This window comes from Choloepus didactylus, chromosome 10 (assembly GCF_015220235.1).
Source record: "Choloepus didactylus isolate mChoDid1 chromosome 10, mChoDid1.pri, whole genome shotgun sequence".
Classification (NCBI taxonomy): Eukaryota; Metazoa; Chordata; class Mammalia; order Pilosa; family Megalonychidae; genus Choloepus; species Choloepus didactylus.
In genome coordinates this window covers 70,074,411-70,146,499 of record NC_051316.1, presented here as the reverse complement: position 1 = coordinate 70,146,499, position 72,089 = coordinate 70,074,411, and the positions used below count along the sequence as shown (strand labels likewise).

The 72,089-nt window shown below is 37.8% G+C and overlaps 6 protein-coding genes across 6 annotated transcripts; 3 read left to right on the top strand and 3 right to left on the bottom strand.

The window, feature by feature from the left end:
• Positions 1 to 10,067: 10,067 nt before the first annotated feature.
• LOC119504968 (interferon alpha-2-like) lies at positions 10,068 to 10,625 on the bottom strand. The gene has a single exon (XM_037797614.1). The coding sequence runs from the start codon at positions 10,623 to 10,625 to the stop codon at positions 10,068 to 10,070; it is 558 nt and encodes a 185-aa protein (XP_037653542.1).
• Positions 10,626 to 14,519: 3,894 nt separating this feature from the next.
• On the top strand, positions 14,520 to 15,083 carry LOC119545222 (interferon omega-1-like). The gene has a single exon (XM_037850769.1). The coding sequence runs from the start codon at positions 14,520 to 14,522 to the stop codon at positions 15,081 to 15,083; it is 564 nt and encodes a 187-aa protein (XP_037706697.1).
• Positions 15,084 to 29,588: 14,505 nt separating this feature from the next.
• LOC119505015 (interferon alpha-2-like) lies at positions 29,589 to 30,146 on the bottom strand. The gene has a single exon (XM_037797696.1). The coding sequence runs from the start codon at positions 30,144 to 30,146 to the stop codon at positions 29,589 to 29,591; it is 558 nt and encodes a 185-aa protein (XP_037653624.1).
• Positions 30,147 to 34,012: 3,866 nt separating this feature from the next.
• LOC119545221 (interferon omega-1-like) lies at positions 34,013 to 34,570 on the top strand. Its single transcript, XM_037850768.1, has one exon. The coding sequence runs from the start codon at positions 34,013 to 34,015 to the stop codon at positions 34,568 to 34,570; it is 558 nt and encodes a 185-aa protein (XP_037706696.1).
• A 19,251-nt stretch (positions 34,571 to 53,821) lies between these two features.
• Positions 53,822 to 54,379, bottom strand: LOC119504913 (interferon alpha-2-like). Its single transcript, XM_037797537.1, has one exon. The coding sequence runs from the start codon at positions 54,377 to 54,379 to the stop codon at positions 53,822 to 53,824; it is 558 nt and encodes a 185-aa protein (XP_037653465.1).
• A 3,865-nt stretch (positions 54,380 to 58,244) lies between these two features.
• LOC119545220 (interferon omega-1-like) lies at positions 58,245 to 58,808 on the top strand. Its single transcript, XM_037850767.1, has one exon. It carries the CDS (start codon positions 58,245 to 58,247, stop codon positions 58,806 to 58,808), a length of 564 nt encoding a protein of 187 aa, XP_037706695.1.
• Positions 58,809 to 72,089: the final 13,281 nt, after the last annotated feature.

Genomic DNA, 72,089 nt, shown 5'->3' with positions numbered 1-72,089 from the left:
ATAAAGGGCAATAAATATGAAGAACCACAACTATATGCATAAACATGCATGAACGTCACAAGCATAATGTTAAATGAAAGGAGCTGAACACAAAAGGATACACATTCTATTTAGATAAGCTTTAATAAATGAAACCAAACCATATCATTTAGGGTAAAACATTTTTTAAAAGTGAGGAAGTGATTACCATAAAATTCAGGATAATAGTTATCTCTATGGAGAGGGATGAAGTTATGTCCAAGAAGGGACACCTGTGCTGGTGGTGCTTCCAAAATGTTGTGAATTTTATTGTTTTTATTGGTTGGTGGTTACACAAGCAATTGCTTTAATTATTCATTAAAATGTACATTTATGCTTTGTGTACTTTTGTGTGTGATAAACAAGAATCAAAGCTGTACAGTGTACTTACTCATATAAATCTTTTAGATCATAATCATGAACAATATCAACTACTAGATTGCAATGTTTCCCTATGCTTCTCAGCTTCTAAATTATAATGAAAATAAGCAGAATTGAAAAATAGGAAGAGGAATATAAATTCAAACTCACTTTAAGCAATAAATATCCTTTCATCTTTATTTGATGAATATGTATTTTGGTGGTTCCCAAAGTTAGTCTGGGGGACCCTGAGGTTCCCAGAGTCTTTTGAGGGTCTGCCAGGTCCTCTGTTTTCCAACTGCTATCTGTGTGAGGCTTGATTTCTTTATAGACTTCAATCAAAACACCACATAACATAATTAATGGTACAATTACAAGAATGTTCTTTCATGAATTGTGATAAGTGAACCACACAAAGGCAAGGAGTTGATAATAGGGTGGAACAAGGGAACTCTGAATCTTATGTATGATTTTTCTATAAAGCTACAATTTCTCTAATTAAACAGAAAACAACACATCATAACAGGCTGAATGCAGTACCAGATGGGAGAATCCAGTTGTTTTCTCTTAAGCTAGACATTAAAGAGATTTGCAAAACTATAAGACATTGCTACTTTTCTCACTAAAGATTTTTTGGTTTGGAAAATAGCTATTTTCATGAAAACATATTTTTATGTTACATGCAATGATTTTTTTAGATTATAAGATGAATGAATACATATTCAAAATGTTCTCAGCTGTAATTTATGATAAATATCAAGAAATAAAACCCACATAAGCACAATTTCCTTGAGGGTTTCAGTAATTTTTAAGTCCTAAGGCCAAAAAATTGAAACAGCTGAAATTACTATTTACATGTACCTATTTGGGTGGTTAATTGGAGATGAGTATTATTGGTTTATAATGTTGATCTCTTTTTCTTTTGTGGTTTTCCTGTTCAAATTACAGAGTAACAAATATGATATTTTTTCTGACCATGGATAGGTAGCAACTGCAGTGTAGCTGAAGATTACTCTTAATGTCCATTGAAAGGGAAGGGGTAGGAAGGCAATGAGGACACAGAAAAAGAGGAAGAGACTGATGCAGAGATAATACTCTTGACAATCGAAATATGAGCTCAATTTCACCTGGAGTCCTAATTTCAGTGGAAAATTTTGCTGGGCAATCTAGAGAGTTTCTATGAAACTGGGAACCACAATGGAAAAGCCAGTGGTCAGGGTAAGGGAAAGGAAAATGTATCTTCTGCAGTCTTCCACCTGCTGCCTCACTCTCGTCCTCACTCAGTGCCTGAAGCTAATCTACACAGGGCAGGGGTTTCTCTACAACCACAGGCCAACAGCTGATGGAGGAGAGAACTCAGCTTCAGGCCTGCGACCTGGTTGAGGGAGGGCTAGGCCTCCCGTGTCAGGGTTCCAGACCCTTCTCTGCTCCTTTTCCCTTTCCCACACTCTGGATGTCTTGTCACAGGCCTTTGCCGAGACTCTTTCCAAGTCTCCCTTTTGGTCACCTCGGGATCCAGCTGGGACCGGGCCACTTCTGAGGGGGCCCTGCCTGGCTCCTGCTAACCACCCCCTCCTCCCATCCACAGAATCAACCAGAGGGTCCTTCACTCCATGGTCCCTGCCACCGTTTGTAAACGTCCCGTCAATGGGTTGATGGCCCAGGGACTCACAGGACTGCCCCTCACTCTGCCACCGTTTGCTGGTGGCAGCTCCAGACAGGCTCTCTTGAATGCAGATGCCAGTCTAACCAAGCCTGGATTTGCTTTTCCCTTCAGACTCCAGGCAGACAGCTCTCTTTAATTCTCACACCACTGTGAGGGGTGGATTGAGCCAGGCCCAGGGCTGAGAAGAGAATTAAATGAGACAACACATTGACAGTTGTTCAGTGAGCTCAGTTCCGTCCCTCGGCTGGCACGTGTGCACGTCTTCTTGTGTTTTCTGTGCCAGCCAAGTACTGCTTCTGTCTCTGAACCAGTTTCTGGCTGGTATTTGAAACAAAACAGCCCAAAGTAATAACCTGCAGAGAGTAGGAAATGACAACTAAATTTACTTTTAGTTCGTCACCGGGGCTCTTGTATTGAAACGGGTGATGCAAAAATGAGGGTGATGCAACAAGTGAAAAGGAAACTAAACGTAAGCTGCCCGCCCACAGTTGCAGAGGGGGCGGGGATTCCCTCCGGGCCCGGCTGCCTGGCTGAGGCGAGCTCAGAGTCTGCACAGAGCACAGGATTCTGCTGGCGGCCAGAAGGTGGCCTGTGCCGTTCTGGTGAACTCGTTTTGTTCTTTGAACGCGAGTGAGGAACAACGAGTCAGCGAGGGCAGGTGTGCACCTGTAGACACAGGCGTGCGATAAGAGGAGGAGGGTTCCCCCCAGACCTCCGGACGTCTGTGGCCACGTGCTGGGCACAGTTAGCCCATGAAAGGCGACTTCTGCCTCTCCTTGTGCAGCCGTGGACTGGCACAAGGAGTCTCCTGTCCGGTTCTCCTGGAATGGCCTCATCTTCCTGCCCACAGCCCTAGAACATGAGAGAAAAACCTAATCCAATAACAACGAAGAGCTAACATGTAAGAAGTACTTACTGAGTGCAGGGACTGTGCTGAGCACCTTACAAACATTGAAGCAATTAATCCCCACCATGGTTCTATGAGGCAGTACTATGATTATCTTAATTTTATAAATGAGGAAGTGGGGCTCAGAGGTCTCTTCCCCTTTTCTGTGAAGAAATTCAGCAGTAGAGTCCTAGTTCCCGAGTTCTACTAGGAACAGTCCAGGCCTGGTACACATTCCCTTCCCTCCTTTCTAGACCCTTGCAGGGAGGGAAACCTGATGTCTTACCCTGTTCTTATTTTTAACTAATTTCTTATTTTTAGAAAATGCCCAATATCACTAAGCAGTATTGCTGGCCCTTTGATTTAGCACCTGCTTCCAGATGGTCTGTGAACCTCTGTCCCTTCTCCCAGTGTCCAATTCTTTAAATGTCTTTCTCATCCTTCCATCAGCCCTAAAGTGCCAATTATATGACTGTCTTTCCATTTAGCCCTTGCTTTGTGTGCTGTGGCTCTTCCATTAGCACCCATATTACACTCTCTGTAGTTGTTGGTTTGTTAGAATTTTGGGGTCTGAACTTTGCATCCCAGTCACTAGCATGGTGCCTAGCTCGTGGTAGGAACCCAAGCATTGCTTCTTGCATAGATATGTGCTCTGGCGGGTGTCTGACTGTCAAGTATCAAGGGTTGTCTCTGATTGCTGAAAGTTCATTTAATAAGGTCTCTTGGCAATAATTCTAGCACCTGCTATATCCATGACCACATAGCTAGGCAATTTGAACAAAAAAAGAAAATTAAAATCAAAATAGAATGCAATTTCTATTGAACAAGATGCTAAAACATAGTTTTATACCAGTATAGCCCTAATACATGCAGTTCTTCTTGCTCGTTCTTAGACTCTTTTCAGCATGATGTTGTATCCAAAAGAAATATAAATTCATCATCAAAAATCTTTACAGAACAATACCGGTCTCCACTGAAGTTTCTTGAAGAGATAGCAGAATGGAAAGCTATCATAAAACCATCCAATAAAACATATTTGGTTCTTATTTAACAGGAAAATGGAAAGCTAACCAATTCATTTTATGAGGCTGATATAACAAAACCAGAAGAGAAAATAAGACATTCTTATTTTAAAACATGAAAACAAAAATACCATATTACATATTAGCCAATCAAATCCAAAAGTGTTATAAAGAAACAACTTGAGTTTTTCCAAGAATTAAATAATTCAAACAAATCTTTTCATGTAATTCACTGTATTTGTATGTCACAAGGGCCACCCCCCCAAAAAAAACATTAATGAAAAAGCAGTAAGTAAGTAGCCTACTTTAGGCTTGAAGAAAAAGTTTAAATCAGATAAATATTATTGTTTATTAGGAATGCTTTCTGTTGCAACTAAGAGGCTGAAATAATAAAGGCATTTTCTTATCCCACAAAATTGGAAGTCTGTAGGGTTAGATCAGCAGCTCGAAGCTGTGAATGGGCTGGGCTTGCATCTTTGTGATTCTCTTGGCCTTGTACTCATGGGCACAAGATGGCTATGCAGTCCCAAACATCTAATCTTCACCAAAGCAAGTCTAGAAGGAAGGTTGGAATAAGAGTTGAAATCCTTTCCAGAAGTCCCCTGCAGACTTGCCCCAAATCTCATTGTTCAGAATTGTGTCATGTGAAGACAACCACCTAACGTGTGTCTCCTCTTCTCCACATTTTATTGTAGACCTGAGCCTGAAGTGACCAGGAGAACCTGATAGACTGTGACAGAGGGAATTTACTGTTTTCCAAATGGGTAGCTAATTGCCCCAACACCCACTTTCCCCACTGTTTTGAAATGCTACCTTTATTATATGCAAATGACCAATAAATGAGATTATCTTTTTATGAAACTTTTCTGTTTTCTTGATTTGTTTGTTCTTACAAAAATACCACTTGATATCAATTTCTAAAATTTCTGAAGATACTTTCATAGTCGACAGAGCAAGTCCATCTGTATATTCCTTCTTTCCTCAGATTTTCTCAAATCTTCTTGTAAATTATTTCTTTTTGATACATTCTCCAGTCAACTTGTCAAGTTCCATTTCAAAGCCTTGTTGCAGTTTTGATTGGGAACACATTTAATTTATATATTAATAAGTAAATAAGCAATGAATGCCATAGGTTTTTAGGTAGTGATAGAGAAAACATCTCTCTCAAGAAGATCTATCCTTGATTAAAAAAATGTATACCATCACAAAATGATATATATGGAATAATAATATTTATGTAATATCCACTAAATGCTACAATATATTTACTAAATACACAGGAAAATGTCTGGAAGGATGCTCATTAAATATTAGTAGTGCAGGATTGGGGTGTATCCTCCAAGAGGTCAAGAAAATGTTTTTCATTGGTATGAAATGTAAGAGTTTTTAAAATGACTATATGTTCCTGCGTAGTTTGTAAATATAATGGACAAAAATTCTCTTTAGCTCTTCAAAGTCACACTTATCATAGTGGCTACTCATCACCATGTCCCTCTCTTACCTGTCTTTCTGTAAGTATCAGACTGAATTGCTCTTCTGCTTCTCCCTCAATAATTAAGACTTTTTTTTAGCTCCTATGAATGTCTTCAGTTGTGTATTTCCCTCCTTTATCCCAACCAATTCAACAGGAATGGCTGAGCAAAACAAACAGCTTGTCACCTTTACAGGAAGTAAGGGAAGAGCCGGAACATACTTATACCTGAATATTTTCCTCGTTGTTATGTAAATAATGGGAAGAAAATATTGATTAACAGTACATAGCAATGCCTAATTAGTGTTATATGAAAGAAGCTACAATAAGTAAGAGAAGGAGAGAATGCCGAGAATTTATAACCTAGGATGTTTCTCTGAGGATTTTGGTTATATATCCATCTGTATTTATTTGTGATGAAATTATGACTTCCTTAATGCCACCCTTATTTTCTCAATGATGAATGATTCAGTCTGTGACTGACTTATTATTATTGACATTACCCTCTTCATGGTCACCAATGACTAGAATGCCCAATTCAATACTTTTCTTAGTTTTTAATGACAAGAGTATTAACAATCCCTTCTATGGGACAGATATTGTTCTGTACTGTGTATATTACCTTATTTAATCAATTTGACAACCCCTTCCTTGTGGGATATAATAATATCCATTTTGTAGAGAAGCAAGACTGAAGCTGCTCAGAAGGTGTGAGTATTTTCCCAAGGTCATCCAATTAATCAGTGGAAAGCCAGAATTCAAATGGTGCAGACTCTGGATAAACCCCACGCTCTCACCCACAAGGACATAATGATTCTCGGATGTCTTTGCAAGACTTTGCAACATCTTTTCAAAAAAAAAAAAAAAAATCTTCCTTTGGCTCTTAAGGCACTATAAATGAAAAAACAAGAAAATCAATATCACTTGTTTGAAATTTAGTTGGTAAAGCAGTAGTAATATAGATACAACTTTCTCTGAACACAGCTAAGTCCAGGAGGGCAAAACCTCGGTACTCTGCAGAGCTGAGGAACTGTGATAAATACCACACACTGTGAATCTAGCATCTAGCTCACTCACAACTATGTACTAGACAGGTCTGTTTTCTTGTATTACTTTGCTGATTGAAAAAAAAAGGTTGGAGAGTGGACAATTGTGTGTGCTGTGGTAGTAATTTGGCACTATTTTTCATGTAGTTTGTTTAGTATAATCATCCTGGGTATTTTATGGTTAACTCAAAAGTTATAAGATAAATACAAATAGCTGTCATTATCTAGAAAGTGTAATATTGATCCTACTGCCCTAACTAGCAAACCTCAACCCTACCAAGGTGATTGTTGGTGTCCACCAGCATGAGTAGACTAAATGTAAGTTGGACAACTGTAACATTAAAATTAAAATTACTGTATCTTAAAAAAAATCCAGTCTTATCAGAATATTCATACTCAAATATCCAGCTGAAAAAAAAGTCCTGGGTATTCTCTGGGATTTATCAAATGTAATTTGACCTGGGTCTTATTTAATACCTACCAGCCAGTAATGCCCATGATTTGACAATAGCTTTCCTTGGAGAGAAAAACATGATCATGGAACATGTGTCTGTTCCAGTTGAGTAGAAATCTGTCATGGCTTTCTTTTGGTCATGTATCCATTGGAATTTTGATAGAGATTGCAGTGAATCTATAGATCACTTTGGGGAGTAGTGCATTTTACAATACGAAGTCGTCTAATCCATGAACATTGCATTTTTTCATTTATTTAGTTTTTTAATCTCTTCTAGCAATGTTTTGTAGTTTTTGGTGGACAAGTCTTTCACATCTGTGACAGTTAACTTCATGTGCCAACTTGGCTAGGTCATGGTGTCCACTTTTGGCAAACTAGCACTCGCCTGATTGTTACCGTGAGGATATTTTGTGTATTTAAATCATTAGTAAGTTGATTGCTACAATGGCTGATTTCATCTACAATCAACAAAGGAGATTGTCTTCAGCAATGAGAGAAGTCCATTCCAATCAGTTGAAGGCCTTAAAGGGAGAACTGATCATTTCAGCAGTCAGAAAGAAAAATTTCTATCCCTACTTCAGCCAGCCAACTTCTCCTGGGGAATTTCTCAAAACCTTCATCAGAGTTCCCAGTTCTGAGGACTGGAATTCTGCCCAATGGAATTTGGACTACAGTCATATGAGCTAATTCCTATAATAAATCACCTAACATTTACATATATAAATATAAATAAATACACTATACACATAAATATACATACAGTTCTGTTTCTCTGGAGAAACTTGACTAAGACAACATCCTTGGTTAAATTTATTCCTAGATATTTTATTCTTTTAGAAGTTATTGTAAATGAAACTGTGTTCTTATTTCCATTTCAGATTGCTGCTGTATAGAAACACAACTGATTTTGTGCAATAATCTTGTACTCAACAATTTTGCTGAATTTATTTATTACCTCTAGTAGTTTTCTTGTGGATTCTTTGGAATGTTCTATATTTAAGATCATGTCTTCTGACAATAGAGATAGTATTACTTTTTTGTTTCTAATTTGAATGGGTTGTATCCTTCACTTTTATACTCATTCTTAGTCAACCGAATTAGAAGTTACCAACCTGTATCCTTGGATACTGTGGGATGCAATCATAAAGTCTCACAAATGGTAGTTAGCTTTCTTATGGTATTTTCTCCCACCTAATCAGGATTTGACTACATAATAACATCATTGTTCTAGTTTGCTAATGCTGCCGGAATGCAAAACACCAGAGATGGATTGGCTTTTATAAAAGGGGATTTATTTGGTTACACAGTTACAGTCTTAAGTTCATAAAGTGTCCAAGGTAACACATCAACAATCGGGTACCTTCACCGGAGGATGGCCAATGGTGTCCGGAAAACCTCTGTTAGCTGGGAAGGCATGTGGCTGGCATCCGCTCCAAAGTTTTGGTTTCAAAATGGCTTTCTCCCAGGACGTTCCTCTCTAGGCTGCAGTTCCTCAAAAATGTCACTCTTAGTTGCACTTGGGATATTTGTCCTCTCTCAGCTTCTCCGGAGCAGGAGTCTGCTTTCATTGGTCGTCTTCAAACTGTCTCTCACCTGCAGCTCCTGTGCTTTCTTCAAAGTGTCCCTCTTGGCTGTAGCTCCTCTTCAAACTGTCACTCTCAGCTGCACTGAGTTCCTTGTGTTTGCCAGCTCATTTATGTGGCTCCACTGATCAAGGCCCACCCTGAATGGGTGGGGCCACACCTCCATGGAAATATCTCATCAGAGTTATCACCTACAGTTGGGTGGGGCACATTTCCATGCAAACAACCTAATCCAAATGTTCCAACTTAATCCCCACTAATATGTCTGCCCCACAAGATTGCATCAAAGAATATGGCTTTTTCTGGGGGACATAATACATTCAAACCAGCACAATCTTATACTAATCAGAATGAATTTTTAGATTAAATGACAAAGAGGCTGAGTCTAGGAGGCACTAATGTGTCCTCATTCTCTTCATTTTTCAAGGATATACCACTTGCTTGCCTTTCTTCTCCTTAGGCCAGCTGTCTAGAAGGCTGTAAGCAACTAGAAAGCAGGAGTAACATTTCATTCAACTTTGTGTCCCTAGCACTTAACACTGCACCTAGTATATAGTATATAGTAGATGGTATATGGTATATGGTATATAGTATATAGTATATAGTATATAGTATATAGTAGGAGCTCAAACTTGTCATGTAAGGTGAATTATAGAAATGCCACCAATAATTCTCATAGATAAATTTTCAGAATCATGTAATAATGAATATGAAACCATCTCAGAAATTAAAAGGACATTGCAATATAAATTATTTTTTCTTATGGGAATATATTCTTCAATTTTATGCTTGAATTACATAGAATACAGAAGAAAGAAGTGAGAGATCGGGTCTGGTCACACATGTAGGGCTTACTCTCCCTTCTTTCCTCAGATGCCTTCCATGTTCTCCAGGGTCCACAGATAGACACAGAATTAAATTCCCTTGGCTCACTCAGTTCATCATTAACACTTGAAGTGTATCTAATGATACAAGCAGCAAGCAGATAACTGGATCCAGGCCTTGGGCTTTTCTCCCTAAAACTCTTCTTTCTATAGCTAAGCTATGTGTTAGGGAATCCAATTCAATATCTCCTCAAAATGTCCATCATAGTATGACTGGTGCTGGGTATTCCCACTTCTTCTTCATTTAGGGGATTTGCCTGTTTTATTTTGTGAGATAAGGCTTGGGTCTACCTTTGGTCTATCCATTCAAACAGTGTGTGAAGCAAGAAAATTGTTTTCTTAAAATTGCATTTATTTCCCATGACTTAAAAATTAACAGTATAGGCTTATACAAAATATAGTATTAAACAAGTGTTTTCTGGGTAATAAATACTTAAATACTGTGAACAGCATAAATATTTCAATAATTTAAACAGATAAAAATTACAAAAGTTTTTTCAGTAATAGCAAATGGAAGATGCACTTCTCTTTTCTAATCATTATAGCTTTATAAAGAATTCATAAATTTGCTGTAACTTATTTTTAATCTGGCATAAAAACGGTGTTGAAGATTGCACTCTCAGTCTTGGAAATAGCAACTGAGTTGACCAGATGGGCCATTTTGAAAATCAACATCTTCATTTCCTGAGGTTTCCTTTGAGCTTGTTAATGAAGAGAAAGCACTTTCTGATTTCAACCCGGACAACCTCCCAGGCACAGGAGCTATATTGCTTCTCTTTCAGATACACACTGATTCCTTGGAAGTACCTCTTCACAGCCAGTCTGGAGTTCTCACTTCCCAGGGGTGTCTCTTCCACCTTCCTTTCCTTTTCCAAACATGTCTCCAGATCTTCCAGGTGCTGATGAAGTCCAATGAGGAATTTGTCCAGCAGGCTCTCATCCCAAGTCGCAAGAGAGTCACTTGTGCTGAAGAGGTTGAAGATTTGCTGGAGCAGCTCATGCAGGACAGCAGTGGCGTGTGTCTTCTCAAACTGGTTCCCATCCATCAGTACCTGAGGAAATTGGAAGTCAGTCCTGTCCTTCAGACATGACAGAATGGAGACTTTCTCCATTTGATTCAACAGTGTGAAGGTTTCCTGATGGCCATGGCTTGGACGCAGGACACAGGCCAGACGACAGGTAGGGATGGAGCAGAGCATCAGCAGAGCCATCAGCACAGACACTGGGAGGGCCATTGGGGAGCTGGGGATTCTGCAGTTCTGCCTGGAGAGGGAGCCTGGCCTCAGCAAGTTGTGAGGACATTTGGTGCTAAGGGCCTCTTATACAGTCAGCACAGAAACTTTCATTTTCTGGGTGTTTCCATTTTTCCCCTTTAGTTTCCCTTTCTACTTATTTTTGGTGTGAAGTCAATAAAAGAAATTGATATGAGTACATGCTGGGGGACTCCAAAGCAAGAAGTGCCAATGCAGTATCCTTCACAGCATTAAACATACTTTTTCACACCCTCTTAGTTGTACCTGGGGAGAGAAGTCTAGACAGTGTCAGAGAAGGGGGGGAATCTCTTGCAAAAAACAAAAGAGACTTTACCAGGTGAGCAGGAATCATTAAAGAGTTCATGTAATAAAGGTTGGGATTTTCTTCTTAATTTTTTTATTTAACCTTTTCCCCTTCTTTAAGAAACTTAAATTGTATATGGGCTTCAAAGTTATCCTATGAGTTGGTCTTCAATTAACAGAATATATATTGACTTTTATAAAATTGTTTGGGGAACAGTATCACAGGTAATATTTGTTAAAAATAAACTGTGGGAAAAAGTAAATTTAGGCACAGCTATAGTCTGCCAGGAACTTTCATAGGTACTGATATTTCTAAAAGACATTCAAGTTTGACTCTGTGATTCTCTCTGTTCTCTTCCAATTACAACCTTTAACCGTGAAAACTTTCCCTCACTCATTATGTGGTAATGCAGATAATATCATCTCCCTAAATTTTCCATTGACACATGATATACATCCCCATTCTCAGAGGATTGTCGGGACCACAATGGTACTGAAAGGTTATCATCACATTACTTCATCACAACTTCATCGCATCTGTAAAGTACAGATTTTTTTACAATACCGATATTAATGGCAGTTATAGTTTGTTACATGCAGGCTCTCAGCAAAGTGTTTCACAGACATAATTTCATTGACTCTTCACAGTTTCCGTTAGAGATATAATCATTAAAATCATTTATATTTTATAGATGAAGAAACAGAAAACTCAGAGAGGGTACTGAGCTTGCCAAAAGTCGTGATTTATTATATGAGTGGTGGCTAAACCCTAAATGGTTCTCCCTCCACCTTACTCTTTTGCCTTAAGCCTGCTCCTTTAGCTGCTCTCTGCACACTGTAATGAAGTAATCAATCTAATAAGTTCTTTAACTTCTGACCTTTTGCTGGACTCTAAGCTCCCTGAGGGCAGTAATACTGTGTCCCTAGATTCTAGAGCAGTGTCTGTCAGAGAAGAAGACAGAGGAGTCTCTGCCCCATAGAAAGTACAAAAATGAGTAAATATTCCAAAGAGTGAGTAATCTAGCATTTTGGGACTCTGTTGGAAATATGTAGTCTTCTGAAAACAAAGATGGTAAAAATTAATTTAAAATGGATACTCAAACTGCTGGTTAATATCTGAAAATATTTCTTGTGGGAAAGGGGAGTTTCAGAGATCCAGCTGAGCCCAACCAATAGCATCATTTATTTGAAAGATGGAACTAGAATTTAATACAGGAGCTGTATTCTATCCAAAAGCATTCTGGTGTATCTGGAAAGAGGGAATGATGCTCCTAGTGAATAGAAAAAAATGGGAATTGGAGGGTAAGAACTTGTGAGTGTTTATGTATGCCAGAGAAAACGTCTTAGTCAGAAGAGACAGTGCCTTCTAATGGTTGCACCAGTAGACTCTGGGCCCAGGCAGCCCAGGTTCATGTCACAGCTCCAGTCTGCACTGGCTGTGTGACCTTTGCCAACTCAGTCCTGTTATACAGAAATCATTGTCATGTCCACTGCATCATGATGCCCTGAAGACAGACGATGCGATGTACTTATAACAACGCCTGGAATAAAGTAAGGACACCTGTTAGCAATTCCCACCAAGGAGAAAAGCAACTCAGCCTACTATGGAAACTGGATGGAAGCTTGCCCGAGACGATCTGCCTCCATTCCTTTAATTCTCAGCTTAAAAAAAGTTTTATTTCTAATTTCCTCTTTGTGTGACTTGAATATGTGTATGGAAGTATTGACCTATCCAAATGAATAACATCTATTAGCTCTTGAGATAGCTAACCTCCCACACATTACTTAAAACCCTGTCTCTTTGGATGTCAGCTATTGTTAGTATATCAGTGGAGTATGATCATCTTTGGGCTAGAAAGGGGTGGGGTGGGAGTGGGGGGAGAGAAGGGGGAGGAAGATAGAAAGAAGGAAGGAAGGAAGGAAGGAAAAGAAAGAGAAAGAGCAAGAAAGCATGCAAGAAAAAGTCTCATCTTGCAAAGCTGAAAACTAGCCCCTTAGGCAACAGTCTGAGTGAAAGAGCCAGCTGCCCTCCTTCTGGAGCTGTCTGCAGCTACAACAGTCTCATCCACTGACTTGTTGAAACCTGTCACCCTGGAGAACCCTTAACCTCTGATTTGTGGTTGTATAATTAGTTGTGTCATTTTGACTTTTTAGAAGAGGCAACGTCACTTCTTCTTTTTGATTTTCCGCATTTACTTTCCATTTGCCTTTGTGTGTTATTTTTCTATGTCTGCTTAATTTTACTTTCCAGGAATCTGTAACAAGAGAGGAATATTTTCTGATGTCTTGAAAATTGTACTGAGAATGTTACTTTTTTTCATTACATTTTCTGTTCCTTTGTTTGCAACAGACCTCAAAGTGAAATGGGAAAGATTACAGGAGCATAAGGAAAACGTTTCATCAGTGAAAAGACAAATACCAAAGAAGAAGGAACAATTTTTATATTATGTAAGAAATGTGAAAGAATAAATGAATCACTTAGTCATTATTTTGATAGAGCTAGAATAATGGACTGGGCGGGACAATGTCTCTGCCACAAGGCAACAGAGAAGCCCAGTAGACACATTCTAATTGCCTGAACGTCTGGACAGTAGCAATGGTTGCACTTTACTCGTTTTTAGGGCAGGACTAGAGGTTGAATCATCTTGGTATAGTCTGGGCTCAGTGCAATGATGGGCAGTTTGGTACTTATCTTAATTATGTAGAATAAAGAAAATCAAACTTGGCAAACTTCAAGTCATATAGCTATTTAAGGTATATGGATTTAATACTGACAGAGAACTCTTTCCCTTATGAAGAGAGGAGGCTATTAGGGTTTTTTTCAGGAGGCTACCTGAAAAAAGAGTATGCCACTACTGACCATCTTGGGTCATTCACATACAGACCAAACTATCCAGTGATACTTGACTTGAAAAGAGGAAACCTGGGAAATTAAATAATTTAGGCTCATATGCACAGCAATTCCACTCCCCACACCTACCACCACAAAATAACAGGACTATCAAAAGAGTTCTAGTAAAGGTATGCTGACATGTTCCTTACTTTCATGGGGCAGGGGGGTGGGGAATCTAAGAGTTTTATGGGCATCCTAATAACACTAAGCTAGATTCATGCACATAAAGGGCATATCTTTCACACCTGACGTAGTATATCAATGCTTCCATGAAGGAAATCTAGAGGGGAGAAAGAAGATTTAAAATGTAGCCCAGGAATGATTCCTTCAAAGTTGTTCTTAACATCAGAAAAAAGGATCTAGACAGCTTTATCAAGTAAAAATCTGTGATTGCTAAGATGATAAGCATCCCACTGGATTGGAACTTCATGTATTTAATGTGTAAACTGAACCCTAAATGTAAGAAAACAGAAAAAAATACAAATGACACAAATTCTCTGGTCCCCGAGAAGGGAAATTCAGAAATGGGGAATAGAAAGATCTGGGGGTAAATTCAGAAAATAAAAATTCTTGTCTTCAGTATTTAAATGGCCCACATGAAAGAAGCTCCTCAGAGAACCTGGTACAAAAGTTCACAGTCCCCCATCTCAACCAGAAGAGGGTCTGCTTGGAACTTACCAATGGCTTTTTCAGTCTCTTCACTGATGGTGATGGTAATGATCTTCTCCAGCCCCATCAGCTCCTTTAGCTGTGACCTGCCCCAGAGCCTTGACGTGGGAAAGCAGGAGACCCTCACAGTGTTGGGTCAAATGGGGAGAATCTCCCCTTTCTCCTGCCTGAACGACAGGACTGACTTCAGACTCCCCTGGGAGATGGAGGATGGCAGCCAGGTCCAGAAGGCCCAGGTCCTGTCTGTCCTCCATGAGACGCTCCAGCAAATGTTCAACCTCCTCCACACAGAGGGCTCCTCTGCCGCTTGGAACACGACCCTCCTGGACCAACTGCGCTCGGGCCTTCATCACCAGCTGGAGGACCTGGAGACCTGTTTGCTGCAGGAGACGGGAGAGGCAGAATCGCTGCTGACATTGGAGGGCCCTGTGCTGGCCGTGAGGAGGTACTTCCAGGGAATCCGTCTCTATCTGCAAGAGAAGAAACACAGGGAGGTTGTCAGAGTGGAACTCAGGAGATGCTTTCTCTTTGTAAAAGTGCTCACAAGAAAACTCAGGAAGTTAGGAGGAAACTGATCCCAGAGATGAATGTCCTAGATCAGACACTCAATTTTTCAGTCATTTCAAAAGCTGTTATTTTTTGTTTCAGCTATGAAATAATTTGAATCATATTTAGCATTTTTTAACAGTAAAATTAGGCATATATATGACCAAATATCTTCAGAATCTGGAGAAATGTAACTGGTGCATGGTAACTGAACTTAATGTTGTAAAACATGTATTTATTTATTTAATCATTTGAATTAATTTATAATTTTTTAAAGGTTTTTGTATTCATATGTTCTATTTTATATAAATATGTTTACATTTGCCTGTTTAATAAATAGACTTTAGTAGTTTAATACCTTCTTATTAAATTTATTTTAAGATATTTCTGTTCTTTAAAGAGAAAAGAACTTTCCCCTAAGTCCTAATTCAGCAAACTAAATAGGAGACTATATGGTTCAGTGCCTTCATTCGTTCATTCATGTCCCAAGGAAGGGGGAGGGCAGTGAGTTTACCTGCTGAGTGAAGTGGAGCCACATGGTTTTCACAATCACACAGTCACACCATGTGATGGTTAAGTTCAAGTGTCAACTTGGCAAGGTGATGGTGTCCAGGTGTCTGGTCAAGCAAGCACTGGCCTAACCATTACTGCAAGAACATCTGTGGCCGGTTAAATAGACCAGAAGGCTGGTTTATTAAATTATCAGTCAACTAACTGCACCTGTGGCTGATACATCCACAAGGGGCATGTCTTCCGCAATGAGAGAATTCAATCAGCTGGATTTAATCCAGTCAGTTAAAGTCTTTTAAGGGAGAAAGAGAGGGCTTTCATTTCTTTTTCAGCTAGCCAGTGAAGTGTTTCCCGAGGAGTTCATCAGACACCTTCATCGGAGTTGCCAGTTCGCTGCCTGCCCTACAGAATTTGGACTTGTGCATCCTGCCCTACAGAATTTGGACTCATGCATCCCCATGAGTTGCATGAGACACTTTTGTAAAATCTTATATTACAGATATCTCTTGTTGGTTTTGTTTCTCTAGAGAACCCTAACTAATACACACTGTTTAAGCTATATAATTATACAATTGTCTTCAACAATCAAGGCTATTGGGTTGCAGTTCAACAGTTTCAGGCATTTACTTCTAGCTACTCCTCCCATATACTTTAAACAATATAATGTAATCATAGCATTAGCAACCAAAAGGACCCTGACCTTTTTACTCAGAGGGGAATAACACAAGTCTCATTTGGTTCCTAAATCCAGGGCCAAGTCAAGGACTTTGTAAGGATTTTCACACTCTTTGTAAATTCAGAGACCATCAGGTAAAGAAAACTATAACCATCTCCAAATTCTAATATTCCAAAGTGGATGAAAAACAAGATAACTGTAATGACACTTCACATTTAGAAAAAGAAAGAAAGAATGGTACTGAAAACAGTGATTAAATTTAGCAAATCTGTTGTCTTGCTGATCAGGGACGGAAACAATTTTCTGAGTTTTCAGATACTTGGATTTGGATTGGATTTCAAGGCAGCCACACAATCAGTAATCTTGAATTGGTCTCATCTTACACATGGACTGTTCCTATCAGATTGCAAGTAAACATGCTCTTTAAAGAAAAAAGTAAGACTCATCTTATTATTTCAGCTTCACACAGTTTGAGCCCTTTTGATTGCTGTCAAGGGAAAGGCTCAAACATTGAAAGCATCACTCAGTACCAGCTAGAACTCACAGGCAGAGTGTCAGGAAGGTACATACGGTCCCCATTCTCCTCTACTGAGGGCGGCAAGCAAGGACAAGTCACAGCTGGAGCAAAGTGAATTGTTTCCAGGGAAGAAATCCACCCCACTTTACAGGTCTCCATTTTTATGGGGACATTAGGGTGGTGCCTAAGCAAGAACATGAGAATGAGGACTTTTGCATTTATGATATGAACCAGGTTACTGGGGAAAAACAACCTTGCAGCTGGATGTCAGCTTCTCAGGGGAGTAGTAAACAGCGGTTAGAATATCTCAAGTCGAGGCAGTGGAGATGCTTCACAGCCTTTCCCACCGGGTCCTTGTCCCGCTGCTCTCTGCTCTTCGTGTGATTCTGGTCTTTTCTTCAAATATGAGAAATTATCTTTCATTTATATCTTGGATTATTGATTCTTTTGCAACAATTCTTATTTATTCCTCAGGATTACCTATACTTTTATTAGGAACTCCATTCATTACTTCCCATAACACCTTATTTTCTATCATCATTTTTAATTCTTTTAAATTTCTTTTCTTCATTTAAAGAAAGTTTTTCAGGTTTGTCTTTCACATTAGAACATCATGGCTGATCTGTCATTTCTATTCTTTCTCTCTGCCATTTGGGTTTTAATTCTGCTGTTACATTTTTATTTTCCTTCTATCTTCACTTCTTAGATCTCTCTTGTTATCTCATTCTCTTATATTTTCTTCTTGTGGAAATATGTGTATATGAATGCAAATGGAAGACTAACTATGCCCTGACATGCCTTGAATTGATCATTTGAAGAACAAATTAATCCTAATATTGACTTCCTTTCATAAGAAATACACCCTGACTCATAATGTGATTTTATCTAAGAGGCAAAAACATGGTAATTTCAAAGTTTCAGCTGTGAAGACATCAGTAGGGAGATGAATTGGTAATAGATCCCCATTTTTCGAGGGCAGAGGTTTTGCAGCACATAGTCTTTTAAGGCAAAGCACAATTGTAGGGAAGCTTTAGTGCAAATTCTATCACTTCAAGGGAAATGATTCCTTTCTCAATATGGGTATTTTCTACTGTCACTGAGAATGTCGTTTGGGACCTCTGTGAGTTTGTATGTGTGTAGGTGTGTTTCATTCAATATTTACTTACCGCATGATCCAAAAGATCATATATTCAGCACCACACACAGGAGTTGAGATTCTAGAAGAAGATTTGAAATGCCAAAGCTCACTCTGCACTCTCTTAATGAAATTTCTCTCTTGCTCACATCTCCAACCTCAGCCTTTGTGCAGGTTTGAAATCATTATGGATCCCAGAAGAGCCATGATCTTTTAACCCAATCTTGTTGGGTGGAACCTTGTGATTGATTGTTTCCACAGAGATATGACTTACCCAACTGTGGGTGAGATCTTTGACTAAATTATTTCCATGCTGGTGTTGCCTCACCCATTCAGGATGGGCTTGATTGGTTCACTGGAGTATTTAAGAGAGCTCAAGAGCTGGAGATGCAGACAGAAGGATGTTTGGAGATGCCAAGCTAAAAGATGAAACCCAGAGTTTGCCCTGGAGAAGCTAAGAGAGGACCCCCCAGACACTTAGAGAGAAAGAAGCAAGAATGCACAGGAGCTGAGAGAGAGGAGCAAAGACAGAAGCCAAGAGACATTTTGGAGAAAGCCATTTGGAAACACAATCCGGGAGCAAACAAGCAGACACCAGCCACGTCCCTTCCCAGCTGACAGAGGTGTTCCAGACAACATCGGACTTTCTTCCAGTGAAGGTATCCTTTTATTGATGCCTTAGTTTGGACATTTTTATGGTCTTAGAGCTGTAAATTTGTAACCTGCTAAAGCCCCTTTAAAAAAGTCAATCCACTTCCAGTATTTTGCATAACAGCAGCTCTAGCAAACTGGAACAGCCTTCATCTAGCATTTTATTTTTTCTATATACAATAATTCCAATTTTGGGGAAAAAATTCCCTGGGAATTGCTTTATTGAATGGACTATATTGGGGCTAAGGAGTGAGGAACTTAGGTTTAGAGCAACCCCTGTGGCTAGGGAGTGTGATTCCACTGAAGTGCGGTGGGAGTGGATCACATGGTAGAGATTTGAAAGAGGCAATTTCCCAGAGGAAATTATGTAAGTATATTTTCTGCTATCAGATAGTCTTATATTTCTAAAATTACTCTTCTTAATCATGATGAATTACTGTACTAATGTAATTTTGAATTATGTCACCTTGGAAAGCATGTGGACTTGGGGTAAGATCAGTTGGGTTTGAATGATAGTACTGCTACTTACTACCATCTACAGTATGTTGATCTTGCATACAGTAGGTGCTCAATAAATGGTAGTTACTAATATTTACTGGTATGCGGTAAAGAGTAAGTTGTTGTAGTCAAATATGTGATGATTTTTGTTAACGATTTATGAGTATTTTAAGTTAGAGTGCTCCAGAGTCTTAGCCACTAATTACTCTTTAAATAGTATTTCCCAATTCTTTTTATCCTTATTTTTCTATATTATTTTTAGAAAAAATAATATTGTGCTAAAATTTCAGTACTGCCATCATGTTTCTGTTCACATTTTTATACATTTAATGTTTTATATTATTTGCATTTTAGTTCCATGACTTTTATAATTTAGTTATGAATTCATTTGTTTCATTAATATATTGACCCTATTTTTCAAATTTAACACTTTTCATTGAATTCTCATGGATATTGGTATTGCTATTAATAATTATTAATATCTCATTGATGATAATATTGTGACTCTACTTCTTTCCCTCATATATTCTTGCTCTATCTTTGCCCATCCTATGCTTTTTTATTTTTTAATTATTTTATTTGAAGCATTTCCCCTATTGAGAGTAATAATGGGGTAGTTTTTTAAACCAATGAAGAGTTTTTCTTTAAATAGGGAAGTTTAAGCAGTTCATATTTAATATCTTAATCTTTCTGTTTGGGGTTCTCAATATTATTGATTTATGCCTTACTTTTACATTACCTTTATATGTGTTTGACACTCATCATATCCCCTTCAATTTTCCAATTGTTATTAATTTAAAGACTATATTTTAAAAATCAACTTAAATTATCTCATAATTTTTTAATTAAAATTTCACCAATTTAAACTCATTCCATGGCTCATTGCCAGTTCCTTCTAGGGCTGTTACTTTTAGTGAGCCTGAATAGAGTTTGTAGTTGGCATGATATGAATAGAGATACATGAGAATTTATATTCATATATAAATAGGTGAGGAGGTTGAAGAAGTTAGTTGAATAGAAATTGATTCCTGATTGTATTATTTTGTTCACAAATGATATTAATTTTGAATGCTCTTAGAGTGACAGTAATTTGATGCAATGTGCTAGATTAGTGACATAGTCTTAGAAATTTTCAGAAATCTTGTGGTCAATAAGGTAGTGATCTATTTGGATCAAACACTTCTCATATGCAAATTAAGCATATGAATGGAAAGCAATGCAATTGACATGCCGGTCTAGCTTTGTAATCTGGCTCTGAATACTGTTCTCATTGTGGAATGCAAAACAGTTTTGGTTGATGATAAGACTGTTGCCATCATTAGTCATAGCTTCTGCATGTTTTTAAGGCTGTGTATTTGAAACTGTGGTGAGGTACATTTACAATTAAGGAAAGAGCTGAAAGATCTACTTGAGTGCCATGTGGATTCTCCCTTTCTCTTGGCTCACCACACCCTTTAATGAAGAATGCAGATAAATTGGTTAGGTCTGAGTGTAGAGTTTAAGCATCAGAGCTTACCTTATCCATCTATTACGTAAGCCTTTAATGGCCTTTTTCTTTTGGTGACTTGTCATCCAACCCTGGACTGGATCAAGTTAAAACAATGAGAGTACAGAGATTTTAAGCAACATCCCTCCATGCTCCAAGCTCTCAGCTTGGGAGTCTTCCTGTACATGGTGATACAGCCGTTAACCAATGACGGGTAAACCTGGAGTTTTACTGTCATCTGCTGGATGTAGCTTAGAGGCTGGGCATATTGGTCTCCCTTCCATGATAACCAGCTGTGAAGAATGCAGGATGTTAGAAATAAAGAAAAGATGTCCTGTCCATTGAAAAGCAAATACATAAAAGCATAAATAAGAAAAAAATCCAATTATAAATGTGAAATTTATGTTTGTAATCCCCATATTCATCTTTTTACTACAAAGGCAAACTTATTTCTTATTTTTGGTTAAGTAACTCAAGAACAGAAAGTACAAGATCACATAGAAAATGAACCAGAATAACAAGGTTGAGTTTGCTTGAGCTGTATTAATAAAAGCAAAAATTTCTCCTAACATTTGTCAATTACTGATATGTTCGAATTAATTTTAAAGTAGGGCCCCATTCTGTCTGTGAAGGTTGATTTCCTCAGATTCTTAAAAACGTTAAATAGAGATAAGTGACATCAATGAAAACATCAGAGCACAAACCCTAGAAAATTTGACTCTCCATAAATGAAACCCCAAAACCTGGCAAAAATGGTCAAAATCTACTTTTTCAAAAATTTGGAAATAGACCAAAGACTTACAAAAACTTGGAAGTATTTACTCAAGGAAAACAGCCAAATCTCAGTAAGAACAACAAGAGTTGTGGTTTTTAACTTGCCCTAGTACTCTCCCCTACACTCAAGCTCAGTAGGAGCCTTAAAAAAATAACAGATTGCATTCCAGGTACTGGAGGGAGTAGAATGGAGCTGGAGTGTCTTCACATCTTCATTGCCAAAGAGTGTTATTATTTGACATGTTGGGTGCTTCCTGAAAGACCCCATTGGAAATGGTTATCTTTATTTTACCTGTCTCAGAGCTCACCCAATGCTGAAAACTTCTCCCTGGAGAGCGTTCTCAAAAACATTTACAAACAACTGTTTTAATGTAGTGGCTACCTGAGGCAATGGGTAACAGTAGGGCCAAACAATATCCTAGTTTAAAAGCTCAGAAGTAAAAGCTGAGGAATAAGATGTCCACAGGGGCTTTGAGAAACTCAGTATATTCCTGGGAATCTAGAAGGGCATGTACAGTTACAGAGTCATGCAAATGATCAGGAAAACCTGATAAAGACTTAATCTCCTGCTCTGGTTGACCTTAAGACTTGGCATAATCAGAAGTGAAGACTAAGGCAAAGTTGTAAACTGCCTGGTGGGGTATTAAGGGGATGCCCCACCATGCTCACAGAGCTCCTTGACAAAGACAGAGATGAATTGTTTCCAGGCATTGAAGGAAATCTCTATTCAATCATTAGTTGACCCCTAGCTAACTGATTGGAGACATCAGTGGCCACATATAACAAATAATACAGACTTTACAGAATTTGTACAGAAAATTCACTAACAAACAAAGAACAACAACCTACCATACGCAGCAACAACACACTTTGGGGGGCACTGATTTCCAGAGTTGCCACTTTATATTAATTTAAATGTGAAGTTTTCAACAAATCATGATGAGAAATACAAAAATGGAAAAACCAAGAAAGTATTGCCCATACACATTAGGAAAATAACAACAATCAATTATAAACTGTCCCTGACGAAGACCAGATTTAGATTTACTAGAAAAAGACTTAAATTACCTGTCTTAAATGTTTTCAAACAGCTAAAGGAAATAATGTCTAAATAACTAAAGGGAAGTATGAGAAAAATGTCTCACCATGTGGAGAATAACAATAAAGAGACAGAAATTCTTAAAAGATACCAAATAGAAATTCTGGGACTGAAAATTATAGAAGTTGAAATGAAAAACTAAGTGGAAGGATTCAACAGCAGATTTGAGCAGGCAGAAGAAAGAATAAGAGAACTTGAAGAGAGGCCAATTGAAATTATGCAGTCTGATAAGCAGAAAGGAATAAGAATGAAAAATACAAGCAGAGTCTAAGGAACTGTAGGACATCAAGTGGACTAACATATACATAATGGCAGTGGCAGAAGGAGAAGAGAGATGGAAAGGGGAAAAAAGAATATATGAAGAAATAATGGCCAAAAAAAATCCCAACTTTGATGAAAGACATGGATGTATGTAAAAAAGAAATTCAACAAACTCCAAGCAGAGAAAATTCAGAGATCCACAGTGAGACATATTATAATCAAACTGATGAAAGCCAAAGACAAGGGAGACTTGAAAGCAGCAGGAAATGACTCATCACCTGCTGGTAATCCTAAATAAGATTAACAGCCAATTTCTGTTCAGAAGGTACGGAGAACAGGAGCATTCAGAAGATACAGTTAAAGCACTGAAAGAAAAAAACAAAAACTGTCAGCCAAGAATTCAATGCCTGCAAAACTATCCTTCAAATATAAGGAGAAACTAGGACACAGCAGGGAAACAAAAGCCGATGGAGTCCTTTAGACTAAAATGAAAAGAACACTAAACAGTAACTTAAAGCCTTGCAAAGAAGCAAAGAACACTGGTAAAAGTAACTACATAGAAAAATACTAAATCCTGTATCATTACACTTTTGGTCTGTAAATCTTATTTTTATTTCCTAGATGATTGAAAAGACAAATGCATAAAACAATAATCATAAGTCTATGTTAATGGGCATACAATGCACAAAGATGTCATTTCTAACAATAACAATATAAAGAGGGAGACAGAGCTATATAGGAGCACAATTTCTATATGCTATTGAAGCTAAGTTCTATTAATTCAAACAAGATATTGTAAGTTTAAGATGTTACTTGTAATCCCCAGGGTAATCACTAGAAAATAACTAAAAGTACAAGAAAAGGAAATGAAAAGTGAACTAAAATGGTGCAGTAGAAAAAAATCAATCACAAAAGAAGGCAGTATTATAGGACTTGGGAAAATACAAAGATATGACATATGGAAGACAAATAGCAAAATGGAAGAGGTAAGTCCTTCCTTAGCAGTAATTACCATAAATGTAAGTGAATTAACCTTTCCCATTAAAAGACAGAGTTGGAAGAATGAACGAAAACAAAATAAAACAACAATAACAACAAAAAACAATCCAACTAACCAACCACTGTTTGTAGGACTTTAGACCCGGAGACACAAATAGATTAAGAGTTAAAAGATGGAAAAAGATATTCCATGAAAACAGTAACCAAAAGAGCACTGGGGTAGATATATTACAATGAGAAATGATAGGTTTATGATAAAAATATTACTAGAGACAAAGAAGGATATTACATATTGATAAAAGGATAACAAAAGAGATAATAATTGTAAACAAACATACACAATTTCAAGATAGAAAACTCAGAAAATAAGGAATAGAAGGAAACTTCTTTAACATGATAAAGGGCATTTGTGGGGAAAAAAAATCACTGCTAATATCTTACTCAATGGTGAAAGACTGAACAGTTTTATTCTAAGACCAGGAGCAACACAAAGATACCCTCTTTCTCCATTGCTACTTAATATTATATTGGAAGCCCTAACCAGAATGACTAGGCAAGAAAAGAAATAAAAATCAACCAAGTTAAAGAAGAAAAGTAAAACTGTCTCTATTTGCAGATGCCTTGATTCTATAGATATAGAAAATCCTAAAGAATACACACACACACACACACAAAACTATTAGAACAAATAAATGAATTCAGCAAAGTATCAGGTACAAGATAAACATACAAAGACTATATACCAGCAATGAATACTCTGAAAATGAAATTAAGAAAGCAATTCCACTTACAATAGCATACAAAAGAACAAAATACTTTAGAATAAATTTAACCAATGAGGTGCAAGATCTGCACACTGGAAACTACAAAACACTGTTGAAAGAAGTTAAAGAACCCTAAATAAATGGAAAGACATCCCAGGTTCATGGATGGTAAAACTTAATACTGTTAAGAGCTCAATACTACCCAAAGTGAGCTATAGAATCGACGCAACCCCTATCAAAAACCCAACGGCCTTTTTTGTAGAAATGTAAAAGTCAATCCCAGAATTCATATGGAATTGCAAGTGATCCTCAAAGCCAAAAAAATCTTGAAAAAGAAAACAAAATTGGAGGACTCACATCTTCTGATTTCAGAACTTACTAGAAAGCTACAGTAATAAAGAGTGTGATGCTAGCATTAGGATAGACATATACACCAATGAAAGAGAAAAACCTATAAACAACTCAACAACAAAAAGATAAACAACCCAATAAAAAGGGCAAACAACCTGAATAGACATTTCTCCAAAAAGATATACAGGTAGTCAAACAGCACACATAAAGATATTCAACATCATTAATCATTATTGAAATGCGAATCAAAACTTCAATGAGGTATCGCTCCATAGCCAGTAGGATGGTAATAATAATAATAAAATGGATAGAAATTTACAAAGCATTGGCAAGGATGTAGACAAATTAGAACCCTTGTGTATTGCTGGTGGGAATGAAAAATGGGTTGGCCACTGGGGAAAATAGTTTGTTATTTCCTCAATAATTTAAACAGAGTTATCATATGAACTCCCAGGCATATATCCCAAGGAATTTAGACCAGGAATTCAACAAAAACTTGTACATGAATGTACATAGCAGCACTACTCATAACAGCCAACAGGCAGAAAAAACATAGATGTCCATCAACAGATGAATGGATAAATAAAATGTTGTCTATCCATACAATGGAATATTATTCAGCCATGAAAAGTAATGAAGTACTGATAAATGCTACAATGTGGGTAAACATTGAAAACATTATGCTAAATGAAAGAAGTCAGACACAAAAGGCCACATACAGTAGGATTCCATTTATATGAAATATCCAGAATAGGCAAATACAAGTAGACAGAAAGCAGATTAGTGGAGGTAAGAATCAGGAGTAACTGCTTTTTAGTCCTTTTAGAGTCCTTTTAGAGTGACAGAAATGTTCTAGAACTGCATAATGGTGATGGCTGCACAATGTTGTGATGTACTACATGTCACTAATGACAAATTTTATATTTTGCATATTTTAACACACACACAAGATCAATGAAAAATAAAAGATAACAAGTATCAAAGTTGTCATATTTACCACACTTGTCTCCCTTTCCCTCTAATCATACACTTAGACTCCCTTTCCCAGCCTCTGTATGGGTGAGCATGTGAATGAATGTTGGTCAGTGAAGTGTGGCTGGAAGTGATGCTTGCCCAGTACACGCTTGGCCCATGAAAGCATCCCCAAATGATCTGCCAAGCACCTCAGCCACATTTGGAGAACAATGCTCAGGATGGGAAAGACACACAATAGAAAGTAACAGGTTCTCTGAATATATATATATATATATATATATATATATATATACACACACACACATATATATGTATATATATATATAGAAAGAGAGAGAGAGTGAGAGAGAGAGAGAGAGAGAGGACTCAAAAAGAAACATGACAATGAAGAAGGATTTGTTGTACCAGGTATCAAAACAAACAAACAGAGAAGGACAAGGTTTAGGAGGACAGTGTGTGCTAATTCACTGAGTTTCCCAGCACCTAGCACGGGACCTAATATAGTTAAGGTATGGAGGCCAGGGACCAGCATTAACAGGTGTCTTGCTTAGATTCTCATCTCAGTAGAAGGCCACACTGTTCAGCACATTATTGCTGACCTCTGACTGCAAACTTCATTCTTGGCTTTGGGAGTGGATTGGATTCCGGATTCTATGACAGATAAGAGGCTTGTGGTAAAGAGACCAGCAAGAGGCTCCAGACAGTACTTAGTTATTCATCGGTTTGATTTTTTCCCCATTTTTGCATGTGGCAGGAAGTGAGAGAACATTCATTCATGAATGCACAAACAGTGACCTGAGGTATCTTGGAAATACTTTGGGAGGAAAACTACTTTAAAAGACTGGACTCCCTGTTAATACTTCCTAGGTGGGCTCAGAGTAAGGTAAGCTCATTTGTACTCAGAGGGTAGGGTCATCTGAGTCACCCTTATCATATCTTCATGCACTGAAATAGATTATTAAATCAAAAAGCAGGTTACAGAATAATAATCATAGTATCATCATTTCTTTGGATTGTATTCTTAAAACATTCCTGGTAGACAGAAGATAGCCAGCATGAAGCAGAAGTGTGTTTAGGGCTAAGTATCCAGGGTCACATACAGGAAAAGGAACATAAAGAAACAGTCTTATGGGTTTACCTTCCGTGAAAGAAGAATACAGTATCTTAGAGGTGTGGAGATTTGTTTGACCTAGTTTTATGCAGCAAAGGAGGAGATGTGTACCTCTTGGGAAAACTGAATAGAAAAATCACAGGATTCTCTTGAACTTTTGTCTAGATGAGTAAGTTAAGTGCACATTATTTTAATAACATTTAACGCAACTTAAGATTTAATTAACCTTATACTAAATGAGGTATACCACTGTGATAAATAAAAAGACTATTAGTCTAATCCTTTTAATGATCCTAAATAACAGGAAATCATTTGGATTCATGTCAGATGAACAAGATGGGCTATCAAACTGTATAAAAGTATTTGGTATAAAAAATGGAGTTCTTTGAGACAATTGAGAGTTATATTCTTAGCTGTTACGTTAGTCAGATTAGCAGATTTTTTTCTTAGTAATAGTTTCTAATATACTCTCCCTTTTTCTAAGGGAGGGATGGATAGATGAGAAGGAGGCCAGCCAAATACAGAGGAAATACATTAAGAACCTATGTTACCAATATTAAGTCCATTAATCCATGACCGTGGGATGCTTTTCCATTTATTTAGGTGTTCCGTAATCTCTTTTAGCAATATTTCATGGTTTTTGAAAGGACAAGTCTTTCAAATCTGTGATGGTTAATTTCATGTGTCCACTTGGCTGGATCATGGTGTCCAGCTATTTGGGCACACAAGCACTGGCCTGATTGTTACAGTGAGGGTATTTAAAATCGTTAGTCTGTGGATGGCAATTAGGGCTGATTACATAACAAAGGGGATGCCTTCATCAATGGGAGAAGTCCATTCCAATCAGCTGAAGGGCTTAACAGGAGAACTGATTATTTAAGCAGTCAAAAAGGAGAATGTCTATCTCTACTTCCTCCAGCTAGCTTCTCCTGGGGAATTCATCAAAACTTCACCAGAGTCCCAACTTGTGTCCTGCCCTGTGGAATTTGGATTTGTCTATCCCCACACCGTGAGCTAATTCTTATAAGAAATCCCTTAACAATCCATACATACATATAAATATATATATAAATACATATCTATCTATATATATATATACCCTGTAAGTTCTATTTCAGTGAAGAATATTGATTAATACAACAACCGTGGCTAAATTTATTCCTAGTCTTTTTTTAGATGCTATTGTAAATGGAATTGTTTTCTTAATTCTATTTCAGATTGCTGATGTATAGAAACATTAGTAATTTTGTGCAATGATCTTGTATTCATCAATTTTGCTGAATTCATTTATTAACCACGGCAGCTTTCTTGTGGATTCTTTGGAATGTTCCATATTTAAGATCATGTCTTTTGACAACAGAGATAGTATTACTTTTTTCTTTCTGATTTGAATGGTTTACATCCTTCACTTTTATACTCACTTTCTGTTAACAATATGAGAATTTACCAAACCCCATTCTTTGATACTGAGGGATGCCTTCACAAAATCAGGTGAATGATAGTTAGCTTTCAGGTTTTTTCTCCTTTCTACTCAGGATGTGACTGCATAATGATGCCATACACTAATCAGAATGCATTTTTAAGATTGAATGCCAAAGAGGCTGAGTCTAGAAGGTACTAAAATATCCTCATTCTCTTCATTTTTCAGAGAGAGGCACTTTCTGGCCTTTCTTAGGCCAGCTGTCTAGAAGACTGTAAGCAACTAGAAGGCAGGTGTAAAAATTTATTCAACTTTGTGTTCCTAACACCACACCTAGTAAAAAGTACATAGAAGGAGCTCAAACACTCTTTATAAAGTGAAAAAGAGTAACATGATAAAAATGCCACCAATAATTTCTAGGTATATTTTGAGAAACAACAAAATAATGAAAATGAAACCATTTGAGAAAATGAAAAGACATTACAATCTAAACTTTTAAAAATATACAATACAGTTGCAGTTCTATGCTTGAAATATTTAGAATGCAGAAGAAAGAAATGAAAAATCAGGGACTGTCACACATGTAAAGCTTACTCTCTCTTCCTCAGATCTCTCCCCTGCTCTCCGGGGTCCACAGATTAGACAGAGTTCACTTTCCTAGGCTCACTCAGTTCTTCATTAGCTCATGAAGCTTCTCTCCTGTCACAGGCAGTAAGCAGATGACTGGGCCCATGCCATGGGCTTTTCTCCACAGATCTCTTCTTTAAATAGCTAAACTATGTGTTGGGGAATCAAATTCAATACCTCCTCAAAATGCCCATCATAGTATGGCACATGCTGGATATTCCCACTCCCTCTTCATTCAGGTGCTTACCTGGCTTTATTTTGTGAGATAAGCCTTTGGTCTATCTTTGGTCTATCTACCAACAAAAGTGTGTGAAGCAAGAAAATTGTTTTGTTAAAACTGCATTTATTTCCCATAACTTAAAAATAAATAGTATAGGCTTGTACAAAACACATTAAACAGTTGTTTTCTGAACAATAAATACTTAAATACTGTGAACAGCATAAATATTTCAATAATTTAAATAGGTAAATACAAATAAAAACTTCTTTAGTTATAGCAAATGGAAAATGCATATTTGTTCTAAATGGCTTAGGATACATTTTATATAGTCTTTTAATGATTCCATAAATCTCCCATGATTTATTTTTCTTCTGGCATAAAAACAGTGATGAAGATTGCACTCTCAGTCTTGGAAACAGCAGGTTGACCAGGCAGACCGTTTTGAAAATCAACATCTTCTTTATTTCCTGAGGTTTCCTTTAAGCTTGTTAATGAAGAGAAAGCACTTTCTGATTTCAACCCGGACAACCTCCCAGGCACAGGAGCTATATTGCTTCTCTTTCAGATACACACTGATTCCTTGGAAGTACCTCTTCACAGCCAGTCTGGAGTTCTCACTTAACAAGGGTGTCTCTTCCACCTTCCTTTCTTTTTCCAAACATGTCTCCAGATCTTCCAGGTGCTGATGAAGTCCAATGAGGAATTTGTCCAGCAGGCTCTCATCCCAAGTCACAAGAGAGTCACTTGTGCTGAAGAGGTTGAAGATTTGCTGGAGCAGCTCATGCAGGACAGCAGTGGCATGTGTCTTCTCAAACTGGTTCCCATCCATCAGTACCTGAGGAAATTGGAAGTCAGTCCTGTCCTTCAGACATGACAGAATGGAGACTTTCTCCATTTGATTCAACAGTGTGAAGGTTTCCTGATGGCCATGGCTTGGACGCAGGACACAGGCCAGACGACAGGTAGGGATGGAGCAGAGCATCAGCAGAGCCATCAGCACAGACACTGGGAGGGCCATTGGGGAGCTGGGGATTCTGCAGTTCTGCCTGGAGAGGGAGCCTGGCCTCAGCAAGTTGTGAGGACATTTGGTGCTGAGGGCCTCTTATACAGTCAGCTCAGAAACTTTCATTTTCTGGGTTTTACATTTTTCCCCTTTAGTTTCCCTTTCTACTTATTTTTGGTGTGAAGTCAATAAAAGAAATGATAACTTATTAACATGAGTATATGCTGGGGGACTCCAAAGCAACAAGTGCCAATGCAGTATCCTTCACAGCATTAAAACATATTTTTTTACACCTACTTGGTTGTACCAGAGAAGAGAAGTCTAGACAATGTCAGAGAAGGGGAAAAAACTCTTGCCAAAAAATATGACTTTCCCAGATTAGCAGGAATTATTAAAGAGTTCATGAAACAAATATTGGGATTTTTTCTTATTTAAACATTTCCCTCTATTTTAAGAAACTTAAATTGTATACGGATCTCAAACTTATCCTGGAGTGTCTAAAGATATATTTTCTTTCATAAAAGTTTTTGGGAACAATATCCCAGGTATCATTTGTTAAAAATAAACTGTGGGTAAAAATAAATTCTGGCTATCATCTGCCAGGATCTTTCATAGGTACTGATTTCCCTAAAAGACATTCAATTTTGACCGTCTGTGATGCTCTGTGTTCTCCTCCAACTACAACCTTTAACCATGAAAACTTTCCCTCACTCATTATCTGACAATACAGATAATATCATCTTAAATTTTCCACTGACAAATGATATGCATCCCCATTTTCAGAGGATTGTTGGGACTGCAATGGTACTCAAAGCTTATCATCACATTACTTCATCGCATCTGTAAAGTACACATTTTTTTTACAATACCGATATTAATGGCAGTTATATTTTGTTACATACAGGCTCTCAGCAAAGTGTTTCACAAACATAATTTCATTGACTCTTCAGTTTCCCTTGGAGATATAATCGTTATAATCATTTATATTTTATAGATGAGGAAACAGAAAACTCAGAGAGGGTACTGAGCTTGCTAAAAATCATGATTTATTACATAAGTGGTGGATAAACCCTAAATGGTTCTCCCTCCACCTTACTCTTTTGCCTTAAGCCTGCTCCTTTAGCTGCTCTCTGCACACTGTAATGAAGTAATCAATCTAATAAGTTCTTTAACTTCTGACCTTTTGCTGGACTCTAAGCTCCCTGAGGGCAGTAATACTGTGTCCCTAGATTCTAGAGCAGTGTCTGTCAGAGAAGAAGACAGAGGAGTCTCTGCCCCATAGCAAGTACAAAAAGGAGTAAATATTCCAAAGAGTGAGTAATCCAGCATTTCGGGACTGTTTGGAAATATGTAGTCTTCTGAAAACAAAGATGGTAAAAATTAATTTAAAATGGATACTCAAACTACTGGTTAATATCTGAAAATATCTCATGTGGGAAAGGGGAGTTTCAGAGATCCAGCTGAGCCCAACCAATAGCATCATTTATTTGAAAGATGGAACTAGAATTTAATACAGGAGCTGTATTCTATCCAAAAGCATTCTGGTGTATCTGGAAAGAGGGAATGATGCTTCTAGTGAATAGAAAAAATGGGAATTGGAGGGTAAGAACTTGTGAGTGTTTATGTATGCCAGAGAAAACGTCTTAGTCAGAAGAGACAGTGCCTTCTAATGGTTGCACCAGTAGACTCTGGGCCCAGGCAGCCCAGGTTCATGTCACAGCTCCAGTCTGCACTGGCTGTGTGACCTTTGCCAAATCACTCCTGTTATATGGAAATGATTGTCGTGTCCACTGCATCAGGATGCCCTGAAGACAGATGATGTGATGTACTTATAACAACGTCTGGAATAAAGTAAGCACAACACCTGTTAGCCATTCCGCAATGGAGAAAATCAACTCAGCCACTTCTCAGCTCAAAAATAAATAAATAAACAAAAAGTTTTATTTCTAATTTCCTCTTTGTGTGAACTTGAGTATGTGTATGAAAGTAGTGCCCTGTCCAAATGAATAACGTCTACTAGCTCCTGAGATAGCTGACCTCTTACACATTAATTAAAACCTTGTTTCTTTGGATGTTAGTATATCATTGGAGTAGGATCATTCTTGTGGAGCGGGGCGGAGGAGGGAAGGAGGGAGAAAAAAGAAAGAAAAAAGGAAAGAAAGAGAGGAAGAAAAGAGGAGGAAAGAAAGAAGGAAGGAAGGAAAGAAGAAAGAATGTAAGAAAGAAAGAAAGAAGGAAGGAAGGAAGGAAGGAAAGAAGCAAAGAAGACAAAAAGAGACAGAAAGAGCAAGAAAGCATGCAAGAAAAAAAAAGTCTTGTCTTGCAAAGCTGAAAACTAGCCCCTTAGGCAACAGTCTGTGTGAAAGAGCCAGCTGCCCTCCTTCTGGAGCTATCTGTGGTTACAACAGTCTCATCCAATGACTGTGTTGAAACTGTCACCCTGTAGAACCCGTAACCTCTGATTTGTGGTTGTATAATTAGTTGTGTCATTTTGACTTTTCAGAAGAGGCGATGTCACTTCCTCTTTTTAATTTTCCGCATTTACTTTCCATTTGCCTTTGTTCATTACTTTTCTATGCCTGCTTACTTTTACTTTCCAGGAATCTGTAAAGAGAGAGGAATATTCTGATATTCTGATGTCTTGAAAATCATAATGAGAATGTTACTTTTTTTCATTAGATTTTCTCTTCCTTTGTTTGCAACAAACTTCAAACTGAAATGGGAAAGAATACAGGAGAATAAGGAAAACTTTTAATCAGTGAAAAGAGAAATATCAAAGCAAAGGGGACAATTTTTTATATTATGTCAAAAAGTGAAAGAATTAATGGATGACTTACTCATTATTTTGATAGAGCTAGAATAATGGACTGGACTGGACAATGTCTCTGCCACAACGCAACAGAGAAGCCCAGTAGACACATTCTAACTGCTTGAACATCTGGACAGTAGCAATGGTTTGCACTTTACTCCTCTTTAGGGCAGGACTGGAGGTTTAATCATCTTGGTATAGTCTGGGCTCAATTACATAGAATAAAGAAAATCAAACTTGGCAAACTGTATGTCATATAGCTATTTAAGGTATATGGATTTAATAATGATGGAGAACTTTTCCCCTTATGAAGAAAGGAGGCTATTAGGCTTTTTCAGGAGGCTACCCGAAAAAAGAGTATGCCACTACTGACCATCTTGGGCCATTCACATACATACCAAACTATGCAGTGATACTTGACTTGAAAAGAGGAAACCGTGGAGATTAAATAATTTAGGCTCATATGCACAGCAATTCCACTCCCCACACCTACCACCACAAAGCACAGGACTGTCAAAAGAGTTCTAGTAAAGGTATGCTGACATGTTCCTTACTTTCATGGGGCAGGGGGGGTGGGGAATCTAAGAGTTTTATGGGCATCCTGATAACACTAAGCTAGATTTAGGCACATAAAGGACATCTTTCACACCTGACGTAGTACATCAATGCTTCCATGAAGTGAGAAAGAAGATTTAAAAAGAAGCCTAGGAATGATTCCCCCAAAGCTGTTCTTAAGTCGTAAAAAAGGACCTAGACAGCTCTGTCAATCAAAATTTGAGTTTATTAAGATGATAAGCATCCCATTGGATTGGGACTTCTAATATTTTAATGCGTAAACTGAACTCCCAACATAAGAATACAGAAAGAATCGCAACTGATACAACTTTCAGGCCCCTCAGGAGAAGGAAAATCCCATAATGGGGAATAGAAAGATCTGGGGTAAATTCAGAAAATGAAAATTCTTGTCTTCGGGATTTAAATGAGACACATGGAGGAAGCTCCTCAGAAAACCTGGTACAAAAGTTCACAGTCCCCCATCTCAACCAGAAAAGGGTCTGCTTGGAACTTACCAATGGCTTTTTCAGTCTCTTCACTGATGGTGATGGTAATGATCTCCAGCCCCATCAGCTCCTTTAGCTGTGACCTGCCCCAGAGCCTTGACATGGGAAAGCAGGAGACCCTCACAGTGTTGGGTCAAATGGGGAGAATCTCCCCTTTCTCCTGCCTGAACGACAGGACTGACTTCAGACTCCCCTGGGAGATAGAGGATGGCAGCCAGGTCCAGAAGACCCAGGCTCTGTCTGTCCTCCATGAGACGCTCCAGCAGATGTTCAACCTCCTCCACACAGAGGGCTCCTCTGCCGCTTGGAACACGACCCTCCTGGACCAACTGCGCTCGGGCCTTCATCGCCAGCTGTGGGACCTGGAGACCTGTTTGCTGCAGGAGACGGGAGAGGCAGAATCTCTGCCGGGAATGGAGGACCCTGCACTGGCTGTGAGGAGGTACTTCCAGGGAATCCGTCTCTATCTGCAAGAGAAGAAACACAGTGACTGTGCCTGGGAGGTCGTCAGAGTGGAACTCAGGAGATGCTTTCTCTTTGTAAAAGTGCTCACAAGAAAACAAAGTTAGGAGGAAACTGATCCCAGAGATGAATGTCCTAACTCAGACTCTCACTACTTCAGTCATTTCAAAAGCCATTATTTTTTGCTTCAGGTATAAAATAATTTGAATCATATTTAGCATTTTTTATCAGTAATATTAGGCATAGATATGACCAAATATTTTCAGAATTTGGAGAAATGTATCTGGTGCGCTATAACTGAACTTCATTTCTTAAAATATGTATTTATTTATTTAATCATTTCAATTAATTTATCTATAATTTTTAATGGTTTTTGTATTTATATGTTCTATTTTATATAAAATGTGTTAACACTTGCCTTTTAATAAATATGCTTTAGTATTTTAATACACTGTTATTAAATTTATTTTAAGATATTTCTGTCCTTTAAAGAGAAAAGAACTTCCCCCTAAGTCCTAATTCTGCAAACTAAATAGGAAAGTATATGGTTCAGTGACTTTATTCATTCATTCATTCAATGGCCTTGGGGATAGAACTTTGAAAAAGAGGTGAGCACTCCCTGCCCTTCTGGAGTTTACATACTGCAAAGGATTTGGCCATAAAAGAAATAGTTATATAATTAGTTACATTTGGGATGTTGACTACACAGGAAAAGCAAAAGATGCTATGGCAGTTGAGTATCATGGCAAGAGCAAACCACTGACTCCTGCAGGAACTTCAATAGAATCTAAAGGCTCAAACAAATCACTGGGAATGTGACTTTCCCCCATCCTTTAGAAGATATCTTTCTACATCATTGTCAAGATGGTCACTAGGAACCCTAGACTCAAATGCCACTATCTTAGCAATCCCTATGGAAAGAGTTTTGTTGGATATTCAGCAAGATTTCTTGACTTGCCCACCCTTGTGACTTTGGGCTATGGAGGCAGTTCACTCTGAGCCAGATAGTAAATATTTCCTTCACAGAAGAAAGATTTGTCACCAGAATAATGCAGAAGAGACAATGTAAAGACAAAACCAATTGATGGCCCATATATTAAAACTATTAATTGTCTATTATCTACAAAAATTTTTATTCCCATGTACTTGTTTTTCTTTTCTTATTGTTTTTTATTCAGTTTTATTGAGATATATTCATATACCATACAATTATCCACACTATTACAATCAGTTGTTCACAGTATCATGTGGTTGTGTATTCATAACCACAATTTTTGAACATTTTCCTTACTCCAAAAAACTAAAAATAAAAGTAAAAAAAAACCACCTAAAACATTCTATCTTCCCCATCCCACCCCATTTCTCATTTAATTTTTGTCCCCATTTTTCTCCCCATCTGTCCATACTGTAGATAATGGAAGTGTGAGCCACAAAGTTTTCACAATAACACGGTCACACCATGTGATGGTTACGTTCATGTGTCGACTTGGCAGGGTAAGGGTGTCCAGGTGTCTGGTCAAGCAAGCACTGGCCTAAGGACATTTGTGACTGATTAAATAAACCAGAAGTCTGGTTTATTAAATCATCCATCGACTGCACCTGTGGCTGATTACATCAAAAAGGGCATGTCTTCCACAATGAGATAATTCAATCAGCTGGATTAAATTCTATCAGTTGAAGACTTTTAAGGGAGAAGGACAGGAACTTCACTTCTTCTTTGGCTAGCCACAAAGCGTTTCCTGAGGAGTTCAGCGAACACCTTCGTCGGAGTTGCCAGTTCGCTGCCTGCCCTATGGAATTTGGACTCGTGCCCCCTGCCCTGTGGAATTTGGACTTCTGCATCCCCACAATTGCATGAGAACACTTCTATAAAATCTTATATTACAGATATCTCTTGTTGGTTCTGTTTCCCTAGAGAACCCTAATACACACCATTTAAGCTATATAATTATACAATTGTCTTCAAGAATCAAGGCTATTGGGTTGCAGTTCAACAGTTTCAGGCATTTACTTCTACCTATTCCTCCCATATACTTCAAACAATAAAATGTAATCATAGTATAAGAAACCAAAAGGACCCGACCTTTTTACTCAGAGGGGAATAACAGAAGTCTCACTTGGTTCCCAAATCCAGGACCAAGTCTAGGATTTTATAAGGATTTTCATACTCTGTGTATATTCTTGAAACTATCAGGTAGAGACAATCATAACCACCTCCAATTCCTAATATTCCAAAGTGGATGGAAAACAAGATAACTGTAACGACACTTCACATTTAGAAAAAGAATGAACGGTACTGAAAATGGTGATTAAATCTAGTAAATCTGTTATCTTGTTGATCAGAGATGAAAAAATTTTCTGAGTTTTCAAATACTTGGATTTGGATTGGATTTCAAGGCAGCCACACAATCTATAATCTTGGATTGGTCTCACCTTACATATGGAGGGTTCCTATCAGATTGCATGTAAAAGTGCTCTTTAAAGAGCAATTCCTATCAGATTGCATGTAAAGTGCTCTTTAAAGAAAAAAGTGAGACTCCTTTTATTATTTTTTTATTTTGGCCTCACACAGTTTGAGCCCTTTTGATTGCTGTCAAGGGAAAAGCTCAAACATTGAAAGCATCATTCAGTCAGTACAAGCTAGAACTCACAGGCAGAGTGTCAGGAAGGCACATACGGTCCCCATTCTCCTCTACTGAGGGCGGCAAGCAAGGACAAGTCACAGCTGGAGCAAAGTGAATTGTTTCCAGGGAAGAAATCCACCCCACTTTACTGTTCTCCATTTTTATGGGAACATTAGGGTGGTGCCTAAACAAGAACATTAGAATGAGGACTTTTGCATTTATTGATATGAACCAAGTTACTGGGGAAAAAACATCTTGCAGCTGGATGTCAGCTTCTCAGGGGAGTAGTATACAGCAGTTAGAATATCTAGAGTCATGCTGGGCACTGGAGATGCTTCACAGCCTTTCCTACAGGATCCTTGTATTGCTGATCTTTGCTCATCATGCGATTCAGGTCTTTTTTTCAAATATGAGAAACTATCTCTCACTTATATCTTTAATTATTGATTCTTTTGCAGCTATTCTTATTTATTCCTCAGGAATACCTACACTCTTATTAGGAACTCCATTCATTACTTTCCATAACACCTTATTTTCTATCATCATTTTCATCTCTTTTAAATTGCTTTTCTTCATTTAAAGAAAGTTTTTCAGGTTTGTCTTTCACATTAGAACATCATTGCTGATCTGTCATTTCTATTCTTCCTGTCTGCAATGTTTTAATTTTTTTAATTTTTATTTTGATATAATTTCAAACATATAGGACAGTTGCAAATACAATACAAACCCCATACAGAGAACTCCAACACCCCCCACCCCCAGATATCCATACCTATCAATTTTACATTTTGCTACCTTTGCAATACCTTCCTTTCCTCCTTCCTTCCCTCCCTCCCTCCTTCCTTCCTTCCTCTCTCCTTCCCCCGTCTTCCTTTCAACTATATCTATTATCTTTCTATCAATTATCTATCAACACATTTATCATCTTCTGAACATTTGAGAGCAGGTTGCATATATCATACTCCTTGAACTCATAACACTTCCATGTACATTTCCTATGAACAAGGATATTCACTTATGTCATTAACTGCAGTTAATTCAAGAAAATTAATATGGATATAAAGCTTAATTTCTATATTCCAATTTTTCCTTATGCTTCCTTTGAGCTTTTCTCCTCCATTCTTAGATCCACTCCAGTATCTATAGTGCATTGATTGTCATTAACTCTTAATTAACTCTTTTTTTTAAAACTAACATATCAAAAAAAAATTTTTTTAAAAAGATATACAATAAAAATACATTTCAAACAAACCATAACAAGGGAGTAAGGAAAAGACAACTAACCTAAAATAACTACTTTACTTCCAACATGTTCCTACTCTACCCCCAAAAATAACCTAATATAGCAACATTTCTGTGAACTTGTTCCTAACATACCCATCAGAAATTAACAAACCAAAGTCATTCCTGGGCATTCCCAGAAAGTTAAATTTACCTACAATAGCTTATCTGTTCTTACTGGGTTATCATTCCCCCTTCATTAATTGCTATTGCTAGTTCCCCTACATTCTACATTATAAACCATTTATTTTAGGAGTGTGTTTAACCTCTAGGTGTTTGTGAATTTTCTAAGTCTCTGATGTTTATTGACTTCTAATTGTATTCCATTGTGGTCAGAGAATGTGCTTAGAATAATTTCAATTTTTGAAAATTTATTGAAGCTTGTTTATGTCCCAGCACATGGTCTATTCTGGAGAAAGTTCCGTGATCACTAGAGAAGAATGTGTATCCTGGTGATTTGGGATGTGATGTTCTATATATGTCTGTTAAATCTAATTCATTTATCAGATTATTTAGGTTTTCAATTTCCTTATTGGTCTTTTATCTGGTTGATCTATCTATAGGAGAGAGTGAGGTGTTGAAGTCTCCCACAATTATTGTGGAAACATCCATTACATCCTTTAGTTTTGCCAGGGTTTGTCTCATGCATTTTGTGGCACCATGATTGGGTGCATAAACATTTATGACTATTATTTATTTTTATTCAATTGCCCCTTTTATTAGTATGTAGTGGCCTTGTCTCTCCTAACATCCTTGCATTTAAAGTCTATTTTATCTGAGATTAATATTGCTACTCCTGCTTTGTTTTGGCTGTAGCTTGCATGAAATATTTTTTCCATCCTTTCACTTTCAATTTCTTTGTGTCCCTGTGTCTAAGATGAGTCTCTTGTATGCAACATATTGATGGTTCATATTTTTTGACTCATTTTGCCAATCTATATCTTTTAATTGGGGAGTTTAATGCATTTACATTCAATGTTATTACTGTGAAGGCGTTTCTTGAATCAGCCATCCTATCCTTTGGTTTATGTTTGTCAGATATATTTTTCCCTCTCTCTCTTAATGTCCTTTAATGAACCAATATTGAATCTCTTTAGTACTGAACCTTTCTCCATATCTCTCCTCCTCTCTTTGTTTCTCTGTCGGTAGGGCTCTCTTTAGTATCTGAAGGAAGGCAGGACTTTTATTAGCAAAATCTCTCAGCATTTGTTTCTCTATGAAAAATTTAAGCTCTCCCTCAAATTTGAAGGAGAGCTTTGTTGGATAAAGTATTCTTGGTTGGAAATTTTTCTCTCTCAGAATTTTAAATAAGTCATGCCACTGCCTTCTCAACTCCATGGTGGCCGCTGAGTAGTCACTACTTAGTCTTATGTTGTTTCCTTTGTATGTGGTGAATTGCTTTTCTCTTGCTGCTTTCAGAACTTGCTCCTTCTCTTCAGTATTTGACAGTCTGATCAGAATATGACTTGGAGTGGATTTATTTGGATTTATTCTATTTGGAGTTTGCTGGGCATTTATGCTTTGTGTATTTATATTGTGTAGAAGGTTTGGGAAGTTTTCCCCAACAATTGCTTTGAATACACTTTCTAGACCTTTACCTTTCTCTTCTCCTTCTGGGACAACAATGAGTCTTAAATTTGGACGTTTTATTTTATTTATCGTATCCCTGAGATCCATTTTGATTTTTTCAATTTTTCCCCCATTCTTTCTTTTCTTCTTTCATTTTCCATTCTGTGGTCCTCAAGGTCACTGATTCATTGTTCAGCTTCCATTAGTCTTGTACTATAAGTATCGAGAATCTTTTTAATTTGGTCAACAGTTTATTTCCCTAAGATCATCTATTTTTTTATTTACTCTTGCAATTTCTTCTCTATGCTTTTCTAGGGTTTTCTTCATGTCCTTTATATCCTGTGCCATGCTCTTCTTCATGTCCTTTATATCCTGTGCCATGCTCTCATTGTTTGTTGTGCCTGTTTGAATGTATTGTGTCCCCAAACGCCATTATCTTTGATGTAGTCTTGTGGGGCAGATGTTTTGGTGCTGATTAGATTTGCTTGGAATGTGCCCCACCCAGCTGTGGGTGGTGGCTCTGATGAGATATTCCCATGGAAACATGGCCCCACCCATTCAGGGTAGGCCTTGATCATTGGAGCCATATAAATGAGCTGACTCAAAGAGAAGGAACTCAGTGCAGCTGTGAGTGACGTTTTGAAGAGAAGCAAGCTTGCTAGAGAGGAATGTCCTGGGAGAAACCCATTTTGAAACCAGAACTTTGGAGCAGACGCCAGCCACATGCCTTTCCAGTTAACAGAGGTTTTCCGGATGCCATTGGCCATCCTCTAGTGAAGGTACCTGATAACTGATGTGTTACCTTGGACACTTTATGGCCTTAAGACTGTAACTGTGTAGCCAAATAAACCCCCTTTTTGTAAAAGCCAATCCATCTCTGGTGTTTTGCATTCTGCAGCATTAGCAAACTAGAACATTTGTCTTTAGTTCTTTGATTAATTGCTCCAAGTACTGTATCTCCTCTGATCTTTTGATTTGGGTGTTTGGGTTTGGGTTATCCATATCATCTGGTTTTTTCACATGCTTTAAAATTTTCTGTTGTTTTTGGCCTCTTGGCATTTGCTTTACTTGATAGGGTTCTTTTAGGATATGGAGGATTATTCAAAGATGAATCTCTAATTTTTCAGATCTACAGCTTGGTGGCATACACTTTCTCTAACTAACCAGCAGATGGCATCTGTGTGTCACCTATTCCCCTCAAGCCAGTTCTCCCCAACTTTGTCTTTGTGGTGTGTGGGGGTCTGAATCTTGTGGGGTCTAGTTGGTGCACTGAGTTTGGGTGTGTTGTTGACGCTGTCCGCCCTGAATGTGGGGCATGTGTCTGAGTAGTTAGGGAGGCAGGGAGGCAGGGCAGCTTTAATAATCAAACCTCCCAGGTGTACCTGGAGATTTAAGGCTGTTGCAAGAGTCTAAACCTTCATTTCAGTCTCGCCACAGATAGTCTCTGCTGCTGACCCACAAGTCTTTGGTATTGGCATATGGTCCCTGGGATTTCTGAGTGGGTCACTCTTCCAAGCCATGCCCTTCTAGGGCCTCTGCTGAGGGAAGGTTGTGCTACATCAGAAGTGCGCGCCATCCCTCAAGGGAAGTTCTGGGCTGTCAGGCCATGTAAGGGCATTCCAAGCCTGCTGAAAGGATGGCTGAATGGGGTGTGTTAATTTCCCCCTTTTCGCACTGCTCTGCCTTCCCAGCTCTGGGACAATTAGCTGTGGGTGCATGAAAGGCTACTGTCCATGCCCGATATTGTGGTGTGTATGTGTGTTCCTGGAAACACTTCCTGTCACACTGGGTTTTTTGGCGTAGCTCTGGGCTGTGGCTCTGGTGCTGGGCAGGAGCATTCCCAGCCTGCCGGGAAGATGACTGCAAGGCATGTGGTTTTTTCCTCTTTTGGCTAACCTCTGCCTTCCTCACTTGGAGACAATTAGCAGTGGGCGTGCGAAAGGCTATCTTCCACACCAGATACTGAGGCATTCGCACAGCCCGTTCCTGTGGCGCTTCACCGTGCAGTTCTCACTGTCGTATCTGCAGCCGCTTTTGGGTCTTTTTTAAAAAAGTACTAGTCCACCTCCAAACGCCAACCCTCAGTTTCCCCACACTGCAGCATGGCTGCTGGATATTCAGTGGCTTACTCACTCATTTCAGAACAGAGACTCTTGGTTTCACCAAGTGCATGGTCCCTGTGGATTTAGCAGAGATTGTCCAGCTGGTGCGTCACTGGAACTGGTGTTCTGGGTCACTTTCTGGCTTTTATCTAGTATTTTTCATGGAGGTGTTTTTTTGCCCTGTCTCTCCTAGCCACCATCTTAGGTTCTCTTCTGCCATATGGGTTTTAATTCTGCTGTTACATTTTTAGTTTCCTGCTATCTTCACTTCTTAGATCTCTATTGTTGTCTTATTCTCTTATATTTTCACCTTATGGAACTATGTGTATATGAATGTAAATGGAAAACTAACCATACCCTGACATGCCTTGAATTGATCGTTTGAAGAACAAATTAATATTTATATTATCTTCCTTTCATAAGAAACACACCCTGATTCATAATGTGATTTTATCTAAGAGGCAAAAGCATGATAATTTCAAAGTTCCAGCTATGAAGACATCAGGAGGGAGATGAATTGGTAATAGAACCCCATTTTTCAAGGGCAGAGGTTTTGCAGCACATAGTCTTTAAAGGCAAAGCACAATTGTAGTGAAGCTTTAATATAAATTCTATTACTTCAAGGGAAATGATTCCTTCCTCAATGTGGTTATTTCCTACTGTCACTGAGAATGTCATTTGGGACCTCTGTGTGTGTGCATGTTTGTGTGTATTTTATTCAATATTTACCTACTGCATGATCCAAAAGATCACATATTCAACATCTCACACAGGAGTTGAGATTCTAGAAGAAGATTTGAAATGCCAAACCTCACTCTGCATTCTACTAATGAAATTTTCCTCTTCTTCACATCTCAAACTTCAGCCTTTGTGCAGTTTTGAAACTCTTATGGATCCCAGAAGAGCCATGATCTTTTAACACAAACTTGTTGGGTGGAACCTTGTGATTGATTGTTTCCATGAAGATGTGACTTACCCAAGTGTGGGTGAGATCTTTAATTAAATTATTTCCATTCTGGGGTTACCCTGCCCATTCAGGATGGGCTTGATTGTTTCACTGGAGTACTTAAGAGAGCTCAAGAGCTGACATGGATGCTGACACTTGGAGACTGTTGGAGATGCAGAGAGAAGGACATTTGGAGATGCTACGCTAAGAGCTAAAGCCCTGAGTTTGCCCTGGAGAAGCTAAGAGAGGACCTCCAGATGCTTAGGAAGAAACATCCTGGGAAAAAGAAGCAAGGATGCACAAGAGCTGAGAGAGAGGATTGAAGACAGTAGCCCAGAGATATTTTGGAGAAAGTCATTTTGAAGCACAATCCAGGAGCAAAGACCAGCAGACGCCAGCCATGTGCCTTCCCAGCTGACAGAGGTGTTTCAGATGCCATCGGACTTTCTATCAGTGAAGGTATCCTCTTTTTGATGCCTTAGTTTGATATTTTTATGGTCTTAGAACTGTAAATTTGTAACCTACTAAAGTCCCTTTAAAAAAGTCAATCCACTTCTGATATTTTGTATAACAGCAGCTGTAGCAAACTGGAACAGCTTTCATCTAGCCTTTTATTTTTCTATCTCCAATAATTCCAATTTTGGTGAAAAAATTCCTGGGAATTGCTTTATTGAATAAGCTGTATGGGGGCTAAGGAGTGAGAAATTTAGGTTTAGAGCAACCCCTGTGGCTAGGGAGTATGATTGCACTGAAGTGTGGTGAGAGTGGGTCCCAAAGTAGAGATTTGAAGGCGGCTATTTCCCAGAGGAAACTATGTAAGTATATTTTCTGCTATCAAACAGTCTTATATTTCTAAAATTACTCTTCTTAATCGTGATGAACTGGCCTAATAATGTAATTTTGAATTATGTCACCATGGAAAGCATGTGCACGTGGGGTAAGATTGGTTGGGTTTGAATGATGGTACTGCTACTAACATCTATAGTATGTTGATCTTGCATATAGTAGGTGCTCAATAAATGATAGTTACTATTATTTATTGGTAGGAAGTAAAGAGTAAGTTGTTATAGTCTAATATGTGATGATTTTTGTTAATGATTTACAAATATTTTAAAGAAGTTATATTTCCTGTTTAAGTTAGAATGCCCCAGAGTCTTAGCCACTAATTTTCTCTTTAAATAGTATTTCCAAATTCTTTTTATCCTTGTTTTCCTATATTATTTTTAGACAAAATAATATTGTGCTAAAATTTCAATATTGCCATCATGTTTCTGTTCACATTTTTATACATTTCTAGAAATTACTGTTTAATGTTTTATATTATTTGCATTTTAGTTCCATGACTTCCATAATTTAGTTATGAATTCCATTTGTTTCATTTATATATTCACCCTATTTTTCAAAATTAACACATTTTCATTAATTCTCAAAGTTATTAATATTGCTATTAATTATTATCAATATCTCATTGATAGTAATATTATGACTCTACTTCTTTCCCTTGTATATTCTTGCTCTATCTTTGCCCATTCTATGGTTTTTTTTTTTAATTATTTTATTTGAAGCATTCCCCTATTGAAAGTAATAATGGGGTTGTTTTATAAACCAATGAAGAGCTTTTCTTTTACTAGGGAATTTTAAGCAGTTTATATTTAATATCTTAATCTTTCAGTTTTGGGTTCTCAATATTATTGATTTATGCTTTACTTTTACATTACCATTATATGTTTGACACTTGTCATATCCCCTTCCAATTGTCATTAACTTAAAGACAATATATTTTAAAAATCAACTTAAATCATCTCATAATTTTTTAATTAAAAATTTCACCAATTTTAACTCATTCCACAGCTCATTGCCAGTTCTTTCTAGGACTGTTACTTTTAATCAGCCTGATTAGTGTGTGTAGTGGGCATGATATGAATAGAGATACATGAGAATTTATATTCATATATAAATAGGCGAGGAGGTTGAAGAAGTTAGTGAATAGAAATTGATTCCTGATTATATTATTTTGTTCACAAAATGATATTAATTTTGAATGCCCTTAGAGTGACAGTAATTTGATGCAATGTGCTAGATTAGTGACATAGTCTTAGAAATTTTCAGAAATCTTGTGGTCAATAAGGTAGTGATCTATTTGGATTAAACAATTCTCATATGAAAATGAAGCATATGAATGGAAAGCAATGCAACTGACATGCTGGTCTAGTTGGTAACCTGGCTCTGAATATAGTTCTAATTGTGGGATGCAAAAGTTTTGCTTGATGGTAAGACTGTTGCCATCATTAGTCATAGCTTCTGCATGTTTTTAAGACTGTATATTTGAAACTGTAGTGAGATACATTTGCAGTTAAAGAAAGAGCTGAAAGATCTACTTGAGTGCCATGTGGACTCTCCCTTTTTCTTGGCTCACCACAGCCTTAAATCAAAAAGGCAGATAAATTGGTTAGGTCTGAGTGTAGAGTTTAAGCATCAGAGTTTACCTTATCCACCTATTATTGTACGCCTTTACTGGCCTTTTTCTTTTGGTGACTTGTCATCCAACTCTGGACTGGATTAAGTTAAAACAATGAGAGTACAGAGATTTTAAGCAACATTCCTTCTCTGTGCTCCAAGCACTCAGCTTTGGAGTCTCCCTGTACATAGTGATACAGCCCTTAACCAACGACGTGTAAACCTGGAGTTTTACTGCCATCTGCTGGATATAGCTAAGAGGCTGGGCATATTGGTCTCCCTTCCATGATAACCAGCTGTGAAGAATGCAGGATGTTAGAAATAATGAAAATAAAGGACATTTTGACGTCCTGTCCATTGAAAAGCAAATACACAAAAGCATAAATGAGAAACAAATTCCAATTAGAAATACAAAATTTATGTTTGTAATCCCCATATTCATCTACTTACTCCAAAGCCATCTTATTTCTTATTTTCGTTAAATAACTCAAAAGTAGAAAATACAAGATCACATAGGAAATGAACCAGAATAACAAGGTTGTGTTTGTTTGAGCTGTATTAATCAAAGCAAGAATTGCTCCTTACATTTGTCAATTATTGACAACATGTTGAAATTAATTTTTAAGAAGGGCCCAATTTTGTCTGTGAATGTTGATTTCCTCATATTTTGTAAATGTAAGTAGAGACAAGTGACATCAACGAAAATGGCAGAGTAAAAACCCTAGAAAATTTGTCTCTCCATAAATGCAACCCCAAAACCTGGCAAAAATGGTCAAAATCTACTTTTTCAAAAATCTGGAAATTAACCAAAGACTTACAAAAACTTGGGAGTATTTATTCAAGAAAAACAGCTGAATCTCATTAAGAACAGCAAGAGTTGTGGTTTTTAACTTGCCCTAGTACTCTCCCCTACACTCAAGCTTAGTAGGAGCCTTAAAAAAAATAACAGATTGCATTCCAGGTACTGGAGGGAGTAGAATGGAGCTGGAGTGTCTTCACATCCTCATTCCCGAAGAGTGTTATTATTTGACATGTCGGGTGCTTCCTGAAAAACCCCATTGGAAATAGTTATCTTTATTTTACCTGTCTCAGAGCTCACCCAACGCTGAAAACTTCTCCCTGGAGAGCATTTGTCAAAAACATTTACAAACAAGTGTTTTAATTTACTGGCTACCTGAGGCAATGGGTAACAGTAGGGCCAAACAATATCCTAGTTTAAAAGCTCAGAAGTAAAAGCTGAGGAATAAGATGTCCACAGGGGCTTTGAAAAACTCAAACATATTCCTGGGAATCTAGAAGGGCATGTACAGTTATAGAGTCATGCAAATGATCAGGAAAAACATGATAAAGGCCTAATCTCCCACTCTGGTTGACCTTAAGACTTGGCATAATCAGGAAGTGAAGACTAAGGCAAAGTTGTAAACTGCCTGGTGGGGTATTAAGGGAAGGCCCCACCATGCTCACAGAGCTCCTTGACAAAGACAGAGATGAATTGTTACCAGGCATTGAAGGAAATCTCTGTTCAATCATCAGTTGACCCTTAGCTATGTGATTGGAGACTTCAGTGGCCACATATAACAAATAATACAGACTTTACAGAATTTGTACAGAAAATTCACTAACAAACAAAGAACAACAACCTACCATACGCAGCAACAACACACTTTGGGGGGGCACTGATTTCCAGAGTTGCCACTTTATATTAATTTAAATGTGAAGTTTTCAACAAATCATGATGAGAAATACAAAAATGGAAAAACCAAGAAAGTATTGCCCATACACATTAGGAAAATAACAACAATCAATTATGAACTGTCCCTAGGAAGACCAGATTTAGACTTACTAGATAAAGACTTAAATTAGCTGTCTTAAATGTTTTCAAACAGCTAAAGGAAACAATGGCTAAATAACTGAAGGAAAGTATGAGAAAAATGTCTCACCACATGGAGAATACCAATAAAGAGACAGAAATTCTAAAGAGAAACCAAATAGAAATTCTGGAAATGAAAATTATAGAAGTTGAAATGAAAAATTCAGTAGAAATATTCAACAGCAGATTTGAGCAGGCAGAAAAAAGAATAAGAGAACTTGAAGATAGGCCAATTGAAATTATGCAGTCTGATGAGCAGAAAGGAATAAGAATGAAAAATACAAGCAGAGTCTAAGGAACTGTAGGACAACATCAAGTGTACTAACATATACATAATGGCAGTACCAGAAGGAGAAGAGAGATAGAAAGGGGAGAAAAGAATATAAGAAGAAATAATGGCAAAAAAAAAAAAAAAAAAAACAATCACAAAAGTAGGCGGTATTATAGGAATTGAGAAAATAAAAAGATATGACATATGGAAAACAAATAGCAAAACAGCAGAGGTAAGTTCTTCCTTACCAGCAATTACTATAAATGTAAGTGAATTAACCTTTCCCATTAAAAGACAGAGTTGGAAGAATGAACGAAAACAAAATAAAACAACAATAACAACAAAAAAACTATCCAAATAACCAACCACTGTTTGTAAAACGTTAGACCCAGAGACACAAATTGGTTGAGAGTTAAAAGATGGAAAAAGATATTCCATGAAAACAGTAACCAAAAGAGCACTGGGGTAGATATATTAAAATCAGAAATGATGGGTTTATGACAAAAATATTACTAGAGACAAAGAAGGATATTATATATTGATAAAAGGATATCAAAAGATATAACAATTATAAACAAATGTACAACATTTCACAACAGAAACTCTCAGAAAATAAGGAATAGAAGGAAATTTCTTTAACATGATAAAGGGCATTTGTGAAAAAAACAAAAAACAAAACAAACAAACAAACAAAAAAACCCACTGCTAGTATCTACTCAATGGTGAAAGACTGAACAGTTTTGTCCTACTACCAGGAGCAGGACAAAGATACCCTCTTTCTTCATTGCTACTTAATATTATATTGGAAGCCCTAACCAGAATCACTAGGCAAGGAAAGAAATAAAAATCAACCAAGTTAATGAGGAAAAGTAAAACTCTCTATTTGCAGATGCCTTGGTTTTACACATATAGAACATCCTAAAGAATACACACACACACACACACACAAAACTATTAGAACAAATAAATGAATTCAGCAAAGTATCAGGTACAAGAAAAACATGCGAAGACTACATACCAGCAATGAATACTCTGAAAATGAAATTAAGAAAGCAATTCCACTTACAATAGCATACAAAAGAACAAAATACTTTAGAATAAATTTAACCAATGAGGTGCAAGATCTGCACACTGGAAACTACAAAACACTGTTGAAAGAAGTTAAAGAACCCTAAATAAATGGAAAGACATCCCAGGTTCATGGATGGTAAAACTTAATACTGTTAAGAGCTCAGTACTACCCAAAGTGAGCTATAGAATCGACGCAACCCCTATCAAAAACCCAATGGCCTTTTTTGTAGAAATGGAAAAGTCAATCGTAGAATTCATATGGAATTGCAAGTGATCCTCAAAGCCAAAAAAATCTTGAAAAAGAAAACAAAATTGGAGGACTCACATCTTCTGATTTCAGAACTTACTAGAAAGCTACAGTAATAAGAAGAGCATGATGCTAGCATAAGGATAGACATATACATCAAGGGAACAGAAAAGCCTACAAACAACTCAACAACAAAAAGATAAACAACCCAATAAAAAGGGCAAAGAACTTGAATAGACACTTCTCCAAAAGGATATACAGGTAGTCAAACAGCACACATAAAGATACTCAACATCATTAATCATTAGTGAAATGCGAATCAAAACTTCAATGAGGAACCTCTCCATACCCAGTAGGATGGCAATAATAATAATAAAATGGACAGAAATTTACAAAGCATTGGCAAGGATGTAGAGAAATTAGAACCCTTGTGCATTGCTGGTGGGAATGAAAAATGGGTTGGCCACTGTGGAAAATAGTTTGCCATTTCCTCAATAATTTAAACAGAATTACCATATGAACTCCCAGGCATATGTCCTGAGGAATTGAAATTACGCATTCAACAAAAACTTGTACATGAGTGTACATAGCAGCACTACTCATAACAGCCAAAAGGCAGAAAAAACATAGATGTCCATCAACAGATGAATGGATAAACAAAATGTTGTCTATCCATACAATGGAATATTATTCAGCCATGAAAAGTAATGAAGTACTGATAAATGCTACGATGTGGGTAAACATTGAAAACATTATGCTAAATGAAAGAAGTCAGACACAAAAGGCCACATACAGTAGGATTCCATTTATATGAAATATCCAGAATAGGCAAATACAAGTAGACAGAAAGCAGATTAGTGGAGGTAAGAATCAGGAGTAACTGCTTTTTAGTCCTTTTAGAGTCCTTTTAGAGTGACAGAAATGTTCTAGAACTGCATAATGGTGATGGCTGCACAAGGTTGTGATGTACTACATGTCACTAATGACAAATTTTATATTTTGCATATTTTAACACACTCACATGATCAATGAAAAATAGAAGATAACAAGTATCAAAGTTGTCATATTTACCACACTTGTCTCCCTTTCCCTCTAATCATACACTTAGACTCCCTTTCCCAGCCTCTGTATGGGTGAGCATGTGAATGAATGTTGGTCAGTGAAGTGTGGGTGGAAGTGATGCTTGCCCAGTACACGCTTGGCCCATGAAAGCATCCCCAAATGATCTGCCAAGCACCTCAGCCACATTTGGAGAACAATGCTCAGGATGGGAAAGACACACAATAGAAAGTAACAGGTTCTCTGAATATATATATATACATATATGTGTATATATATATATATATATATATATATATATGTATATGTGTGTGTATATATATATATGTATATGTATATATATATATAGAAAGAGAGAGAGAGTGAGAGAGAGAGAGAGAGAGAGGACTCAAAAAGAAACATGACAATGAAGAAGGATTTGTCGTACCAGGTATCAAAACAAACAAACAGAGAAGGACAAGGTTTAGGAGGACAGTGTGTGCTAATTCACTGAGTTTCCCAGCACCTAGCACGGGACCTAATATAGTTAAGGTATGGAGGCCAGGGACCAGCATTAACAGGTGTCTTGCTTAGATTCTCATCTCAGTAGAAGGCCACACTGTTCAGCACATTATTGCTGACCTCTGACTGCAAACTTCATTCTTGGCTTCGGGAGTGGATTGGATTCCGGATTCTATGACAGATAAGAGGCTTGTGGTAAAGAGACCAGCAAGAGGCTCCAGACAGTACTTAGTTATTCATCGGTTTGATTTTTTCCCCATTTTTGCATGTGGCAGGAAGTGAGAGAACATTCATTCATGAATGCACAAACAGTGACCTGAGGTATCTTGGAAATACTTTGGGAGGAAAACTACTTTAAAAGACTGGACTCCCTGTTAATACTTCCTAGGTGGGCTCAGAGTAAGGTAAGCTCATTTGTACTCAGAGGGTAGGGTCATCTGAGTCACCCTTATCATATCTTCATGCACTGAAATAGATTATTAAATCAAAAAGCAGGTTACAGAATAATAATCATAGTATCATCATTTCTTTGGATTGTATTCTTAAAACATTCCTGGTAGACAGAAGATAGCCAGCATGAAGCAGAAGTGTGTTTAGGGCTAAGTATCCAGGGTCATATGCAGGAAAAGGAACATAAAGAAACAGTCTTATGGGTTTACCTTCCGTGAAAGAAGAATACAGTATCTTAGAGGTGTGGAGATTTGTTTGACCTAGTTTTATGCAGCAAAGGAGGAGATGTGTACCTCTTGGGAAAACTGAATAGAAAAATCACAGGATTCTCTTGAACTTTTGTCTAGATGAGTAAGTTAAGTGCACATTATTTTAAGAACATTTAACGCAACTTAAGATTTAATTAACCTTATACTAAATGAGGTATACCACTGTGATAAATAAAAAGACTATTAGTCTAATCCTTTTAATGATCCTAAATAACAGGAAATCATTTGGATTCATGTCAGATGAACAAGATGGGCTATCAAACTATATAAAAGTATTTGGTATAAAAAATGGAGTTCTTTGAGACAATTGAGAGTTATATTCTTAGCTGTTACGTTAGTCAGATTAGCAGATTTTTTTCTTAGTAATAGTTTCTAATATACTCTCCCTTTTTCTAAGGGAGGGATGGATAGATGAGAAGGAGGCCAGCCAAATACAGAGGAAATACATTAAGAACCTATGTTACCAATATTAAGTCCATTAATCCATGACCGTGGGATGCTTTTCCATTTATTTAGGTGTTCCGTAATCTCTTTTAGCAATATTTCATGGTTTTTGAAAGGACAAGTCTTTCAAATCTGTGATGGTTAATTTCATGTGTCAACTTGGCTGGATCATGGTGTCCAGCTATTTGGGCACACAAGCACTGGCCTGATTGTTACAGTGAGGGTATTTAAATCATTAGTCTGTGGATGGCAATTAGGGCTGATTACATAACAAAGGGGATGCCTTCATCAATGGGAGAAGTCCATTCCAATCAGCTGAAGGGCTTACCAGGAGAACTGATTATTTCAGCAGTCAAAAAGGAGAATGTCTATCTCTACTTCCTCCAGCTAGCTTCTCCTGGGGAATTCATCAAAACTTCACCAGAGTCCCAACTTGTGTCCTGCCCTGTGGAATTTGGATTTGTCTATCCCCACACCGTGAGCTAATTCTTATAAGAAATCCCTTAACAATCCATACATACATATAAATATATATATAAATACATATCTATCTATATATATATATTCCCTGTAAGTTCTATTTCAGTGAAGAATATTGATTAATACAACAACCGTGGCTAAATTTATTCCTAGTCTTTTTTTAGATGCTATTGTAAATGGAATTGTTTTCTTAATTCTACTTCAGATTGCTGATGTATAGAAACATTAGTAATTTTGTGCAATGATCTTGTATTCAGCAATTTTGCTGAATTCATTTATTAACCACGGCAGCTTTCTTGTGGATTCTTTGGAATGTTCCATATTTAAGATCATGTCTTTTGACAACAGAGATAGTATTACTTTTTTCTTTCTGATTTGAATGGTTTACATCCTTCACTTTTATACTCACTTTCTGTTAACAATATGAGAATTTACCAAACCCCATTCTTTGATACTGAGGGATGCCTTCACAAAATCAGGTGAATGATAGTTAGCTTTCAGGTATTTTCTCCTTTCTACTCAGGATGTGACTGCATAATGATGCCATACACTAATCAGAATGCATTTTTAAGATTGAATGCCAAAGAGGCTGAGTCTAGAAGGTACTAAAATATCCTCATTCTCTTCATTTTTCAGCGAGAGGCACTTTCTGGCCTTTCTTCTCCTTAGGCCAGCTGTCTAGAAGACTGTAAGCAACTAGAAGGCAGGTGTAAAAATTTATTCAACTTTGTGTTCCTAACACCACACCTAGTAAAAAGTACATAGAAGGAGTTCACTCTTTATAAAGTGAAAAAGAGTAACATGATAAAAATGCCACCAATAATTTCTAGGTATATTTTGAGAAACAACAAAATAATGAAAATGAAACCATTTGAGAAAATGAAAAGACATTACAATCTAAACTTTTAAAAATATACAATACAGTTGCAGTTTTATGCTTGAAATATTTAGAATGCAGAAGAAAGAAATGAAAAATCAGGGACTGTCACACATGTAAAGCTTACTCTCTCTTCCTCAGGTCTCTCCCCTAGTCTCCGGGGTCCACAGATTAGACAGAGTTCACTTTCCTAGGCTCACTCAGTTCTTCATTAGCTCATGAAGCTTCTCTCCTGTCACAGGCAGTAAGCAGATGACTGGGCCCATGCCATGGGCTTTTCTCCACAGATCTCTTCTTTAAATAGCTAAACTATGTATTGGGGAATCAAATTCAATACCTCCTCAAAATGCCCATCATAGTATGGCACGTGCTGGATATTCCCACTCCCTCTTCATTCAGGTGCTTACCTGGCTTTATTTTGTGAGATAAGCCTTTGGTCAATCTTTGGTCTATCTACTAACAAAAGTGTGTGAAGCAAGAAAATTGTTTTGTTAAAACTGCATTTATTTCCCATAACTTAAAAATAAATAGTATAGGCTTGTACAAAATATATTGAACAGTTGTTTTCTGAACAATAAATACTTAAATACTGTGAACAGCATAAATATTTCAATAATTTAAATAGGTAAATACAAATAAAAACTTCTTTAGTTATAGCAAATGGAAAATGCATATTTGTTCTAAATGGCTTAGGATACATTTTATATAGTCTTTTAATGATTCCATAAATCTCCCATGATTTATTTTTCTTCTGGCATAAAAACAGTGATGAAGATTGCACTCTCAGTCTTGGAAATAGCAAGTTGACCAGGTGGACCGTTTTGAAAATCAACATCTTCTTTATTTCCTGAGGTTTCCTTTAAGCTTGTTAATGAAGAGAAAGCACTTTCTGATTTCAACCCAGACAACCTCCCAGGCACAGGAGCTATATTGCTTCTCTTTTAGATACACACTGATTCCTTGGAAGTACCTCTTCACAGCCAGTCTGGAGTTCTCACTTCCCAGGGGTGTCTCTTCCACCTTCCTTTCCTTTTCCAAACATGTCTCCAGATCTTCCAGGTGCTGATGAAGTCCAATGAGGAATTTGTCCAGCAGGCTCTCATCCCAAGTCGCAAGAGAGTCACTTGTGCTGAAGAGGTTGAAGATTTGCTGGAGCAGCTCATGCAGGACAGCAGTGGCGTGTGTCTTCTCAAACTGGTTCCCATCCATCAGTACCTGAGGAAATTGGAAGTCAGTCCTGTCCTTCAGACATGACAGAATGGAGACTTTCTCCATTTGATTCAACAGTGTGAAGGTTTCCTGATGGCCATGGCTTGGACGCAGGACACAGGCCAGACGACAGGTAGGGATGGAGCAGAGCATCAGCAGAGCCATCAGCACAGACACTGGGAGGGCCATTGGGGAGCTGGGGATTCTGCAGTTCTGCCTGGAGAGGGAGCCTGGCCTCAGCAAGTTGTGAGGACATTTGGTGCTAAGGGCCTCTTATACAGTCAGCACAGAAACTTTCATTTTCTGGGTGTTTCCATTTTTCCCCTTTAGTTTCCCTTTCTACTTATTTTTGGTGTGAAGTCAATAAAAGAAATGATAACTTATTAACATGAGTATATGCTGGGGGACTCCAAAGCAACAAGTGCCAAGGCAGTATCCTGCACAGCATTAAAACATTTTTTTTTACACCTACTTGGTTGTACCAGGGAAGAGAAGTCTAGACAATGTCAGAGAAGGGGAAAAAACTCTTGCAAAAAAATATGACTTTCCCAGATTAGCAGGAATTATTAAAGAGTTCATGAAACAAATATTGGGATTTTTTCTTATTTAAACATTTCCCTCTATTTTAAGAAACTTAAATTGTATACGGATCTCAAACTTATCCTGGAGTGTCTAAAGATATATTTTCTTTCATAAAAGTTTTTGGGAACAATATCCCAGGTATCATTTGTTAAAAATAAACTGTGGGTAAAAATAAATTCTGGCTGTCATCTGCCAGGATCTTTCATAGGTACTGATTTCCCTAAAAGACATTCAAGTTTGACCGTCTGTGATTCTCTCTGTTCTCTTCCAACTACAACCTTTAACCATGAAAACTTTCCCTCACTCATTATCTGACAATACAGGTAATATCATCTTAAATTTTCCATTGACAAATGATATGCATCCCCATTTTCAGAGGATTGTTGGGACTGCAATGGTACCCAAAGCTTATCATCACATAACTTCATCGCATCTGTAAAGTACACATTTTTTTTACAATACCGATATTAATGGCAGTTATATTTTGTTACATACAGGCTCTCAGCAAAGTGTTTCACAAACATAATTTCATTGACTCTTCAGTTTCCTTTGGAGATATAATCGTTATAATCATTTATATTTTATAGATGAGGAAACAGAAAACTCAGAGAGGGTACTGAGCTTGCCAAAAATCATGATTTATTACATAAGTGGTGGATAAACCCTAAATGGTTCTCCCTCCACCTTACTCTTTTGCCTTAAGCCTGCTCCTTTAGCTGCTCTCTGCACACTGTAATGAAGTAATCAATCTAATAAGTTCTTTAACTTCTGACCTTTTGCTGGACTCTAAGCTCCCTGAGGGCAGTAATACTGTGTCCCTAGATTCTAGAGCAGTGTCTGTCAGAGAAGAAGACAGAGGAGTCTCTGCCCCATAGCAAGTACAAAAAGGAGTAAATATTCCAAAGAGTGAGTAATCCAGCATTTCGGGACTGTTTGGAAATATGTAGTCTTCTGAAAACAAGGACGGTAAAAATTAATTTAAAATGGATACTCAAACTACTGGTTAATATCTGAAAATATCTCATGTGGGAAAGGGGAGTTTCAGAGATCCAGCTGAGCCCAACCAATAGCATCATTTATTTGAAAGATGGAACTAGAATTTAATACAGGAGCTGTATTCTATCCAAAAGCATTCTGGTATATCTGGAAAGAGGGAATGATGCTTCTAGTGAATAGAAAAAATGGGAATTGGAGGGTAAGAACTTGTGAGTGTTTATGTATGCCAGAGAAAACGTCTTAGAAGAGACAGTGCCTTCTAATGGTTGCGCCAGTAGACTCTGGGCCCAGGCAGCCCAGGTTCATGTCACAGCTCCAGTCTGCACTGGCTGTGTGACCTTTGCCAAATCACTCCTGTTATATGGAAATGATTGTCGTGTCCACTGCATCAGGGTGCCCTGAAGACAGATGATGCGATGTACTTATAACAACGCCTGGAATAAAGTAAGCACAACACCTGTTAGCCATTCCGCAATGGAGAAAATCAACTCAGCCAATTCTCAGCTCAAAAATAAATAAATAAACAAAAAGTTTTATTTCTAATTTCCTCTTTGTGTGAACTTGAGTATGTGTATGGAAGTAGTGCCCTGTCCAAATGAATAACGTCTACTAGCTCCTGAGATAGCTGACCTCTTACACATTAATTAAAACCTTGTTTCTTTGGATGTTAGTTGTTGTTAGTATATCATTGGAGTACGATCATTCTTGTGGAGCGGGGCAGAGGAGGGAAGGAGGGAGAAAAAAGAAAGAAAAAAGGAAAGAAAGAGAGGAAGAAAAGAGGAAGAAAGACAGAAGGAAGGAAGGAAAGAAGAAAGAATGAAAGAAAGAAAGAAAGAAAGAAGGAAGGAAGGAAAGAAGCAAAGAAGACAAAAAGAGACAGAAAGAGCAAGAAAGCATGCAAGAAAAAAAAAGTCTTGTCTTGCAAAGCTGAAAACTAGCCCCTTAGGCAACAGTCTGTGTGAAAGAGCCAGCTGCCCTCCTTCTGGAGCTATCTGTGGTTACAACAGTCTCATCCAATGACTGTGTTGAAACTGTCACCCTGTAGAACCCGTAACCTCTGATTTGTGGTTGTATAATTAGTTGTGTCATTTTGACTTTTCAGAAGAGGCGATGTCACTTCCTCTTTTTAATTTTCTGCATTTACTTTCCATTTGCCTTTGTTTATTACTTTTCTATGCCTGCTTACTTTTACTTTCCAGGAATCTGTAAAGAGAGAGGAATATTCTGATATTCTGATGTCTTGAAAATCATAATGAGAATGTTACTTTTTTTCTTTACATTTTCTCTTCCTTTGTTTGCAACAAACTTCAAAGTGAAATGGGAAAGAATACAGGAGAATAAGGAAAACTTTTAATCAATGAAAAGACAAATATCAAAGCAAAGGGGACAATTTTTTATATTATGTCAAAAAGTGAAAGAATTAATGGATCACTTACTCATTATTTTGATAGAGCTAGAATAATGGACTGGACTGGACAATGTCTCTGCCACAACGCAACAGAGAAGCCCAGTAGACACATTCTAACTGCTTGAACATCTGGACAGTAGCAATGGTTTGCACTTTACTCCTCTTTAGGGCAGGACTGGAGGTTTAATCATCTTGGTATAGTCTGGGCTCAATTACATAGAATAAAGAAAATCAAACTTGGCAAACTACATGTCATATAGCTATTTAAGGTATATGGATTTAATAATGATGGAGAACTTTTCCCCTTATGAAGAGAGGAGGCTATTAGGCTTTTTCAGGAGGCTACCCGAAAAAAGAGTATGCCACTACTGACCATCTTGGGCCATTCACATACATACCAAACTATGCAGTGATACTTGACTTGAAAAGAGGAAACCGTGGAGATTAAATAATTTAGGCTCATATGCACAGCAATTCCACTCCCCACACCTACCACCACAAAGCACAGGACTGTCAAAAGAGTTCTAGTAAAGGTATGCTGACATGTTCCTTACTTTCATGGGGCAGGGAGGTGGGGAATCTAAGAGTTTTATGGGCATCCTGATAACACTAAGCTAGATTTAGGTACATAAAGGACATCTTTCACACCTGACGTAGTACATCAATGCTTCCATGAAGCGAGAAAGAAGATTTAAAAAGAAGCCTAGGAATGATTCCCCCAAAGTTGTTCTTAAATCGGAAAAAAGGACCTAGACAGTTCTGTCAATCAAAATTTGAGTTTAAGATGATAAGCATCCCATTGGATTGGGACTTCTAATATTTTAATGTGTAAACTGAACTCCCAAGATAAGAATACAGAAAGAATCGCAACTGATACAACTTTCAGGCCCCTCAGGAGAAGGAAAATCCCATAATCGGGAATAGAAAGATTTGGGGTAAATTCAGAAAATGAAAATTCTTGTCTTCGGGATTTAAATGAGACACATGGAGGAAGCTCCTCAGAAAACCTGGTACAAAAGTTCACAGTCCCCCATCTCAACCAGAAGAGGGTCTGCTTGGAACTTACCAATGGCTTTTTCAGTCTCTTCACTGATGGTGATGGTAATGATCTTCTCCAGCCCCATCAGCTCCTTTAGCTGTGACCTGCCCCAGAGCCTTGACGTGGGAAAGCAGGAGACCCTCACAGTGTTGGGTCAAATGGGGAGAATCTCCCCTTTCTCCTGCCTGAAGGACAGGACTGACTTCAGACTCCCCTGGGAGATGGAGGATGGCAGCCAGGTCCAGAAGGCCCAGGCTCTGTCTGTCCTCCATGAGACGCTCCAGCAGATGTTCAACCTCCTCCACACAGAGGGCTCCTCTGCCGCTTGGAACACGACCCTCCTGGACCAACTGCGCTCGGGCCTTCATCGCCAGCTAGGGGACCTGGAGACCTGTTTGCTGCAGGAGAGGGGAGAGGCAGAATCTCTGCCGGGAATGGAGGACCCTGCACTGGCTGTGAGGAGGTACTTCCAGGGAATCCGTCTCTATCTGCAAGAGAAGAAACACAGTGACTGTGCCTGGGAGGTCGTCAGAGTGGAACTCAGGAGATGCCTTCTCTTTGTAAAAGTGCTCACAAGAAAACACAGAAGTTAGGAGGAAACTGATCCCAGAGATGAACGTCCTAACTCAGACTCTCACTACTTCAGTCATTTCAAAAGCCATTATTTTTTGCTTCAGGTATAAAATAATTTGAATCATATTCAGCATTTTTTATCAGTAATATTAGGCACAGATATGACCAAATATTTTCAGAATTTGGAGAAATGTATGTGGTGCGCTATAACTGAACTTCATGTCTTAAAATATGTATTTATTTATTTAATCATTTCAATTAATTTATCTATAATTTTTAATGGTTTTTGTATTTATATGTTCTATTTTATATAAAATATGTTAACACTTGCCTTTTAATAAATATGCTTTAGTATTTTAATACACTGTTATTAAATTTATTTTAAGATATTTCTGTCCTTTAAAGAGAAAAGAACTTCCCCCTAAGTCCTAATTCTGCAAACTAAATAGGAAAGTATATGGTTCAGTGACTTTATTCATTCATTCATTCAATGGCCTTGGGGATAGAACTTTGAAAAAGAGGTGAGCACTCCCTGCCCTTCTGGAGTTTACATACTGCAAAGGATTTGGCCATAAAAGAAATAGTTATATAATTAGTTACATTTGGGATCTTGACTACACAGGAAAAGCAAAAGATGCTATGGCAGTTGAGTATCATGGCAAGAGCAAACCACTGACTCCTGCAGGAACTTCAATGGGATCTAAAGGCTGAAACAAATCACTGGGAATGTGACTTTCCCCCATTCTTTAGAAGATATCTTTCTATATCATTGTCAAGATGGCCACTAAGAACCCTTGACTCAACTGCCACTATCTTACCCATCCCTACGGAAAGGGTTTTGCTGGATATTCAGCAAGATTTCTTGACTTGCCCACCCTTGTGACTTTGGGCTATGGAGGCAGTTCACTCTGAGCCAGACAGTAAATATTTCCTTCATAGAAGAAAGATTTGTCACCAGAGTAATGCAGAAGAGACAATGTGAAGACAAAACCAATTGATGGCCCATATATTACAACTATTAATTGTCTATTATCTACAAAAATTTTTATTCCCATATACTTTTTTCTTTTCTTATTGTTTTTTATTCAGTTTTATTGAGATATATTCATATACCATACAATTATCCACACTATACAATCAGTTGCTCACAGTATCATCATGTGGTTGTCTATTCATAACCACAATCAATTTTTGAACATTTTCCTTACTCCAAAAAAATAAAAATAAAAGTAAAAACAAAACAACTAAAACATTCTATCTCCCCCATCCCACCCCATTTCTCATTTAATTTTTGTCCCCATTTTTCTCCCCATATGTCCATACTCTAGATAAAGGAAGTGTGAGCGACAAGGTTTTCACAATAACATGGTCACACCATATGATGGTTACGTTCATGTGTCCACTTCGCAGGATTTCCAGGTGTCTGGTCAAGCAAGCACTGGCCTAAGGACATTTGTGACTGATTAAATAAACCAGAAGTCTGGTTTATTAAATCATCCATCGACTGCACCTGTGGCTGATTACATCAAAAAGGGCATGTCTTCCGCAATGAGATAATTCAATCAGCTGGATTTAATCCTATCAGTTGAAGACTTTTAAGGGAGAAGGACAGGACCGCGACTTTTTCTTTGGCTAGCCACAAAGTGTTTCCTGAGGCGTTCAGCGAACACCTTCATTAGAGTTGCCAGTTCACTGCCTGCCCTATGGAATTTGGACTCATGCACCCTGCCCTGAGGAATTTGGACTCATGCATCCCCACAGTTTCATGAGAACACTTCTATAAAATCTTATATTACAGATATCTCTTGTTGGTTCTATTTCCTAGAGAACCCTAACTAATACACACCATTTAAGCTATATAATTATACAATTGTCTTCAAGAATCAAGGCTATTGGGTTGCAGTTCAACAGTTTCAGGCATTTACTTCTACCTATTCCTCCCATATACTTCAAACAATATAATGTAATCACAGCATAAGCAACCAAAAGGACCCAGACCTTTTTACTCAGAGGGGAATAACAGAATTCTCACTTGGTTCCCAAATCCAGGACCAAGTCTAGGATTTTGTAAGGATTTTCACACTCTGTGTATATTCTTGAAACTATCAGGTAGAGACAATTATAACCACCTCCAATTCCTAATATTCCAAAGTGGATGGAGATAACTGTAACAACACTTCACATTTAGAAAAAGAAAGAATGGTACTGAAAATGGTGATTAAATCTAGGAAACCTGTTATCTTGCTGATCAGGGATGAAAAAATTTTCTGAGTTTTCAGATACTTGGATTTGGATTGGATTTCAAGGCAGCCACACAATCTATAATCTTGGATTGGTCTCACCTTACATATGGAGGGTTCCTATCAGATTGCATGTAAAAGTGCTCTTTAAAGAAAAAAGTGAGACTCCTTTTATTATTTTTTTATCTTGGCCTCACACAGTTTGAGCCCTTTTGATTGCTGTCAAGGGAAAAGCTCAAACATTGAAAGCATCGTTCAGTCAGTACAAGCTAGAACTCACAGGCAGAGTGTCAGGAAGGCACATACGGTCCCCATTCTCCTCTACTGAGGGCGGCAAGCAAGGACAAGTCACAGCTGGAGCAAAGTGAATCGTTTCCAGGGAAGAAATCCACCCCACTTTACTGTTCTCCATTTTTATGGGAACATTAGGGTGGTGCCTAAACAAGAACATTAGAATGAGGACTTTTGCATTTATTGATATGAACCAGGTTACTGGGGAAAAAACACCTTGTAGCTGGATGGCAGCTTCTCAGGGGAGTAGTAAACAGCGATTAGAATATCTAGAGTCCTGCTGGGCAGTGGAGATGCTTCACATCCTTTCCCACGGGGTCCTTGTATTGCTGGTCTCTGCTCATCATGTGATTCAGGTCTTTTTTTCAAATATGAGAAATGATCTTTCACTTATATCTTTAATTATTGATTCTTTTGCAGCTATTCTTATTTATTCCTCAGGAATACCTACACTCTTATTAGGAACTCCATTCATTACTTTCAATAACACCTTATTTTCTATCATCATTTTCATCTCTTTTAAATTGCTTTTCTTCATTTAAAGAAGGTTTGTCAGGTTTGTCTTTCACTTTAGAGCATCATTGCTGATCTGTCATTTCTATTCTTCCTCTCTGCAATGTTTTAATTTTTTTTAAATTTTTATTTTGATATAATTTCAAACATATAGGACAGTTGCAGACACAATACAAACCCCATACAGAGAACTCCAACACCCCCCCCACCCCCAGATATCCGTACCAACCAATTTTACATTTTGCTACCTTTACAATACCTTCCTTTCTCCTTCCTTCCCTCCTTCCTTCTTTACTTCCTTCTTTCTTCCTTCCTTCCTTCCTCTCTTCTTCCCTCCGTCTTTCTTTCAACTACATCTATTATCTTTCTATCAATTATCTATCAACACATTTATCATCTTCTGAACATTTGAGAGCAGGTTGCATATATCATACTCCTTGAACTCATAACACTTCCATGTACATTTCCTATGAACAAGGATATTCACTTATGTCATTAACCTAACTGCAGTTAATTCAAGAAAATTAATATGGATATAAAGCTTAATTTCTATATTCCAATTTTTCCTTATGCCCCCTTTGAGCTTTTCTCCTCCATTCTTAGATCCACTCCAGTATCTATAGTGCATTGATTGTCATTAACTCTTAATTAACTTTTTTTTTAAAACTAACATATCAAAAAAATTTTTTTTAAAAAGATATACAATAAAAATACATTTCAAACAAACCATAACAAGGGAGTAAGGAAAAGACAACTAACCTAAAATAACTACTTTACTTCCAACATGTTCCTACTCTACCCCCAAAAATAACCTAATATAGCAACATTTCTGTGAACTTGTTCCTACCATACCCATCAGAAATTAACAAACCATAGTCATTCCTGGGCATTCCCAGAAAGTTAAATTTACCTACAATAGCTTATCTGTTCTTACTGGGTTATCATTCCCCCTTCATTAATTGCTATCGCTAGTTCCCCTACATTCTACATTATAAACCATTTATTTTAGGAGTGTGTTTAACCTCTAGGTGTTTGTGAATTTTCTAAGTCTCTGATGTTTATTGACTTCTAATTGTATTCCACTGTGGTCAGAGAATGTGCTTAGAATAATTTCAATCTTTTTAAATTTATTGAAGCTTGTTTTATGTCCCAGCATATGGTCTATTCTGGAGAAAGTTCCATGATTACTAGAGAAGAATGTGTATCCTGGTGATTTGGGATGTGATGTTCTATATATGTCTGTTAAATGAAATTCCTTTATCTGATTGTTTAGGCAGGTTTTCATTTTCCTTATTGGTCTTCTGTCTGGTTGATCTATCTATAGAAGACAGTGATGTGTTGAAGTCTTCCACAATTATTGTGGAAACATCCATTACATCCTTTGGTTTTGCCAGTGTTTGTCTCATGCATTTTGTGGCACCATGATCGGATGCATAAACATTTATGGTTGTTATTTCTTCTTGTTGAATTGCCTCTTTGATTAGTATGTAGTGGCCTTCTTTGTCTCTCCTAACATCCTTGCATTTAAAGTCTATTTTATCTGAGATTAATATTGCTACTCCTGCTTTCTTTTGACTGTAGCTTGCATGAAATATTTTTTCCATCCTTTCACTTTCAATTTCTTTGTGTCCCTGTGTCTAAGATGAGTCTCTTGTATGCAACATATTGATGGTTCATATTTTTTGACTCATTTTGCCAATCTATATCTTTTAATTGGGGAGTTTAATGCATTTACATTCAATGTTATTACTGTGAAGGCATTTCTTGAATGAGCCATCCTATCCTTTGGTTTATGTTTGTCAGATATAATTTTTCCCTCTCTCTCTTAATGTCCTTCAATGAACCAATATTGAATCTCTTTAGTACTGAACCTTTCTCCATACCTCTCTCTCCTCTCTTTGTTTCTCTGTCAGTAGGGCTTCCTTTAGTATCTGAAGGAGGGCAGGACTTTTATTAGCAAAATCTCTCAGTATTTGTTTGTCTGTGAAAAATTTAAGCTCTCCCTCAAATTTGAAGGAGAGCTTTGTTGGATAAAGTATTCTTGGTTGGAAATTTTTCTCTCTCAGTATTTTAAATATGTCATGCCACTGCCTTCTCAACTCCATGGTGGCCGCTGAGTAGTCGCTACTTAATCTTATGTTGTTTCCTTTGTATGTGGTGAATTGCTTTTCTCTTGCTGCTTTCAGAACTTACTCCTTCTCTTCAGTATTTGACAGTCTGATCAGAATATGTCTTGGAGTGGGTTTATTTGGATTTATTCTATTTGGAGTTTGCTGGGCATTTATGATGTGTGTATTTATATTGTGTAGAAGGTTTGGGAAGTTTTCCCCAACAATTGCTTTGAATACACTTTCTAGACCTTTACCTTTCTCTTCCCCTTCTGGGACAACAATGAGTCTTAAATTTGGACATTTTATTTTATCTATCATATCCCTGAGATCCATTTTTATTTTTTCAATTTTTTCCCCATTCTTTCTTTTGTTGTTTCATTTTCCATTCTGTGGTCCTCAAGGTCACTGATTCATTGTTCAGCTTCCACTAGTCTTGTACTATGAGCATCGAGAATCTTTTTAATTTGGTCAAAAGTTTATTTCCCTAAGATCATCTATTGTTTTATTTACTCTTGCAATTTCTTCTTTATGCTCTTCTACGGTTTTCTTCATGTCCTTTAAATCCTGTGCTATGCTGTTCTTCATTTCCTTTATATCCTGTGCCATGCTCTCATTGTCTGTCTTTAGTTCTTTGATTAATTGCTCCAAGCACTGTGTCTCCTCTCATCTTTTGATTTAGGTGTTTGGGTTTGGGTTATCTGTATCGTCTGGTTTTTTCATATGCTTTAAAATTTTCTGTTGTTTTTGGCCTCTTGGTATTTGCTTTACTTGATAGGGTTCTTTTAGGATATGGAGGATTATTCAAAGACGAATCTCTAATTTTTCAGATCTACAGCTTGGTGGCATACACTTTCTCTAACTAACCAGCAGATGGCATCCGTGAGCCACCTATTCCCCTCAAGTCAGTTCTCCCAAACTTTCTTTGTGGTGTGTGGGTGTCTGAATCTTGTGGGGTCTAATTGGTGCACTAAGTTTGGGTGTGTTGTTGGTGCTGTCCGCCCTGAATGTGGGGCATGTGTCTGAGTGGTTAGGGAGGCAGGGCAGCTTTAATAATCAAACCTCCCAGGTGTACCTGGAGATTTAAGGCTGTTGCAAGAGTCTAAACCTTCATTTCAGTCTCATCACAGATTGTCTCTGCTGCTGACCCACAAGTCTTTGGTACTGGCGTATGGTCCCTGGGATTTCCGAGTGGGTCACTCTTCCAAGCCGTGCCCTTCTAGGGTCTCTGCTGAGGGAAGGTTGTGCTACGTCAGAAGTGCATGCCATCCCTCAAGGGAAGTTCTGGGCTTCCAGGACGTGTAAGGGCATTCCCAGCCTGCTGAAATGATGGCTGAATGGGGTGTGCTAATTTCCCCCTTTTCACACTGTTCTGCCTTCCCAGCTCTGGGACAATTAGCTGTGGGTGCATGAAAGACTATTGTCCATGCCCGATATTGTGGTGTGTACGTGTGTTCCTGGAAATACTTCCTGTCACACTGGGTTTTTTGGTGCAGCTCTGGGCTGTGGCTCTGGTGCCGGGCAGGAGCATTCCCAGCCTGCCGGGAAGATGGCTGCAAGGGATATGGTTTTTCCCCTTTTGGCTAACCTCTGCCTTCCTCACTTGGAGACAATTAGCAGCGGGTGCGTGAAAGGCTATCTTCCACACCAGATACTGAGGTGTTCGCACAGCCCGTTCCTGCTGCGCTTCACCGTGCAGTTCTCACTGTCATATCTGCAGCCGCTTTTGGGTCTTTTTTAAAAAAGAACTAAATGATTAAAATAAAAAAAAAAAAAAAAAAAAAAAAAAGAACTAGTCTGCCTCCAAATGCCAACCCTCGGTTTCCCCACACCGCAGTGTGGTTCCTGGATATTCAGTGGCTTACTCACTCGTTTCAGAACGCAGACTCCTGGTTTCACCAAGTGCATGGTCCCTGTGGATTTAGCAGAGATTGTCCAGCTGGTGTATCACTGGAACTGGTGTTCTGGGTCACTTTCTGGCTTTTATCTAGTATTTTTCATGGAGGTGTTTTTTTGCCCTGTCTCTCCTAGCTGCCATCTTAGGTTCTCTTCTGCCATATGGGTTTTAATTCTGCTGTTACATTTTTAGTTTCCTGCTATCTTCACTTCTTAGATTTCTATTGTTATCGCATTCTCTTATATTTTCACCTTGTGGAACTATGTGTATATGAATGTAAATGGAAAACTAACCATGCCCTGACATGCCTTGAATTGATCGTTTGAAGAACAAATTAATACTTATATTGTCTTTCTTTCATAAGAAACACACCCTGATTCATAATGTGATTTTATCTAAGAGGCAAAAGCATGATACTTTCAAAGTTCCAGCTATGAAGACATCAGGAGAGAGATGAATTGGTAATAGAACCCCATTTTTCGAGGGCAGTGGTTTTGCAGCACATAGTCTTTAAGGCAAAGCACAATTGTAGTGAAGCTTTAATATAAATTCTATTACTTCAAGGGAAATGATTCCTTCCTCAATGTGGTTATTTCCTACTGTCACTGAGAATGTCATTTGGGACCTCTGTGTGTGTGTAAGTTTGTGTACATTTGATTCAATATTTACTTACTGCATGGTCCAAAAGATCATATATTCAACATCTCACACAGGAGTTGAGATTCTAGAAGAAGATTTGAAATGCCAAACCTCACTCTGCACTCTCCTAATGAAATTTTCCTTTTCTTCACATCTCCAACCTCAGCCTTTGTGCAGGTTTGAAACTCTTATGGATCCCAGAAAAGCCATGATCTTTAAACACAAACTTGTTGGGTGGAACCTTGTGATTGTTTCCAGGGAGATGTGACTTACCCAAGTGTGGGTGAGATCTTTAATTAAATGATTTCCATGCTGCTGTTACCCTGCCCATTCAGGATGGGCTTGATTGTTTCACTGGAGTACTTAAGAGAGCGCAAGAGCTGACATGGATGCTGACACTTGGAGACTGTTGGAGATGCAGAGAGACGGACATTTGGAGATGCTACGCTAAGAGCTGAAGCCCCGAGTTTGCCCTGGAGAAGCTAAGAGAGGACCTCCAGATGCTTAGGAAAAAAACATCCTGGAAGAAAGAAGCAAGGATGCATGAGAGCTGAGAGAGAGGACTGAAGACAGTAGCCCAGAGATATTTTGGAGAAAGTCATTTTGAAGCACAATCCAGGAGCAAAGACCAGCAGACACCAGCCATGTGCCTTCCCAGCTGACAGAGGTGTTCCAGATGCCATTGGACTTTCTATCAGTGAAGGTATCCTCTTTTTGATGCCTTAGTTTGGATTTTCTATGGTCTTAGAACTGTAAATTTGTAACCTACTAAAGCCCCTTTAAAAAAAGCAATCCACTTCTGGTATTTTGCATAGCAGCAGCGCTAGCAAACTGGAACAGACTTCAACTAGCCTTTTATTTTTCTATCTCCAATAATTCCAATTTTGGGGAAAAAAATTCCTGGGAAGTGCTTTATTGAATAGGCTGTATGGGGGCTAAGAAGTGAGAAGCTTAGGTTTAGAGCAACCCCTGTGGCTAGGCAGTGTGATTCCACTGAAGTGTGGTGAGAGTGGGTCCCAAAGTAGAGATTTGAAGGAGGCTATTTCCCAGAGGAAATTATGTAAGTATATTTTCTGCTATCAAACAGTCTTATATTTCTAAAATTACTCTTCTTAATTATGATGAACTAGCCTAATAATGTAATTTTGAATTATGTCACCATGGAAAGCATATGGACTTGGGGTAAGATCGGTTGGGTTTGAATGATGGTACTGCTACTAACTAACATCTATAGTATGTTGACCTTGCATATAGTACGTGCTCAATAAATGATAGTTACTGTTATTTACTGGTAGGCAGTAAAGAGTAAGTTGTTACAGTCTAATATGTGATGATTTTTGTTAATGATTTATAAATATTTTAAAGAAGTTGTATTTCCTGTTTTAAGTTAGAGTGCCCCAGAGTCTTAGTCACTAATTTTCTCTTTAGATAGTATTTCCAAATTCTTTTTATCCTTGTTTTCCTATATTATTTTTAGACAAAATAATATTGTGCTAAAATTTCAATATTGCCATCATGTTTCTGTTCACATTTTTGTACATTTCTAGAAATTATTGTTAATGTTTTATATTATTTGCATTTGTTCCATGACTTCTATAATTTAGTTACAAATTCCATTTGTTTCGTTTATATATTGACCCTATTTTTCAAAATTAACACATTTTCATTAATTCTCACAGATATTAATATTGCTATTAATTATTATCAATATCTCATTGATAGTAATATTGTGACTCTCTTTCTCTTGTATATTCTTGCTCTGTCTTTGCCCATTCTATGCTTTTTTTTTTTTTTTTGAATTATTTTTTTTGAGGCATTCCCCTATTGAAAGTAATAATGGGGTTGTTTTATAAACCAATGAAGAGCTTTTCTTTTACTAGGGAATTTTAAGCAGTTTATATTAATATCTTAATCTCTCAGTTTTGGGTTCTCAATATTATTGATTTATGCTTTACTTTTACATTACCATTATATGTTTGACACTTGTCATATCCCCTTCCAATTGTCATTAACTTAAAGACAATATATTTTAAAAATCAACTTAAATCATCTCATAATTTTTTAATTCATTCCACAGCTCATCGCCAGTTCTTTCTAGGACTGTTACTTTTAATCAGCCTGATTAGTGTGTGCAGTGGGCATGATATGAATAGAGACACATGAGAATTTATATTCATATATAAATAGGTGAGGAAGTTGAAGAAGTTAGTGAATAGAAATTGATTCCTGATTATATTATTTTGTTCACAAAATGACATTAATTTTGAATGCTCGCAGAGTGACAGTAATTTGATGCAATGTGCTAGATTAGTGACATAGTCTTAGAAATTTTCAGAAATCTTGTGGTCAATAAGGTAGTGATCTATTTGGATTAAACAATTCTCATATGAAAATGAAGCATATGAATAGAAAGCAATGCAATTGACATGCTGGTCTAGTTGGTAACCTGGCTCTGAATATAGTTCTAATTGTGGAATGCAAAAGTTTTGCTTGATGGTAAGACTGTTGCCATCATTAGTCATAGCTTCTGCTTGTTTTTAAGACTGTACATTTGAAACTGTAGTGAGATACATTTGCAATTAAAGAAAGAGCTGAAAGATCACTTGAGTGCCATGTGGACTCTCCCTTTTTCTTGGCTCACCACAGCCTTAAATCCAAAAGGCAGATAAATTGGTTTAGGTCTGAGTATAGAGTTTAAGCATCAGAGCTTACCTTATCCACCTATTACTGTATGCCTTTACTGGCCTTTTTCTTTTGGTGACTTGTCACCGAACTCTGGACTGGATCAAGTTAAAACAATTAGAGTACAGAGATTTTAAGCAACATTCCTTCTCTGTGCTCCAAGCACTCAGCTTTGGAGTCTTCCTGTACTTGGTGATACAGCCCTTAGCCAACGACGTGTAAACCTGGAGTTTTACTGCCATCTGCTGGATGTAGCTAAGAGGCTGGGCGTATTGGTCTCCCTTCCATGATAACCAGCTGTGAAGAATGCAGAATGTTAGAAATAATGAAAAGAAAGGACATTTTGATGTCCTGTCCATTGAAAAGCAAATATACAAAAGCATAAATAAGAAAAAAATTCCAATTAGAAATGTGAAATTTATGTTTATAATCCCCATATTCATCTACTTACTCCAAAGCCATCTTATTTCTTATTTTCGTTAAATAATTCAAAAATAGAAAATACAAGATCACATTGAAAATGAACCAGAATAACAAGGTTGTGTTTGTTTGAGCTGTATTAATCAAAGCAAAAATTGCTCCTTACATTAGTCAATTACTGACATGTTGAAATTAATTTTTAAGAAGGGCCCAATTTTGTCTGTGAATTTGGATTTCCTCATATTCTTGTAAACGTAAGTAGAGACAAGTGACATCAATGAAAATGGCAGAGCACAAACTCTAGAAAATTTGTCTCTCCATAAATTGTTCTAGTTTGCTAATGCTGCTGGAATGCAAAACACCAGAGATGGATTGGCTTTTATAAAAGGGGGTTTATTTGGTTACACAGTTACAGTCTCAAGGCCATACAGTGTCCAAGGTAACACATCAACAATCGGGTACCTTCACTGGAGGATGGCCAATGGTGTCTGGAAAACCTCTGTTAGCTGGGAAGGCACATGGCTGGCGTCTGCTCCAAAGTTCTGGTACCAAAATGGCTTTCTCCCAGGACATTCCTCTCTAGGCTTCAGTTCCTCAAAAATGTCATTCTTAGTTGCACTTGGGGTATTTGTCCTCTCTTAGCTTCTCCAGAGCAAAAATCTACTTTCAATGGCTGTCTTTAACTGTCTCTCATCTGCAGCTTCTGTGCTTTCTTCAGTGTCCCTCTTGGCTGTAGCTCTTCTTCAAAACATCACTCACAGCTGCAGTGAGTTCCTTCTGTTATGTCAGCTCATTTATATGGCTCCACTGATCAACTTAAACCCACCCTGAACGGGTGGAGCAACACCTCTATGGAAATTATCCAATCAGAGTCATCACCCACAGCTGGGTTGGGTGCATTCCAAAGAAACACTGAAAGAATTACAATCTAATCAACCCTGATAACGTCTGCCCATACAAGATAATGGCGTTTGGAGATATAATACATTTAAACTGGCACATTCCACCCCCTGGACCCCAAAATGACATTTTCTTTCCAAATACAAAATACATTTATTCCATCACAATATCACAAAAACTTAAATCATTTCAGTAACAAAAGTTAAGTACAAGATACTAACAAAATCAATTATAGGTGTGCTGGGTCCTAAGGCATAATTCTTTAGCTTTGGATCTGTGGACTTAGAACAAGTTATATGCTTCCAATATACAAAGGAGGGACATTCATAGGATAAACATTTCCATTGCCATAAGGAGAAAGAGTAAGGAAAACAGGGTTAACAGGACCAAAATAGTTCCTAAAACCTGCAGGACAAACTCCATTAGATTTCAAAGTCTGAGAGTCATTTACAGAACAATGTTGCATCCTTGGGGCTTGGGGTGGCAGAACATTTCCTGAGCATTGAGGTGGACGGCCTGCCCTCGACCTCCAGGGTAAACTCACCCTTTCCATGCATGTGGGCTGCTCCACTCTCCCAGCCCGAGACCTCTTGACTCCAGACCTCAACCTCCATGGCTCTGTCTTTGAAGAAGTTTTTCCTTCAATTTGTTCCTTGTCTGTCTCCTCCAGTCCAGACTGGCAATGGCTCTGTCTATAAAGATCTCGCAGATATTCCATTGGCTTCGCATGAAGCACACAGGGGTCAAAGCCGTCAGACAATAGGACTTTCCACAAATCCTTTCTGCTTAACTCCTTTTTCGATCGTGGATTGTACTGAAATGGCGGCTGGGTTCCATGTTCAGTTAAATCCTCATGTTGGTCTGTAGCTTCTGGGATTCCACCCCCTGGAAGCCCAGAGTTTTTCAGGCCATCAATTTCTGGTTTCTTTGAAACCAAGAGTTCATTTCTCAGCTTATCTCTCTCTGCTCGCATTTTACTATCAGCTGCAAGGAGAAGCCAGGGTACATCTTTCACACGTAGGCTGGAGATCCCCTCAGCTAAGTATTTCAGGTTGTCGCTTTCAAATTCTTCCTTCCATCTGACACCAGGACTTAATTTTGCCAAATTCTCTGCCACTATAAAACAAGGATCACCTTTCTTCCAGTTTGCAACAACACATTCATCATTTCTGTTCAAGTCCTCATCAGAAGTATCTTTAGAGTCCATATTTCCATAAACAGTCTCTTTAAAGCAGTTTTGGCCTTTTCTAGCAAGCTCCTCACAATTCTTCCAGACTCTTCCCCTTATCCATTTGAAAAGCCATTCCAACATGTTTGGTATTTGCAGACTCAGCAACAAAAGCACCCCACTCCTGGTACCAAAATCTGTCCTAGTTTGCTAATGCTTCACTGGAGGATGGCCAGTGGTGTCTGGAAAACCCCTGCTAGCTGGGAAGGCACGTGGCTGGTGTCTGCTTCAAAGTTCTGGTTTCAAAATGGCTCTCTCCCAGGATGTTCCTCTCTAGCAAGCTTGCTCCTCTTGAAAACGTCACTCACAGCTGCACTGAGTTCCTTCTCTTTGAGTCAGCTCATTTATATGGCTACACTGATCAAGGCCCACCCTGAATGGGC

What these genes read in the sequence shown, in the direction of transcription:
- LOC119504968 (XM_037797614.1), bottom strand. Translation starts at nt 10,625, where the DNA reads ATGGCCCTCCCAGTGTCTGTGCTGATGGCTCTGCTGATGCTCTGCTCC.
- LOC119545222 (XM_037850769.1), top strand. Translation starts at nt 14,520, where the DNA reads ATGGCTTTTTCAGTCTCTTCACTGATGGTGATGGTAATGATCTTCTCC.
- LOC119505015 (XM_037797696.1), bottom strand. Translation starts at nt 30,146, where the DNA reads ATGGCCCTCCCAGTGTCTGTGCTGATGGCTCTGCTGATGCTCTGCTCC.
- LOC119545221 (XM_037850768.1), top strand. Translation starts at nt 34,013, where the DNA reads ATGGCTTTTTCAGTCTCTTCACTGATGGTGATGGTAATGATCTCCAGC.
- LOC119504913 (XM_037797537.1), bottom strand. Translation starts at nt 54,379, where the DNA reads ATGGCCCTCCCAGTGTCTGTGCTGATGGCTCTGCTGATGCTCTGCTCC.
- LOC119545220 (XM_037850767.1), top strand. Translation starts at nt 58,245, where the DNA reads ATGGCTTTTTCAGTCTCTTCACTGATGGTGATGGTAATGATCTTCTCC.